Here is a 62,207-nt window from a genome sequence, read left to right as displayed (position 1 = left end):
TAAATCAATTTAAAATTAAGAAAAATCAGCCTCGAGATCATTTTAATTGCTACAAAAATCGCTTTGTTCACAACAACTTGAGGAGGTAAATGCTAGTTTATTCCATATGGCCAATGAAGAATCTGAGGCAGACAGAGGTTAAGTAACTTGCCCAGGGTCATTTGTCTAAGAATGGGCTTGAACTCAGATCTTCCTGATTTCAGGTCCAGTATTTTATCCCCTGTGCCTCCTAATGGCAAACAATTATTTATAAGCAAGATTTATGCAAATCAAAGTCGAGATCATTAACAGAAGATCATTAACTAGAAGTAAGAGGGATGGAGAAAGTCTTCTTATAGAAGGTAAGATTTGAAGGAAGCTAGAGAAGCCAGGGAGACAGAGATGAGGAGGGAGGAAATTGCAGGAATGTGGGGACAGACCCTGCAACTAGAGAGAGTGTCTTGTGTGAGGAATGACAAAGAAGCCAGTGTTAATGGATCACAGGGGCTTGTTGGGCTTAAATAAGGTAAGAAGCCTAGAAGGTAAGAGAGAGGAGCTAGGTTATGAAGAACTTTGAAAGCCCAGCAGGATTTTGTGTTTGATCTCAGAGGTGATAAGGAACCACTGAAGTTTATTAAGGAGGGGGGTGAAATGGTAGGACCTACACTTTAGGAAAATCACTTTTTGCAGCTGAATGGAAGGCAAACTGCAGAGGAAAGAGACTTAAGGCAGACAGACGCTTTCCAGGCTATTGTGTAATAGTCCAGCTGTGAGATAAGAAGATCCTATGTGGTGGTGGTATCTGAGGAGAGAAAAAGGCAGCCAGAGAAAGCAGGTCCCATGGAACAGTACAATCTCCCTCTCAGATGAAATGGCTTTCTACTGTGGTTGGCAGGATTTAGGTCAGATTTGCTCAGCTTGGTTCCAGAGGAATGAACTAGGGGCAGAGAGGGAAAGAGGGAAGTCTCAGAGAAGTTAGAGCTAGAGCATTTGTCTACTCTTTCATAGTCAAGGGTTGAATGGGAAGACTCCAAGACAGACCAAGACTATATCCAGGGTCTGAGCTCAGCAAAGGATGTGCTAGAATTGCTGCACTTCCTTTTCTTCAGGTCCACCATCTGGTGTCTCCTACATTAATTGCAGTTGGCCTGTTTCCTTTGCCAGTGACAATGTGACTACTCCCTGATGGATGATGTATCTAAGCAGTAGATAGATTTCAGACACTGAGACCCATTCTTGCTTTCAGCTTCCTGTCATCTGGTCTCTTCTAAAGTGATGAAGAAACCAAGGCCCAGGAAATTAAATGAATGGTCACACAGTAAGTTGGTCAAAGAGCTAAGAGCCCAAGTCTTCTGATTCCTGATCTGTTGCCCTGATCAATACACCATGCTGGAGGGAGGGTGCATATTATGGATGATCTCATAGGTTCTCCCTGAAAGGTAGCCAATCTTTGGGCATGCTAATTAATTCTTCTTTACTCTTTGTTTATGATGAGCTCTAGCCAGAAGAAGAAGTAGTCCAGAGCATGAGTCAAGGTAGGTCCTTCAAGGCCATCTCTGGACTTGTCTGATTTTCCCATTTCAAGGTCCATTTCTCCTCCACTCTGCTCCCTGCTCAAGAGCACATCCATAATCTTGTGATGACATATTTGCCAATGCTTAGATTTCCTGAGTGGGTCCTTTGGCAGGGTGTAGCTATTTGTGTCCTAACTTAATGTCCCAGTCTAGGTTAATATGGCCACATCTTCCTTCTCCATCTACTCTCAGTCCCTTCTATAACATGAGAAGGGTAAGGCTAACAGAGTATACTAATCAGAAATGTTCTTGGGTTCTCTTTGCTCTTAAAACCACAGCATTGTTTCTTCTAACAAAAACACAAGGGGAAAGTCCTTGGAAGAAAATTAGGATGAGGGGAGAGAGGAAGGATGGATGACAACCAGCCTAGCAAGACTTTAGCTTTTCTGCTACTTCACTTTCTTCTGGGTCTCTTCCTCCTTTGCTAACCTTAGCAGATGCATCTTGGTTTGTTTGTAAATCTGGGGTGTCTTCAAATCACCTGCTGGCACTGCTCTGCCAGGACCTTGTCTTCTAGTCCTCAGCTGTCCCATTTTAATAGATTCAATAAGGACCAAGTACAGCCTAGGACCAACCTCAGGCTAGTTGGTCTCTCCTATCCCTGGTCTAAAAAGTTCAGAAAGGAATGGTGAAGTGAACTTTCAGAGCTATATGTATCAGGCATGAACATGAGAGTTCTTTTAGGCAGCACAGGCTTCTGCTGCCCTAGCAAGATAGTGGGACTCTTTCCCCCTTCAAAATCAAAGAAGGGAGACACTGAAGAGAAAAATATCATGAGAGTTAGAGTTGGCTCTTTAGAAAAAGAGGCACAAAATCTTACTGAGGAAAAGAACTGTTTACAAACTAGAACTGACCAAATGGAAAAGGAAGTACAAAAACTCACCCCAAAAATTAATATATTAAAAATTAGAATTGAGCAAGTGAACTTCATGAGACATTAAGAAACAATCAGCTCTTTTACCCTACTATCCGCTAGTACTGCCCAGACATTGTGCTGGTCTCTGGCATCATGAAAATTGGGATGTCAGAGCACTCTTTTGACCACCTTTGGGAAACAGTTACAACAGCTGCTATGCAGAAATATCCAAATCCTATGAATCCGAGTGTAGTTGGAGTTGATGTATTAGTCAGACATCCAGATCCCACCGGAAAATTGCATAGCCGTAGACTTCTTAGCACAGAGTGGGGAATGCCTTCTATTGTAAAATCGCTTATCAGCGTAGCAAGAATTAAACCGTATGTACAGGAACATTCTGTAGTTGATCCTGTAGAGAAAACAATGGACTTTAAATCCACTAATATTTCATTTACAAATTTGGTTTCAGTAGATGAGAGACATATATATAAACCACATCCTCAAGGACCAGGAAAGACCATTTTGACTCAAGAAGCCATTATCACTGTGAAAGGAGTAAGCCTTAGTAGTTATCCAGAAGGACTGATGGAAGGTACAATATTATCTAATGCTAATAAAGGCTGTGAAGCAATGGAGTGGGTAATTAACAAATGAAATGCTGAGACTGAAGCATGGACAGCTTCAGCAAGAGGGAGCATGAGGACACCAATGGCAGTGGCAGCATTTGTAGAGGAATGATAATGGCTATTCATATGAAACATTAATAGGTTCACCAGGGTCTCTCCAAGCTGGTAACATATTTATTTGTATTAGTTATTTAAGAAGCATATCTGTATTTTACATAGGTATTCAATTAGCTTGGAGAAAGGCCCTAACTTTTGAAGGAAGAGGGAAAAATGCACGGCTTCCAAACACATGGGATCAACTGGAATTAACATAACCCCAAAATATCATGCAATATCAAGTTTCCAGTTTTCTTGAAAATTTAAGGATATTTCAAATGGATACTTTGACCAGAAACTAGCATGTTGAATATCTCCATAAGATTGAATTTTACAGCATTTAATTCATGAGACTATGTGGTTTTGGAACAAGTCCAGAAAGAAGCAGACCTACCTTTTAAAGCATGATTGCCCAAGCAATTTTTGTGTTCTAATAATTTCCTTTGGAAAGAAGGAGAGTATATTACTTGAAATCCAAATGCAGGCCTTTTATACAAAAAGTAACCAGCTTTAAAATCTATGACATTCTGAACTGGTACTTAAGTGATATTTTTGTAGTGAACACTATAATTAAAGTGCTATGACTCCCAATATAAAATTGATTGCATTATTTTACAAAGTATTGATTTGCCAAAGTTTTTTTATTTAATACAGTCATGATCTAGCTTGATTTTGCACTTGAGGAAATGTATGTGATTTAGAATACTGAATTCTGGATATGTGTGAACCTTAAAAATTCTCAGATCCTACTTCATAAGATTTGGTTAAGACCATTCCCCATTTGGGCAGTGAAGGTACTTGATCAGGAATGTGAAAATTCTACTTCACCATACTTAAGCATGCCTTTGGGGAAGATAAAGTTGCAAACTCTTTGCTGAACAATGAAAAGTACTTAAACCCATACTTATAGTAAGACAAAAAAGTTCTTGAACTATGCCTATTTTTAGATATAATACAAAAGGTTGCTAAGTACCTATAAAGGTCAGGCAACTTGTGAATTTACAAGGAGCAAAGAGGTGAGAAACTTACTTAGAGGTTTTCTGGTGTGACTTTACTCAAAAGTTTAAGTCTTCTTAGGTGTGAACTAAGAATGGTCTGTCCTTTAAAAAATGTCTACTGTGATTGGTAGATGTAAGAATTTAGGGGAGGTGACATAGGAGAAAATTCCCTTTAAAAGGAGCTCAGAAAGGGAACTGAGGAGATTCTGATTCAGATGCAGATTCAGGATTGAGCTGGTGGAGTCATCTGAGATGAAGCTGGCCTGGTGTCACTAGAATCTTTGCTTGGACAGATCTTGTGGTGAGTGATTAAGGACTGACTAATCTTCCTCTTAGGGCTTAGGCCTGGGTTGGCCAGGGCTACCCTGGGCTGTCCTATCCTTTTCTCATTATTTCCTTTTTCTCTCTTTCTCTCTTTCTTTAATTCCTCATTGTATGAATTAAAATCTCTATAAAACCCAGTTGACTTGGGTATATTTTAATAATTGGGAATATTTCGCTGGCGACCACCTTACATTTGATTTAAAACAAGATACTGTCTTTAAAACATATTTTCTGTGATCACAATTTACTCATCCACTCTTTATCTGCAAAAACTTCCACCATTTTAATTATTATAATTTATGACAACCAACTATTTTAACTCTTACATATTGTGATATTCACTTTGATGTTTGAAAAGGAACCAAAATTAAAAATAAAAGTTATTACCTGAATTTAGGAGCATCATAAAACTTAAGCTACAATAGCTATTTGCATTTTTAAGCATTTCATATAATGCTTAATTAACTTGTGCAAAAATGACTGAATCATACATCAGTAATTGGTACAGCAAGATATATCAAATTATTTAACTACAAAATAGCTAATGGCATCTTTTTATTGTAGTAATTGACCATAAGCAAGTCTTTTTTACATGCAGATCCATGGATCATTTGATTTAATTTCTAGTCTGATTTGAATCCTAGGTCCTTTAGCTCTCTTTATAATCCTATGGTGCCACTGCCAAAAGAAGGAACTTAGACACAGCTAAACCACTAAGGGCAGACTGAACTGAAGTTTTTATTTGTGTGAAGTTCTTTCTTTTGGCACAAGATGGCCAACTGGAATACAGAAAAACTATTCCAGAAAATGATATATTTTGTTTAATATTTCAAAGCAGATAATTATTAACTGCTAAACAGTATTTTCTGATTTTTGTAATTATTTCTGTAATACTAGCTGCCTATGGAGTATTCTAAAAGACAGTTAAATCTTGCTTTTAACTGTGCTCAACCTAAATTGGAAACTCTGTAAAGATTTTCTACATTCTAAAGGTTTCTAATAGAAAAATTAGTGTGTATATACATAAGCCACAGAAACATGTTTACCAAACTATTTAAAATGAATATTTTTTCTATTTATAATATTGTTTAGCTTGAGACTTTCTTAGTACATTTGTAAAAGCAACTCAGATCCATTAAGGTTTGTGATTATTTTTTGTAACAGGGGATTGTTTTTATAACTGAAATGGCACTTCCACTAAACAAAATGTAGTAAATGTTAATACTTGAAAAAAGTTGGCTGTGTATAGTTTCTGTACATTGGACTTGTTTAGAAAAAAGTGTAATGAATACTCTAATGATAAAACATTTCTAAAAAACATACAAAAAAGAAATAACCAAACAAAGTCAAAAGAATGATAAAAATAGAAGAGAGTGAAAGATATCTCCTGGGAAAAACAACTGACCTGGAAAATAAATACCAGAGAGACAATTTAAGAATTTTTGGAATACCTGAAAGCTGTAATGGATGGGGGGAAATGGAGCCACCCACTACATTTACCTTGAGGCCAGAGTGTGAAAGAGATGGAATACAGCCAAAAGATGGAGAAGGAGAATATATTGTTTCTCCCCTCTCTTTCTTTAGTAAAACCTACACTAGGTTTCTTCATAGTTACCGACTTTATTCCTTTAGTGACCAGGTTGAATGTAAGATCCAAGACTGAACTTATTCTCTCTCCTTGAGGAGAAAGTGTAGCTCTTATCCCCAAGCTTCAGGTCTATCTCCCTAGATATTATGAGGCAGGCACTTGATCTACAGAAACAGCTATTTATTCTGAAGGAACACATATAAAATAGTATGAATAGTATTGTTGGGTAAGGCAATGGGAAAGTGGGATGTAGGAGGTCCCTAAGAGACTAACAAATGACCCCCTCCCCAAATTCTGAAGACTCAGGCTGACTGCCTGACCCCCCTGGGTCAGTTGTGAGAGTTGTCCTGACTTATATCTGTTTTATTTATAATATGAAGTTCACAAGGACCACTTTAGAGGGATAGAGAGGAACTCTTCCTTAAATGGATGACTTTATTATGATAAAGCCCTATCCACTCATTATCTTCCACTGGATTCAGGGGGTCTGGATTCACAGAACGATGATCAAGCTGAGGTTATCTCAGACCAAGCTCTCTGAAGGAGTTCCTAAAGAGAAGTGAGTAACTGCTTGGATCTTCTCAGGTCTTTTTTGTTCTTTCTCTGGAATTCTTTGTCATTCTTGCCCTTTCCTCACTTGAGTTGCTCTTCCAGCATGTTGAATCTGCTTTTCCTTTATTACAAAACCATAATAAAAAAAGAGCTTAGAATCATCCTTCAAGAACCATATTTCCTATAATTATTCAGATTTTCAAGCTCAATTCCTTCAGCTGTGTGGGCATTGTCAAAAAAGCAAAATCAGGTAAGTTCTGCCAAGATCACTTGCAAGTTGAGAAGTCTAGCTTGTTGTCAAAATGCAATTGAGTCTCAAAACTTCTCTCTGCTTTCTCGCCAAATTTGCCCAAGCCATCAGGCTGACTATAGAAACCCCCTAGATTTCAACTTAAATCTCCAAAAATCTCAGCATAAAACTGTAAGGCTCAGCTCCAGGGTCGGCCAGCCCTGTGTGACCTTACTTGGGGTAATGAAATGAAGAGTAACGAATGGAAGCTATATGAAAATGAATAGCGACAAAGCTTTATTGGTTTCACACAAAGCATATATAGGTTAAGACACACAGGAAGATATGATGGTTCCAGCAACAGCAGGAACCAATAATTGGGCAGATTCATAGGAATTCATGACGTTACCTGCCAGGCACCAGGAAGAACTGAGAGGATTCCAAACAAAGACAGAGAAGCAAGTTTCCCAGAGTCTCTCACAATTTCTCACAAACCTTATCAATCCTCCCTCTGCTGACTATTCCAACCTTGAGCATGCATCTGGGCAGGTCGTACATAGTTCAACCCATGACCTTGACTATGCAGCCCAAGCAGGGAGAAGAGGAGGCTTTAACCCTTACGGCTCTGCCTTAATGGCCCTGCCTTTACAGCAGTGCCTTGACTACATAAAACTGAGATCTGGGACTGCAAGACCTCCTTCCTTCACATTTTTTTTTCATGATTTCCCTGGATATCCTTGATCTTTTGTTCTTCCAAATGAACTTTGTTATGCTTTTTTCTAATTCAGTAAAAAAAAGTTTTTTGGTTGTTCAATGGGTATGGCACTAAATAAATAGATAATTTTGGGTAGGATTTTCATTTTTATTATGTTAGCTCATCCTACCCATGAGCAATCAATGTTTTTCCAATTGTTTAGATCTAGTTTTAATGGTGTGGAGAGTGTTTTGTAGTTGTGTTCATAAAATTCCTGTGTTTGTCTCAGCAGATAGGTTCCTAAGTATTTTATATTTTCTAGGGTGATTTTAAATGGAATTTCTCTTTCTAATTCTTTCTGCTGAGATGTATTGGAGATATATAGAAATGCTGATGACTTTTGTGGGTTTATTTTGTATCCTACAACTTTGCTAAAGTTGATTATTTCCACTAGCTTTTTGGTTGATTCTCTAGGACTCTTTAAGTAGACCATCATATCATTTGTAAAGAGTGATAGCTTGGTCTCCACATTGCCAATTTTAATACCTTCATTTTCTTTTTCTTCTCTAATTGCTACTGCTAGTGATTCTAGTACAATGTTAAATAATAGAGGTGATAATGGGCATCCTTGTTTCACTCCTGATCTTACTGAGAAAGCTTCTAGATTATCCCCTTTGCAGATGATGTTTGCTGATGGTTTTAGGTATATACTGTTCATTATTTTTAGGAAAGGCCCTTCTACTCCTATACTTTCTAGTGTTTTCAATAGGAATGGGTGTTTTATTTTGTCAAAGTTTTTTTTCTGCATGTATTGAGTTAACCATGTGATTTTTGTCAATTTGCTTGTTAATATGGTCAATTATGTGCATGGTTTTCCTAATATTGAATCATCCTTGCGCTTCTGGTATGGCTCCTACCTGCTCATAGTGAATAACCCTTGTGATGACTTGCTGGAGTCTTTTTGCTAGTATCCTATTTAAGATTTTTGCTTCTATATTCATTAAGGAGATTGGTGTGTAGTTTTCTTTCTCTGTTTTTGACCTGCCTGACTTTGAGATTAGTATCATATTTGTTTCATAAAATGAATTTGGTAGAACTCCTTCTTTGCTTATTCTGTCATATAATTTGTATAATATTGGGATTAGTTGTTCTTTGAATGGTTGGTAGAATTCATTTGTGAATCCATCTAGACCTGGGGATTTTTTAATAGGGAGTTCTTTGATGGCTTCTTCAATTTCTTTTTCTGATATGGGGTTGTTTAGGTAATCTATTTCGTCCTCTGTTGGTCTAGGCAATTTATATTTTTGTAGATATTCATCCATATCACCTAGATTGCCATATTTGTTGCCATATAATTGGGCATCATAGTTTTTAATGATAGCCTTAAATTTCTCTTCATTAGAGGTGAGGTCTCCCTTTTCATCTTCCATACTGTTTATTTGATTTTCTTCTTTCCTTTTTTTAATTAGACTGACCAGTACTTTGTCTATTTTATTAGTTTTTTCAAAGTACCAGCTTCTAGTCTTATTTATTAAATCAATAGTTCTTTGACTTTCAACTTTATTAATTTCTGCTTTGATTTTTAGGATCTCTAATTTAGTCTTCATCTGAGGATTTTTAATTTGTTCCCTTTCTAGTTTTTTAATTTGCATGCCCAATTCATTGATCTCTGCCCTCCCTAATTTGTTAATATATGAACTCAAGGATATAAATTTTTCCCTGAGTACTGCTTTGGCTGCGTCCCATAGGTTTTTAAAAGGATGTCTCATCATTGTCATTTTCTTCAATGAAATTATTGTTTCTATCATTTTTTCTTTAACCAGTTTTGGAGAATCCTATTCTTTACTTTCCAATTAATTTTTTACTTACCTCCCCACATACCCTTACTAATTATTATTTTCATTGCATTGTGATCTGAGAAGGTTGCATTTATTATTTCTGCTCTTTTGCACTTGTTTGCAATGTTTTTATGCCCTAATACATGGTCAATTTTTGTGAATATACCATGTGCTGCTGGAAAGAAGGTGTATTCCTTTTTGTCCATATTTATTTTTCTCCACATATCTACTAACTCTAATTTGTATAAGATTTCATTTACTTCTCTTACCACTTTCTAATTTATTTTTTGGTTTGATTTATCTAGTTCAGATAGAGGAAGGTTCAGGTCTCCCACTAGTATAGTTGTTCTATCTATTTCATCCTTGAGCTCCACTAGTTTCTCCTCTAGAAATTTGGATGCTATACCATTTGGTTGTAATGATAATTTTAGGGTTGTGAACTAATCTTAATTAATTTTTGTTCACCAGGGGATATCCCAATAAAATACCCAATTCAGCTTGGAAATGTATGGTGGTTTAATTAATATAGATGAAAGGAATTAAGATGAAGAGAGAGAGGATGTTATAGGATTCCTCCTGCCTGGCCTGTGTCAGGGGGAGTTCAAAGTCCTGCATCAATGAAGTCTCTGGGGAAGATTAGAGGCTTTCTAGAGGGTAGTGTTTGGAAAGTATCAAGGAAAACTCACCACTAAACTTGGATAAATAGCAGCCACCATGCCAAGATGCCATCATTCAGCACGCTGCCACCAGCCACCTCTCCTCTGCAAAAGAGGCTGGAGATAGGAAGTGATATGAAATATATAGATGGTTTTACATTACTTTCCTGCATATCACATGTTCCAATGGTAGCTTAATCTTGACTTAGGACAGCCCAGGGGTCTGTCAGTTGTTTCTGATTTGTTGTGTGCTAGCACATGTCTGTCATAAGCCATCCTCCTGAATACTTAATCCTTAAGTATGGGTGTAGATATTCCTGATCTAGTTAGACTAAATAGGGTGGAGTAGTTTAAATTCACAATTTCCTGATTTTTGCTAGACTAAGTAGGGTGGAGTAATTTAAGGTTCACATGGTGCATACATGTTGAGTACTGATATTTCCTCATTGTCTATACTGACTTTTATCAGGATGTAATTACCTTCCCTATCTCTTTTAACTAGATTTATTTTTACTTTGGCTTTGTCAGATATCATGATTGTGATTCCTGCCTTCTTTTTATCAGTTGATGCCCAATAGATTTGGCTCCATCCTCTTACTTTCACCCTATGCTTAACTACCTTCCTCATGTGTGTTTCTTGTAGAGATGTGAACCTTAAAAATTCCCAGACCCTACTTCATAAGATTGGATTAAGACCATTCCCCATTTGGGCAGTGAACTCTACTTAGATCAGGAATGTGAGACCTCTACTCCACCCCTACTTAAGTGTGCCCTAGAGGAAGATAAAGTTGTAAACTCTTTTCTGAACAATGAAAAGTACTTAAACCCATACTTATAATAAGGCAAAAAGTTCTTAAGCTAAGTACCTATACTTATACCTATAAAGGTCAGGCAACTTGTGAATTTACAAGGAACAAAGAGCTGAGAAACTTACTCAGAGCTTTCCTGGTGTGAATTACTTAAAAATCCACACCTTCTTAGGTGTGGACTAAGAATGGTCTGTCCTTTGAAAAACATCTACTGTGATTGGTAGATATAAGGACCTAGGGGAGGTGACATAGGAGAAAATTCCCTTTAAATAGGAGCTCAGATTCATTCAGAGACATTCAGATTGATGATTGAGCTGGTGAAGGCAGCTGAGATGATGCTGGCCTGGTGTCACTAGAATCCTTGCTTGGACAGATTTTCTGGTGAGTGATTAAGGACTGACTGATTTCTCTCTCTTAAAACTCAGGTCTAGGCCATGTTGGCTTAAGGCCCTTCATACTTATTCCTTTCTTACTCTTTCTCTCTTTCTTTAAATTCCTCATTGTATTATTAATTAAATTCTCTATAAAACCCAGTTGACTTGGGTATATTCATAATTTGGAATATTTCCCTGGCGACCACCTTATATATTGATTTAGAAACAAGATACTGTAGTGAAAACATATTTTCTGCGGTCACAACTTACTCATCCACTCTTTTAGCTGCCACAAATCAAGTCTTCCACTATTTTAACTCTTACAGTTTAAGGCCACAACTATTTTAATCACTACAGACAGCATATGGTAGGGTTTTGGATTCTAATCCACTCTGCTATTTAGTTGCATTTTATGGGTAGTTCATTCCATTCACCTTCAGAGCTATGATTACTAGCTATGTATTTCCCAGCATTTTGATTTCTACTCCTAGTCCTGCCTTTTCTTCTTTCACTATTTCCTTCTACACCAATGTTTGTTTTTAATCAGTCTCCCTATTTCACACCCTTATTTTACTTCCCTTTCTACCCCTCTCCCTTCTTACTCCTACCCTTATATTTCTTTTAAAACTACCCTCCCTACCCTCTCCCTCCCTTTTACTGCTTATCTCCCCACCAGTCCATTTGTTACCCTTCTATTCCCCTATAGGGCGCAAATCTATTCTCTGTCCCAGTGCATTGGATTGTTCTTCCCTTTTTGGGTCAATTTTAATGCACATAAGAATTGAGTATTTCCTATCTCCAACCTCTTTACCCTTCCAGTGTATTGATGTTCTCCCCTGTAAACCTTAAAATTTCTTAGACTTATAAATGTTGGAAATTTCACCATTGGGAAATTTCATACTTGAAAAATTTCCTATTGATAGTGGGTCTTGGCTATTGGAATGTGAACCCCATTGGCATGGGAGGTTCCTCCTCCTCCCTTGTTAAGAGTACTTTAGGACAGAAACCTTTTGCTGAACAATGGAAAGGACTTTGACCTATGCTTAAGCATAGAACAGGAATTTCTTTGAGTCATGATTGATTTTAGAATTGATACAATGGAGATACTTGGAATGACAGAACCAAGTCTTGGAAATTGCAATCTCCACCCTACTCAGTCCTAACAGGATTTAGGAAGGGCTGCAACATAGATCAAAATTTAATTATTCCAATCTCTACCCTACTCAGGGTAACAGGATTTAGGAAGGGCTGTAGCAAAAGATCAAGATTTAATTATTTGAGAATATGACCTCCAACAGATATGTGCAAAGCCACAGACCTCTGGGCGGTCCTGGGTTAAACTAGAGCCACCATTGGCACAGGGAAAATGATGGACAGTGATTGGTAGATGTGAGAACTGAGGGGAGGGAACTTGGATGGTTTCCTTAAAGATAGAGGGGTCTGAGGACTGGGGGGGGGGGTTGGAGAGTTTTGGCTCTGAGTGGTTGGAGAGGTGCTCTGAGAAGCTTGCTCTGAAGGAAGCTGGAGGTGGAGGCCCCGGAGACTGTTTCTCCATTTTGGTCACGTGAGTAATAGGGACTGATCTCCTTTCTTTGCCCCAGCTATCTAAGGGCTTGGGCCTTTTGGCCCAGCCGAAACAGAGGGGGTATTTAAGCCCTATTCCCTTCTCTCCCCTTTCTCTCTCTCTCTCTCTCTCTCTCTCTCTCTCTCTCTCTCTCTCTCTCTCTAATTCCTTTCTTCCTCCTGTTTGTAATTAAACTCTATAAAAGGCTGATGGCTGACTTGAGTTTTCATTTAGGAATTACATAGCTGAATACTTTGGCGACCTTAAATTAATATATATCAGTCTTTTAAAGTGATTTCCTTGTCACACCCCCTCCCACCATGAGCTTCTTTGTAACATATAAATTTACCCCCTTTTGTTTCTTTTCCCATTTCTTTTAGTATTAACCTCTTTTTTAGCTCTAATTGTATATATATATATATATATACATATACACACATGTATTTATGCATATATATATATATATACATATTTATGTCTTGTCATTTCATCCTATACAGTTTGTCACTGTTCCCTCTAAGTATAATTCTTCTAGCTGCCCAGGTGATAATAACAATTTTTAAGAGTTACCAATGACCTCTTTTCTTATAGGGATACATATCATTTTAACTTATTGGGTCTCTTAAAAAAGTTTTTTTTTGTTTGGTTTTCTCTTTTCCCTCTTTTAAATTACCTTTTGATGATTCTCTTGAGTTCTGTGTTTGGGCATCAAATTTTCTGTTCAGGTCTGGTCTTTTCTTTACAAATGGTTGGAATTCTTCTATTTAGTTGAATATCAATTCTTTTCCCTTTAAGAATATAGTCAGTTTTGCTGGGTAGTTGATTCTTGGTTGTAGACCTAGCTCCCTTGCTTTCCAGAATATAATATTCCATGCCTTTCTGTCCTTCAGGGTAGATGCAGCCAGATCCTGTGTTATCCTGATGTGGTTCCATGGTATCTGAATGACTTCTTCTTGGCAGCTTGTAATATTTTTTCTTTGGACTGATAGTTCTTGAATTTGGCTATAACATTCCTGGGTGTTGTCAGTTGGGGATGAAGTCCAGGAGGTGATCTGTGGATTCCTTCAATCCACTTTTCCCTCTTGTTCTAGAATACAGGGCAGTTTTCTTGGATAATTTCCTGTATTATGACATCCAGCCTTTTTCTTTTGTCATGGTCTTCTGGTAGACCAATGATTCTTAAGTTGTCTCTCCTGGAATGATTTTCTAAATCTTTTGTTTTGTGGATGAGATGCTTCATATTTTTCTCAAATTTTTCATTCTTTTGGTTTTGTTTTATAGTGTCCTGCTGCCTTGTGAGGTCACTTAATTCTAGTTGTATTCTGGTTCTTAGAGATTGAATTTCACCCCTGACTTTTTGGTCATCCTTCTCCTTCTGGTCTGATTTTCTTTGGAGGTCATCTTTCATTCTCTTTATCTCATCTCTCATCTCGTTTGTCTCATCTTTTGTCTTCTTTGCCTCATCTTTCATCTCCTTTGCCTCATTTTCAAGCTGGTTGATTTTGGCTTTCAAGACACTATTTTTTGTTTCCAGATGATTTATCTTAGTTTTAAAGTTCTTTTCTCAAGTATCTTCAGCCTCTCTTAATTGTGTTTTGAATTGCATTTTGAGTTCTTCTAAAGCCTGTATCCAATTTGCTGGGATTTCTGTTTTATTGCTTGATGATCCCTCCTCCTCTGTTCTTTTGCTCTTTGTTCATTGCCTGTATAGAAGCCGTCAATTGTAATTTCTTTTTTCTTTTACTGTTGTTTGCTTATATTTATCCATTTTTTTACTCCCTGCAGTTGTCTGTGCTCTTGCTCCACTCATTTTTTTTGGTTTTAGGGTTTTCTGTCAGTTTTCCCTCTTGGAGCTTTGTCAGGAGATCTCTCGGTGCAGTCTGTGGGGGAGGGATGTTGGAGCTTGAGCTTCCCTGTCCTCTGGAGGCTTTTGATTGGATTAGAGTTCAGAAGTCTGTGGGGGAGGGGTGTTGGAACTTGAGCTTCCCTGACCCCTGAAGACTATTGATGGAATTAAATTTAGCTGGATTGGGCTGGATGTGCTCTGAGGCCAAAACCTCCTGGAAGGCTGGAGCAATATGGAGGGTCTACGCTGCTGTGACCAGGCTGCCTGCTCTGCGCTCCCTCTACAGCTCCTTCCCCACCCCCTGTGTTCCACTTTCTGAGGTTGGCACTGCCCTGCCCGCAAAGTACACCCTCTAGATAACCGCCTTTGCCTGCCCAGAGGTTCTGGCAGCCACTGGAGGCTTAGCACTCTAGGTGTGTGTGTGGGAGGGGTCCTGGGACCTTCCTTCTTCCTTACCCTTAAAGCCAAGTGTTCTCGAATTCTGGCTTTTGGGGGGGTGTACCTTTTGAATTGAGTCCAGCAAGATGGTTCCCTGGCTCTGTCTTGTTGTTAGGTTTGGTTTTCAGTCCCCTAGGAGCATTTAGTTTGTAATTGGTAAGGAAGAGTATTCAGAGGTCTGAACTTTTGCTGCCTCCTCCCCTCCCTCTACCCCAAATTTAAAAAAAGGGGGAAAGCACAATTTTAACATATAAGCATAGTCAAGAAAAACAAATCCACACATTTTCAATGTCTAAAAATATTCAGCATAGGTCTATCAATCACCATTCTCTTCCCACTCCCCGGTCAGGGAGCATATAGCATAACCTTTCATTTTTATCCTTTAGAGTTTTGGTTGGTCACTACACTGATCAAATATTTTAAATATTATTGTTCAGTCATATCTGACTTTTTGAGATCCTTTCTGGATTTTCTTGGCAAAGATACTGGAATGGTTTGCTCATTTCCTTCTCCAGATCATTGTTGTAGATGAGGAATAGAGGCAAACAGGAATAAGTGACTTGCCTATGGTAACACTAGTAAATGTTTGAGGCCAGATTGAATTTAGGAAGGTGAGTCCTCCTGATTCCAGCTCAGTACTTTCTCTAGGCACTGCCTAGCTGCCCAAATTTATTCAGCCATTCCCTAGTGGAGGAGCATCTATTTGACTTTCTGTTTTTTTTATGCCAACTGCTATGTATATTTTGGTGTATATGGGACTGTTTTTTCTAACTTTGATATCCTTGGTCATTTAAGCCTAAACAGTGGGATCATTAGATCAAAGTTTATGAACCTTTTAAGTTATTTCTTTAGAATAATTACAAATTATTTTCCAGAATGGTTGGTCAATGCATAGTTCTACCAATAGTAGATTAGTGCAGCTGTCTTTTTTTTTAAACCCTTACCTTCTAACCCTTAGAATCAATACTTAGAATCAACACTCTCTTCTCTTTTGTCTCTCTTACTAATCTTGTTAACTCCCATTGGTTTAGTAATGTCCTAGATCTATTTAACTAAACTTAGTCTCTTTCCTAAGAACCAGCTATGCATCACTAACTACTTATTTGGCATTTGAACCATATATCCTAGAAACATCTTAAGTCTAAAATATAATATATTCTTTCTTCAAACCCACCCAACTTCTAAACATTTCTATTTGCATTAAGTATTCTTGCTCAGTTCCTTCATGATGTCTGACTCTTTGTGATCCCATTTGGGACTTTCTTGGCAACGATACTTGAGTAGTTGGCCATTTCCTTCTTCAGTTCATTTTACAGATGAGAAAACTGATGTAAACAAGATTGATTTGTCCAGAGTCACAGCTGGTAAGTGTTTGAGACAAGATTTGAACTCATGAAGATAAGTCTTCTGGATTCCAGGTCTGGCATTCTATCCACTGTGCCACCTATCTGCTTTCTACTAAAAGTATCACCATCCTTCTAGTCACCCTGGTTTGAAACCTTGGAGAGATCCTCAACTTCTTTCTCTCCCTTGTCCAACAAATCCAATCACTTGCCAACTCTTGATTTCATCTCCATAGCATCTCCCTCTATAGCATCTATATTTTCCCCTGAAATCCTGTGTTCTAGTGAGGGAGGCCAGAGCAGGAAATGCCCAGCCTTGGAAGATCAGGAAGGCCTGAACAGGGAGCTGCCTAACCTTGGGAGTGTCAGAACCATAAATATGCCAAAGACCACAGCTGCAGTGAGTACCAGATAAAGGCCAAGAAGACCCCAATAACATAAAATTGTCAAGGTCCCAAGAATAGTAGGTAGCAGATAAGGGCTGAGGGAGCCATACATGCCAGCAACATTCCAAGAATTGTATATAGCAGATAAGGGGCTGGAAGCGGGGCCATACATGCTGGAGAGTACTTAAGGCGCAGCCTCTCAGAAGCAACTTGGAACTCTTTTACCTGAGTTCCCACTAGTGTGTACTAGTTCAATAAATGGCCCTTTGCCTGATTGCATTGTCTATGGGTTTTCCTTGGTGGCGGGTGAAATCCTGGACCTTAACACTAGCCCGGACTATTGGAATAACCTCTGAAATGGTCATGCTGACTCAGATCTCTTCCCTCTCCAGTCCATCCTCCCTCCCTCTTTTTTTTTTGTCTATTATGTCTAATATTTTTGTCTATTATTTTCTTTTTTGTCTATTATGTGCCAGAGACATTGGCCATGGCAAGACAACACATAAAGCAGCCTGCCCTCAAGGAGGTTATATTCCATTCAGGGAGATAAGATATGTATAAATATGAAAAGTATAGTAAAATATAAAGTGATGAGGGTCTTCAATCCATATAAAGAGTTTAGATTTTACATAGCCATGTCAATAAAAGTGTTTAAGCAGGGGAGGGAGACATCAGGTTTTATATCTGGATGAGAATTTAAAGAAAAACTTGCTGTTTTTACAAGAAAACTTGGGCCTTAGAAAATGAAGGCCCTGAAAGGTTCATTTTCTTGTCTAATGTTACACAGGGACAAAGCTGGCATTAGAAATCAGATCTTTTGTTTTCAAGTCTGTTCCTTTTTCTTCTGTGGTACATGCTGGACCTGGAGTCAAGAAGACATGAGTTTAAATCCAGCCTCAGTCACTTAACTAGTTGTGTAATCGTAAGCAAGTTAACCTCTGTTTGCCTCGGTTTCCTCCACTGTAAAATGAGGATAATAACAGCACCTACCTCCCAGGGCTATTGTGATGATCAAAATATTTATGAAGTGTTTAACACAGTGCTTGGCACATAGTAGATGCTAAAAAAATTATTTTTTCTTCCCTTTCTTTCTTCCTTCCTATATCACTTTAGGAAAATTGATTTGTCTGTGTGGTTAGGAGAGATTGAACTCAAGAGAGACAGGAAGACCAGGTAAAAGGCTAGTAGAATGCTTATTGGTATCAAAGAGCTTTTATTCAGTTGCTATCTGCTTGGAGTACTACAATAAAATTCTAAAAGTCCCTGCCCTTTGATGGTTCACAATCCAGTCTCTTCTTTTGATTTTTGAGCTTCTTTTACTGCATTTGGTTCCTATTAATATATATATATATATATTGGTTGGCCTGTCGTACTGGATCTGTGGGTTCAAATCTTGGAACTCATTGAAGAAGCAAGTTTAGTGGGCCTAAGCTAGATATGGCATTCTGGGCATGAGACAGGAATCTAAATGGGGAGCTTAGCCAAAGATGGGCCTAGGCAAAGAGCCAAGAAATCAGGCCTAGGTTAGGATCTAGGGAAATTGGGGCCAGGCTGGGGTCAGGGGAAGTCAGAATCAGTCTCGGGTTCAGGGACATTGGGGCCAGGAGAAGGGTTAGGTGAATTGGGGCCAGGCGGTGGGCTGGTCGAATTGGGGCGAGGCGGGGGGCTAGGTGAATTGGGGCCAAGCCAAGGACCAGACAGAAGGTCGGGTAAATTGAGGTCAGACAAAACATCAGACAGAAGTTTGGAGAAATTGGGGTCACGCCGACGGCCAGGGGGAGGGGGAGGGACTTTGGGGATAGATGGAAGGCTAGGCAAATTGAGGCCAGTCCAACTGCCAGGGGGAAGGGGAAGGGCTTTGCGGATAGATGGAAAGCCAGGTAAATTGAGGCTAGTCTGAGGGCCAGGGGGAAGGGGAGGGGCTTTGGGGATAGATGAAAGGCCAGGCAAATTGAGGCTAATCCGAGGGCCATGGGGAGGGGATGGGGGAGGGGGAGCGACATTGAAGACAGGCTGAAAGACAGGTGGACGGACAGGTGGAGGGCCAGGCAAATTGGGGCCAGGTCTGGGCCTAAATATAGGCCTAGGTCTAGGGAAGAACCTAGGAAATATAGAACGAGGAAACCTCCTTTGAGTGTCTGGAAAGGCATCTAATGACACATCTCCTTCTGTAGAACTTCTTCTCTTTCGTTTTCCATGACTGTTAAGATTTGCCACTTGCAGTACATCCTGGTTTTGAGTGACCTGGGGAAGAATGAAGCATACAAATAGTAGCTCTGTCGTCATGAAGGCAGAAAACCTCGGTATGCAGGTATGCAGGAATATTAGGATGTCTTGGAGATCTTGCTCAAATTGCTGAGGACTATCAGCGTGTGGCTGAGGCTAGGCCTAGTGTCCTGAATGTCCAGGTCTCCTTACTCACAGGCAGAACAGATTAGAGGCCTAGATTTAGTAAAATTTCCTCTAAAAATATTCTACTTAAAAAAATTCCTTCTGCCCATGTGAACTGGAACGACCTCCAGGAAGTGATGCAGAGTGAAAGGAGCAGAACCAGGAGAACATCATACACAGAGACTGATACCCTGTGGTACAATCAAATGTAATGGACTTCTCTACTAGCAGCAATGCAAAGATCCAGGACAATTTGGAGGGATTTATCAGAAAGAATGCTATCCACATTCAGAGAAAGAACTGTGGGAGCAGAAAAACAGAAGAAAAACAACTGCTTGATTACATGGGTTGATGGGGATATGACTGGGGATGTAGACTAATCAATCACCCTAGTGCAGATATCAATAATATGGAAATAGATCTTGATCACTGACATATATAAAACCCAGTGGAATTGGTTGTTGGTTACATTAGAGGGGGTGGGAAGAGGAGAGGGAAAGAACATGAATCATGTAACCATGGAAAAAATTTCTTAATTAAGCAATAAAATTTAAATTTAAAAAATTCCTTCTGATTTTAGAGGGCATAGGCTCCTTTCTTCATTCTCCAGCATGAACTCAGGTCACTAAATCCAAAGACAGAGATAAGAAACCAACAGCCACAATGAGCAGATCCAAGACTGATCTCAGACCCTTTTCTGAGAGCAGAGTTTTAACATGCTTTGAAAAAATTGCTGAATGAATGATAGGAGTAAGAGGGAAGGAGTGAGATCTTGGGGCTTGGTGTCAAGGGAGAAGTCCTAGAAAGTGGGAAAAATGGTCCAGAAAGAGTAGATTAGGTATATAATCCAAGTCCTTCAAGTGAAACCTTAGCATGGTAGCCCATTGCCAGGAGGGACCTTAGGAGACTTCCTGGGGCAAAACAATCAATCCTAGGACAGTCAAGAAGAAGAAGGAGATTGTAATGGAATACTTTGGGCCATAAGAAATGACAAACAAAACAATTTCAGAAAAGTTTGAACTGATTCAGAGTGAAGTGAGAAGAACCACAAGAACATTGTACACAGTAACATCAATAATATATGATGATCCTGTGGAAGTAAAAACACTGAAGAAAAACGACTGCTTGAATACATGGGTCAAAGGGATATGGTTGGGGAGGTAGACTCTAAATGAACATCCTAGTCCAAACAATGTCATTGAAATAGGTTCTGATCAAGGACACAAATAATACCCAATGAAATTTCATATTTGCTGTGTGAAGGGTGGGTGGAGGGGAGGGAGGGAAATAAAGTGAGTATTGTAACCAAAAAAAATAAAATAAAATTTAAAATTTAAAAATAAAAAAAAATAATGTATGATGATGAACTGTGAATGATTAACTACTGATAACAAAGCAAGAATCCAAGACAACTCCAAGGGTCCCATGATGAAAAATGTTATCCATTGCCATAAAAGGTACTGATGGAGTCTGAATGCAGAATGGAGCAAACCATTTTTCACTTTATTTCCTTCAAGAGTGTTTTCTTGGACGTGTGATATTTGCCTTCTTTTATAATATGATTTTGATGGAAATCTGTATTACATGACAGCACATGTATAACCTGTATTATATTGCTTGCTGCTTCAGGGTAGGGAGAAGGGAGAATAGGAAGGAAAGGATTTGGGTTGCAAAATGTCAGAAAATGAATGTTAAAAATTTGTTTCTGCAGGCAATTGGAATATGTATATGTATATATATATATATATATATGTACATATATTATATAATGTCTTTGGGTGGGAGGGGAGAAGAGGAAAGAGACTTATAATTGTTAGGAAGAAGCCCTTGTCACCCAAGGACAAGCAGAAACTTTCAATTTTCTTTAACTGAAAAATGAATTTTAGTATCTATTATGTGCTAGGAAAGCCCTAGTGATTGAGATGTCTTTCTTTCCTCCCCAGAAAGGGACTGGATCACATGATAATGGATGGAAATGCCCAGAAAACAGGAGGATGAATTAGAGGGTGAGTCTTTTTATTGACTTATTGGTCTTTTTTGGTCCTAACTAGACCTTAAGTGTGAAAGCTTACCTTAAGCACAGATAGAACAGGCAAACCCTAAGGAAATGGGATTTCAGAAGGTCCCACCACCTAATAGAACATCCTCCTTCCTGCAGGCTCCCTCTCCCTCAGTCTCTCTCCCACTTTTTTTTGCTGTGGTGAAAATTCCTTACACAGAATCTCAGTACTGGAAGGGACAAGAGGAGTCACCTAGAACTTAGGTAATGGGGAATTCAATGCTTGCTGAAGCAGCCCCTTCTACTTTTTGATAGTTCCATTTGTTGGGCTACTTTTCCTGATTTTTTTTGTCCTCACTTTTCCTGGTGCCTAAATCTGATTCTTGACATGTTCAACCCATTGATCCTCTTTGTGATCCCTGGGGTCAAGTAAAAGAAGCTTGATCCCTTTTCTACAAGGTAGGTCTTCAGGGAGTAATGGGAAAATATCCCAGGAAGTTAGAGTTGCACACTCTTTCCCAAGGCTGCTTCTTGACTTCAGAGAAAGGAAACTCTTTGGGAAAAGGGGAGGTAGACAGGCCAGTTTCAAGGCCATACTCTTCCTTTATGTCTTAAGGCACCTGGTTAGAAAGAACTCACCTGTGAGGGCACGGAGTCACAAACGATGACAACCAACAGGGGATGTCGATCAGGAGACATCTTTCCTGAGCAGTCTCTCACCAGCTACAAGGACAAAAAACCAAAACCAAAAACAAGGACCTGAAGTGTTAGTGGCTCTGCTCCTCTAATGAATCAGATGCTCCTGACTTTTCCCATCTTGCCTGCTGGGGCACTTCCTTAGGTCAAATAGCTGCTTGGGTTATAGAGTTTTATGATTTGAAACTTAGATGAATTCATCCAGAGGAAAGTAAGCAGAAAAATGGAAATGACATGCACAATGGCCACAACCATGAAAATGGAAAGGGAATGCTGAGTAATTATAATGACCAAACTTGGCCAGACGCTATGGACCTACTTCCCTTCTTTGAGGGAGGGGAGGACTAAAGACGAACAATGAGGCATAGGCTGACATGCTCAGTTGAGTTGATTAGTTTTGCTGAATTCCATTTTAATCTCTCTTATAAAGTGTTATTCCTTAGGTGGAGGACTGGGAAAGGATATGTTGGGAAATGAGGAGGATGTAAAAACAAAAGAGATCAAGAAACGTTTTCAAGAAAAAAAAACCAACAAAATTCCTTCTGATTGATCAAGACTTTCATGAGGCCATCTTGAAAGATTCTTGACACCCAGGCATAGGTTATTTTTTTCCCAGGGCATGCTAGGGAGATGATGGCAGGGGACAGGATGCTAAATATGACTTTCTGCTTACCAGTGTTGGGGCATGGACAGCTTTCCATTCATCACCCTGCTCTTCTCTAGTGTTTGTACATATAAATGTATAATAATAATAATAAATATAATAAATTATCAACCAAGAATGATCATAATTATCAAAACCTTCCCTGATATTTTACAGGGTATCCCAAAGGTCTTAGTGTAGCTGTAAACTGTAGTCCCTTAAATTCCTTAATCTCTAATAGCTTGAGACTGAATTGAAGCTTTTTGTATGCCTTCTATAGTACTTCATACCCAAGAAGCAACTAACTAGTCATAGTTGGAAGTTAGATGGAGTGTTAGATCTAGGTAGAGAAGATCTGGATTCAAATCTAGTCTTAGCCACTAAACATTCCAAACCCTAATTAGAAAATTATACAGAGCCTTATTTAGAAATAAAATTTATATGGCATTTGGAATAAATCTTCTCATTTGACTAAGTCATTTTACCATTGTTGACTTCTTCTTGCTAGTCATCTATAATTCTCCTCTCTCCTCATTTTATAGAAAAGAAAAACAAAAGAGAGCAACAATGGTTAAGTGACTTATCCACAGTCATACAAGTTGTAAGTGAAAAAGCCAAAATTTAAATCTAAGACTGTAAATGGTTTCTGAGTTAACTAGAATACTGAGTAGGTTCTGAGAACCTGGTAGGAAATAGGAAGGAATTTCAGGGAAATCCCCAGGAAATAATATTGGTAGTCTCAGTAGTCCTAGGCTCTTTGTTCCTTAGTCTTCCTAATTTAATAGCTCCCCTTACTTAATCCCTTTCATTCCCCATCCTCTCCATGTTTTATGTCTGGTGGATGCTTCCTTTTACCTCCTGTGGTATCTTTTCCCTAAAGGCTGAGACTGGTTGAGGATAACTTGGAATGAACACTGGTAAAGAAATTGAGGTCCTGATACTCTCTGCCTCTAATCTGATTTGTGACTTTGGGCAAGTCATTTATTTTTTCTAGGCCTCAATTACTCCCTCTAAAAAATGGGAATCATTATACCTACTCAGACTTCTTCCCACTTAGGGTATTTGTGAGAATTGAATTTGATAATGTCTATAAAATACTTTGAAAATCATGAAAGCCCTGTAGAAAGGCAAACTGGTATTTCTTGTTAGTATGTGTATAATCCTGGGGAAATATTATTTCTCTCCTCTCTCTGTCTCTGTCTCTGCCTCTGTCTCTGTCTCTGTCTCTGTCTGTCTCTGTCTGTCTCTCTCTCTCTTTAAGCTCTCATGGATCTAGATGATCTGGAGGGAAACAAAATTGTGGGGCCACTCCACCATAAAAGGTACTTTCTCAAGTGGGGAGAGTAATAGATTCTTCTTTTGATAGAGGGTTTTATAAAGGGACAGCTATAATTTATGATTCATTTTTAACCTTTTAGGAGTGTTTAGGTAACACCAGTGCAAACAGGAAGAGTCATCAATGGTACTATTTGTCCTTAAGAGATGAAAATATTGCAAATTGATCTTTGTCTAAAGTTCACTTCATATTACAATTAACATGAATCCTGCCTAGAAATCAGAGTGTTTAGAATTTTTGGTTCTCTGACTCCCTCTGTCCCTAAGGAACCTTGATGGAATCCTTTCTCCGATTCTTTCCTTTATGTAACAAAAGAAGACATTAAAAAAAATTTAAAGAGCATGGAGGAAATGGAAAGAATGAAAAAGGTAGGAATGCTTATTTCAAAGGAAAGTAGCAGAGGATTTGTTTATTTTCATTTTGAACTTCACACATATTCAAACTTAAGTGGTACAGACATTGCCTATATGGATTCACTGGGTATAGAAGATAGAGAAACTAAAGAGAATAAATTAATCCAAAGGATGGGGGCAGAGGCAAGATAATTATAGTAAATATTATATTTTAATATATTTTAATAATCCTTAGATATGAACTAAAAAAAATGGCATCATGTGCTCTGGGAAGAGCTGCCTTCTAGCAGAAAATGAAAAGTGAATAGTAATTCCTTAATAGAACTCTCAAGCTTTGATTGTTCTCCAATGACTGGTAGGGATATAGTCGTCTAATGAAAGGTTAAGAGTCCAGAATAGTTCAGACAAGGAGGGAGTCAACTTCCATTAAGTTCCAACTAAAATCTCACCTTCTACAAGAAGTCTTCCTTAACTCTTCTTAAATCCAGTGTCTTCCCGCTTTGTATATATTTGTTTGAATGTTGTCTCACCCTTTAGAGTGTAAACTCCTTGAGGGCAGGGACTATTTTTTTGCCTCTTTGTGTATCTCTGGCCTTTAGCAGAGAACCTGGTATTATAGGCAGTGCTTAATAAATGTTGATTAATAAAGAAGAGTACCTCCTAGTGATTGATTTACCTATTCTGAGTTATTCTCATTCTCTTAAATATATTTTTTAACTCATGAGGAACAGCTAGGTTGTTCAGTGGATAGAGCACTGGCTTTGAAATCAAGAAGACCTGAGTTCAAATGTGACCCTGGATAATTCACTGAACCTCTGTTTGCTTTAATCTACTGAAGAAAGAAATGGCAAACCACTCCGATATCTTTGCCAAGAAAACTCCATGGACATTATGTTCCACAGGATCAAAAAGAATCAGACACCACTAAACAACAATGACTGCCCTCTCCCTATATATTGAACTGAGCCAAACAAGCAAATGTCATACTAGCACTATTGTAGGGTACAGAGGGACAATGAAGGGAGCGTTAGACTTGAGTCAGAAGACCTGGGATCAAATCCAAACCATGGTATTTATCCACTATATGACTTTGATTAAGTTAATTCCCCTTGCTGACCCTTAGTTTCCTCATCTAGGAAATGAAGAGAATGTTTTTAAATTAGGAGAATCATTTTTGTACCACCTTTCTCAGAGGCTTGTTAGGAAGAAATTAATAAATGATTGTGAATTATTGGTACTATTGTCATCGCATCTGGGTTTCTTACCCTATAATGTCTTCCATCCAGGATCTTGATACTAAATTAATTTCTGACCCTGTCTGGGCATTCTCATTGTTCAAATTACATTTAGTGGGTGAGTTTTAGGCAATGGGAGCTAGAATCTTGAGATGGAAGGCAAAGGAGACCTTTCCTTTGTTGAGTTCCCTTCAAAATCAACTCCTTTTAGAACAAAGACTAAATTAAGCTAGATTGTGACTGGCAGTGCCTATCAGATCCCCAGCTCAGTCAGCACAGTTGTTACCAGCCCAACTGCTTGAAACCATTCTCTTTCCTCCCCAAAGTAGATGAAATAACAAACTAGCTGCTGAGATTAGCTGCCCATTTTTAAGGTTAAGCTAAAATGTCCTCCTGGATGCAGGAGTGCTGGCCTTATTTCTATTTGGGGGTTATGGACAATATGGTAGGATATCCCAGGCTCAGTAAAGACGACTTACCCCACGTTCGTTGAATTCACACTGGTCAGGATTCCGATTCTCTGACTTCAGACAATTTGTTTCCTGGATGGTGGCATTCAAGGTCAATGTCCTACCCTGGGAGGAAGAGAGTTGAAGGAAAGCACCAAGGATAGAGTGAGAGGAGTGAGGATGGTCCTGGGCAATGTGATACAGACAAAGTCTATCTTTGAAGACTCCCCTAGGGTTCACATACTTCCCCAATTTCTTTGCCCTCTCCCAATATTCTCCTTTTGGGTGGTGCTGTGGGACAGTAGGAAAAGCATTGGTTTTAGAGTAAGAAGACATGGGTTTGAAGCCCAGGTCTTCCATTTAATTCTTGGGTGACCTTAGACAAGACAAAAATATCTCTTTGGGCCTCAGTTTCCTCATCTGTAAAATGAATTGGACTAGATGCATTCTAAAATCCCTTCGAGCTTTAAATCTAAGTTCTATAATACCTCAAAATGATTCCTGCTTCTGCTCCCCATGGCACACCAGCACTCTCTAACTGTACCCACTGTTCAAGCTTCTCCCCATCTCCATCAAAGTTATTCATCCTCTAACAGTACCCTCCTAAAAAACATGAAAAGCCCTCAATTCCTCTTCTCCAAATAGGGTAGCAGGTACAATTGAGCCAGTGCTTTAGTAGAGACCTTACCTCCCCAGAGAACAGGGATTCAAAGGGGAATGACAGAAATCACAGGAAGTCACAGGGGATATTTTTTGGGTGGGGAGCTTTTGTTCCATACTGGCTGACATTTCCTCTGCCCATGGGTAGAACCTATCCCTGAGGGTGGTGATAGTTCAGGAACACTCCCTCTTCCCCCAGCATTTATTAGACTGTATTGTTTTCCCAGGCTAGAATGAGCTCTCTGGGCCTCTGGGGACTCTCTGCTACCTGGCACAATAATCTCTGTTATCTCTTTTGGACACCCTCTGCACCTTGGCACCCACCATTCCCTTTGAAAAATCATCCCCCACCCCATGCCCAAGTCCCTATGAAACCATGTTTCTCCTCTCCTTCAAAATGCCACTCAAAGAAATTCAGGAAACAGAAGGATATTTGTTTGATGAATAAAATAAGCAGAATCAGGTAAACAATGTACATAATTACAATAATCAAAAATGAAACTTAATGTTACGTAATAGTAATGACCAATTGTGGCCTTGGAGGAGGGATGAGGAAATGCATATCTCTACTTTCTCTGGAGAAGGAGGGGCACAGACTTTTACATACACCAGCAGACAGGACTGACAGCAATTGGTTGTGCTTATCTGTTTGTGTTAGTTACCAGGCAAGAACTCACTGGGCAGAGAGGGATGAGGGGAGAATTTTTGAAGGTAACCTAATATCAAAAGTAAGATATCAATATGCCAAAAAAGAAAAAAAAAGGAGACAATCACAACTTAAAACTTGCTTCTCCTAAGAGGCTTTTCTAGGGGAGCCCAGAGCCACCTAACTATGTCCAAGGTTCTGAGGCCTGGGGGAGACCTGAAGCTGCTCTAACCACTAACCCTCCAGAACTGTTTTCAATTGAAATCCCCTCCAAGATACCCAGAGTGTCCTCCATCATGATCTTAAACCTTCCCTTGGGTCTGCAGAGAAGTCTGCATCTTTAACTTGGGGTCCATCTCCCCCCCCCCCCAATTCTGTGGTTAGGGAGATGGGGACAGGTGGGATGGGGACTCACCTCTCTGAGGACAGGTTGGGACTCCCGCAGCCTGAAAATGGCATTATCACTGGAGTCTCTGTTGTAGATTTTCAGGAACAGGGATAAAGCTTCTTGGTCACTCAATCCCCTCCTTTGCTGAGCAGAGAGTGTTGCAATGGTCAGGGCTACACAGAGCACCAGAAGGCTCCTTCCTGGGCTCCCCATCTTTTCTTGTCAGGCGTGGGGGCCTGGGTCTGACTCGCCCTCCAAGATATGTTTTTTAAGGGCCCTGGAGGGCGGAAGTGGGAGAGGGGAGGAGGATCAGATGTATCATCTGTGGCTTTCTTTCTCCATAACATAAAGGCAACTGTTGCCTAATTTCTTGGAAAAAGGGTGGAGGTTCCTTTTGCAAAAACTTCAGGGGTTCTAGCCCTCTCCTCTTCATAGAATCCCCAGGGGCTGCTGAGAACTTGAGAAAGGGGCAGAAAAGTTCCTCTATCCTTTCTGGCTGGGAGCTGAGCAAGTCTGAGGAAATAATTCTGTGCTTTAGAGTCCCCAAACAAATGACTGTTGCCATAGTTTTAGGAGTGCAGATGCATAGAACCCTCTAGAAGAAGTAGCAGCTATTTTGGGGGGGGATCCAACTTGCAGATGTGAATGCAAGTTGGTAGAATATCATTTCAGAGGGGCTGATACACCTCGAAGGTCATCTTAAAGATCTTTGCTTCTCTGGTTCTTACTGAGATGTTTAACACAGACTTTCTTTCTCCTCATAATAAATGGGGGCAGGGGTAGCACCATGGGGTAAAAAAGAGCAGCCCTCAAAATCAGGACACCTGTGTGTATTCTTATCCTACTTTTCTTCTTGACTATCTTTGTGAACTTGGACATTCACTCCCTTTCTCTGGGTCTAATAGTCTATAGTGTGGTGCCCAATATTTTTTGTTCTTTTTTCTTTATTAAATTTTTTATTTTATTAACAGATTTCCACTTAAGATTTCCAAAGTCATATGATCCATATAATCTCCCTCCCCTCTCCTGGAGCTGATAAGGAATTCAATATGGGTTAGACATGTATTATCCTGCAAAACATTTCTACATTATTCCTTTTTGTAAGTGCAGTGAAGGAAACATCAAAGGCAGTCCTAGGCCCCAAACAACGCAACCACCAGGACTGGTTCCACGAGAACAACACTGCTATTGAAGACCTATTGAGCAAAAAGAACAAAGCCTTTATGGAGTGGCAAAATAACCCAAACTCTGCTCCTAAAAAGGACAGATTCAAGTCTCTCCAAGCCACAGTGCAGTGTGAGATCAGGAAGATGCAAGACCGATGGTGGGAAAAAAAGGCAGAAGAAATCCAGTGCTTGGCTAATATGAAAAACTACAAACAATTTTTCAGTGCCCTCAAGACTGTCTATGGGCCATTAAAACCTACCACCACTCCCACGCTTTCCTCTGACGGTGACACTCTCATAAAAGATAAAAAAGGCATCAGTAACAGGTGGAAAGAACACTTCAGTCAGCTTCTCAATCGACCTTCTATAGTCGAGCAAAGCGCCCTTGTCCAGATCCCCCAAAACCGCACCATTGAACAACTTGACGTCCCTCCTTCAATAGAGGATGTCCAAAAAGCCATTAAACAAATGAGTACTGGCAAGGCACCCGGTAAAGATGGGATCCCAATTGAGGTGTACAAGGCCTTAAAGGGAAAGGTGCTTCAGGCATTCCACATAGTGCTGACCAGCATATGGGAAGAGGAAGACATGCCCCCAGAACTCAGAGATGCCTCCATTGTAGTTCTATATAAGAACAAAGGCGCACGAGCAGCCTGTGACAACTACAGAGGCATCTCACTACTCTCCACTGCTGGAAAGATCCTCGCCCGTGTTATACTCAACAGACTCCTGTCATCTGTTTCAGAGCAGAACCTGCCTGAATCACAATGTGGCTTCTGACCAGATCGCAGCACCATCGACATGGTCTTCACGGTGAGGCAAATGCAGGAAAAATGCCTTGAGCAGAACCTGAGTCTCTACATTGTCTTCATAGACCTGATGAAGGAGTTCGACACAGTGAACAGGGAAGCATTGTGGGTGATCCTCAGCAAGCTCGGCTGCCCAGCAAAATTCGTCAAACTGATCCAGCTCTTTCTTGTTGACATGACAGGGGAAGTCCTATCTGATGGAGAGACTTCCGATCACTTCAACATCTCCAATGACGTGAAACAAGGCTGTGTCCTCGCTCCGGTACTATTCAACCTATACTTCACCCAGGTATTACGACATGCTGTGATGAATCTAAATCTGGGCATCTACATCAAATACCGACTCGATGGCTCACTATTTGACCTTCACCACCTGACTGCAAAAACAAAGACAACAGAGAGACTCATCCTGGAAGCTCTCTTTGCAGATGACTGTGCTCTCATAGCCCACCAAGAAAATCATCTTCAAACCATTATGGACAGGTTCTCTACCACCACAAAACTGTTTGTCCTGACTATCAGCCTCAGCAAGACAGAGGTGCTGTTCCAACCCACACCAGGGAGGCCAACTAACCAGCCGTGCATTACAATCGACGGCATGCAGCTTTCTAACGTCAACACTTTCAAGTACCTGGGCAGCACCATCACCAACGACGGGTCCCTAGACCATAAGATCAATGCCAGGATCCAAAAGGCCAGCCAGGTACTCAGGCAGCTGCGCTCCAAAGTCCTCCAACACAGCGGTGTAAGCACTGCGACGAAGCTCAAAGTGTATAACGCAGTGGTCCTCAGCTCGCTCCTGTACGGTTGCGAGACATGGACACTGTACCGGAAGCACATGAAACAACTGGAGCAATTCCACCAATGCTCTCTCTGGTCAATCATGAGGATCTGATGGCAGGACCGAATCACCAACCAGGAAGTCCTCGACAGAGTCAACTCCAGCAGCATCGAAGTCATGGTCCTCACGACCCAGCTACAATGGTCTGGACACGTCATCCGCATGGACCCACAGCGAATACCAAGACAGGTATTCTATGGTTAACTGTCAGCTAGACTCAGGAAACAAGGCCGACCAAAGAAAAGATTCAAGGATCAGCTAAAGTAAAACTTGAAGTGGGCTGGCATTACACCAAAGTAACTAGAACTTGCTGCCTCTGTCAGAAGCAGCTGGCGATCCCACATTAACCATGCCGCCACCACCTTTGAAGATGAGTGACGTCAACATCTTGCCGCTGCGTGTGAACGCCGACACCAGGCCACAACCACACCTCCTGTAACAACTGGTGTCCCAGGCCCCATGTGCCACAAACTTTGCGCTTCAGTCTTTGGACTTCAAAGCCATATGAGGGTACACCATAGATGAAAACGCACAAAAGCAATTGTCATTCTCTGACACCGAGACTACTACTAATTTTATAGAACCCAAACCCCAAAACATATACCCAAAAAGTGATGTCATATGCTTTCATCTGCATTTCTACTCCAACAGTTTTTTCTCTGGAGATGGATAGCATTCTTTTTCATAAGTCCTCAGAATTTCCTGGATCATTGCATTGCTGTTAGTAGCAAAGTCTATCACATTTGATCATTCCACAATATTGTAGTTACTGTGTATAATGTTCTGGTTCTGCTTGTTTCACTGCATCGGTTCATGTAAATCTTTCCAGCTATTTCTGAAATCATACTGTTAATCATTCCTTACAGCAAAATAGTATTCCATCACCATCATAGAGCACAATTTGTTCAGCCATTCCCCAACTGAAGGACATCCCCTCAATTTCCAATTCTTTGCCACCAAAAAAAAAAAGCAGCTATAAATATTTTTGTACTAACAAGTCCTTTCCCATTTTTTTATCTCTTTGGGTCACAGACCCAGTAGTGGTACTGCTGGAACTGCCTGCAGTTCCTATTTAATTTCCTTGTGGGTGGTCACCTGAGAAGGGGAATGAAGACTGAGGGAAAATGGATGAAGAGGTAATAGAGATAGAGAGAGAGACAAAGGAATAAAGACTCAGAGACAAAAAGTTAAAACACAAGGGATGTATCAAGCTCCGTGATGCTTCTCAAAAGAAAGAAAGCGGCTTGCACATGTCCCCGAACTTTTATTGGAGAGTTTAGGAATGTGGAGTGGGAAGTAACTAATGAACATATGACATGGCATAGGTTTTAACATTGATTGAATTGACAATCATGTAATCAAAGAAGAGCCTAATCAAACATGGAAAGGAATGTGGTCTAATTAGGTGTGAGCTAGAACCCTGTGGCAAACAATGTCCTGCTCAGGAATTCTTTTGTCCTTTGGACTGAAGATTTGGAAATGCAATAATCAATAAGTAACATGACCATGAGTGTGGTATATGAACACATAAGATACAATATCAATACACCAATAATACTTTCAAGATGCTAATATGCCTGGTATGCTACATATCTGCCTTTTTGTTTAAAAATAAAAACAAGATTGTATAATGGTAAAAAGAAATTATAAACCAAACAAAAACAACAATAAACATAAGGATTATAGCCAAAATGGGAAGAAAAGAATTTAAAAAATGAAAAATGAATTCTAAATCAACTAGCAAAATTAGATTTAAAAAGTTTATGAAAGATCAATAATAAAAAAATATGATCTTAACTCTCTAGTGATCCTGAATTAATGTGATATTAGTCCTATAGTCTATAGGAGAGGTGCAATAATATATCATTTTACCCATGTACAGCCAGGACTATAAGAAGTTGCCAGACCTCTAAATCTAGAGAAAGGGACTATATTTTGAGATGAGAGGGAATTCTTTCTTTTCCCTTGTCCTGACCATGCATAGTCTTTGGGATATAGAAGCCAAGATGCCGGCCATATAGATATTTGGTTGGAACTTTGGTACCAGGTCGACCTGTGTTTGAGGATGTCACAACACTGCGACCTTTTACCTACAACCTTAGCCCCCAACATTCATCCATCTTCTATGGATTACAGATCACTCTATGGCTTAGGCTTTCTGGCAAAGTGTAATGTATCCATCATAATCCCTTCTTATGCAATTAGACACAATAAGTCATAATAGTCCCACAAAGTTTAACAAATGCTGGCACATTTCTACAGTCTCAAGCTTTTGGGTATGTATAAATATAAAGGTTTAAATTTATTGTTAATTCATAGTTCAGGATCAGAGTGTTAATATTGTTTTGAATATACTTCAAATATCCAGAAAAGAATATATAGCAAAATGAATAATAAAAAGTATTCAGGAAAAAGAAAATAAAAGGAAAATATAACAATAACATTTCTAATTGAAAATAAGAATAGAATAATAATATTGATGAGCAAAATTTTTTTATTCTATGCCTTATCTTTATTTATATTTACCCAAAAAAAAATCACATAAAAAACCATAAAGTTAGAACAATTGCAGATTCAAAGATTACATGTCTTTGTGATAGCATGAGTATGACATTTGTAGTGTTGGTTTGACATTGCAATGACTAATTTCTGAGGGAAGGCTAAACAATTTAAAATATATAATTTTATTCATTTCACATCAATGGAGAATATTTTTAAAGCACAATACAAATATACACAGAACCAAATGTATAACTGGATTGGAATGATACATGCAATAATGAGTTAAGAATTAGCTCTCTCATTTACGAACCTTGGTACAGAAATATAAATAGGTGAATATTTGAGCAATTTTAAAGCACCAAAATACTTGTCAAAGTATGGCAAATTAAAGGATGTCGAGAAGTGTGTGATAGCCATAACTAAATAATCCAAGGTTCACTTCCTGAATCTGAAAGTAGCATTTTGAGATGTTACTAAGCTCCTCAAAGCACAAATAACTTCAATAAAAATGCCCTTTGGACAAAATAAACCCACATAAGTCATGAGCATTTCTATATATCTTCAACACAGCGCAGCAGGAGGAATTAGAAAGAGAAATCCCATTCAAAATTCAGGAATTAGAAAGAGAAATCACATTCAAAATCACTTTAGACAATATAAAGTACTTAGGAACCTATCTCCTGAGACAAACACAGGAACTATATGAACACAACTACAAAACACTTTTCACACACCTAAAACTAGATCTGAGGAATTGGAAAAACATTAATTGCTTATGGGTAGGATGAGCTAACATAATAAAAATGACCATCCTACCCAAACTTATCTATTTATTTTGTGCCATACCCATCATACTTCCAAAAAAATTTCTTTACGGAATTAGAAAAAACCATAACAAAGTTCAGTTGGAAGAACAAAAGATCAAGGATATCCAGTGAAATAATGAAAAAAAAATGCAAAGGAAGGCGACCTTGCAGTCCCAGATCTCAAACTATACTTATATTATAAAGCAGTGGTCATCAAAACAATTTGGTACTGGCTAAGAGACAGAAAGGAGGATCAGTGGAATAGACTTGGGTAAGGGACCTCAGCAAGACAGTCTATGACAAATCTAAAGACCCCAGCTTTTGGGACAAAAATCCATTATTTGATAAAAATTGCTGGGAAAATTGGAAGATAGTGTGGGAGAGATTAGGCTTGGACCAACACCTCACACCTTACACCACGATAAACTCAGAATGGGTAAATGACCTGAACATAAAGAAGGAAACTATAAGTAAGTGTTAGGTGAACACAGAATAGTATACATGTCAGATCTTTGGGAAGGGAAAGATTTCAAAACCAAGCAAGACTTAGAAAGAGGAACAAAATGCAAAATAAATAATTTTGCCTACATCAAATTAAAAAGTATCTGTACAAGCAAAATCAATGTAACCAAAATCAGAAGGGAAATAACAAACTGGGAAACAATCTTCATAACAAAAAACTCCGACAAAGGTCTAATTACTCAAATTTATTAAGAGCTCAACCAGTTGTACAAAAAATCAAGCCATTCCCCAATTGAAAAATGAGCAAGAGACATGAATAGGCAATTTTCAGTTAAAGAAATCAAACCCACTAATAAACACATGAAAAAATGCTCTAAATCTCTTATAATCAGAGAAATACAAATCAAAACAACTGAGGTATCACCTCATGCCTAGCAGATTGGCTAAACATGACAGCTATGGTAAGTAATGAATGCTGGAGGGGATGTGGCAAAGTTGGGACATTAATTCATTGCTGGTAGAGTTGTGAATTGATTCAACCATTCTGGAGGGCAATTTGGAACTATGCCCAAAGGGCGCTAAAAGACTGCCTGCCCTTTGATCCAGCCGTAGCATTGCTGGGTTTGTACTCCAAAGAGATTATAAGGAAAAAAGACTTGTACAAGAATATTCATAGCTGCACTCTTTGTGGTGGCCAAAAATTGGAAAACGAGGGGATGCCCTTCAATTGGGGAATGGCTGAACAAATTGTGGTATCTGTTGGTGATGGAATACTATTGTTCTCAAAGGAATAATAAAGTGGAGGAATTCCATGGGGACTGGAACAACCTCCAGGAAGTCATGCAGAGGAAAAGGAGCAGATCCAGGAAAACATTGTACACAGAGATTGAAACACTGTGGTACAATTGAAGGTAATGGACTCCTCCATTGGTGGCAATGCATCGATCCTGAACAACCCAGAGGGTTACAGGAGAAAAAACACTATCCACATCCAGAGGAAAAACTGTGGGAGTAAAAACACTAAAGAAAAACTACTGCTTAGTGACATGGGTTAAAGGGGATATGAATGGGGAAGTAGACTAAATAAACATCCTATTGCAAATACCAACAACATGGAAAGAGGTTCTGATCAAGAACACATGCGATATCAAGTCAAACTATGGGAAGGGTGGGGGAAGGGGAGGGAGGAAAAGAAATGATTTTTGTAACCAAGGAACAATGTTTGAAATTAAAAATAAAAATTCAACAAATAAATAAATAAACTAACTAACAAACAAACAAATGAATAAATAAATAATTAAATAAGCAAGTAAATAAGTAAATAATGCCCTTTGGGATTGGTCTAGATGTGGGACTTTTTTCGTGGTATTTGGGCAGCTCTCCAGCTGCCATTTCAGGACAAGAAAAGCAAAAACTCCTTGTCTTCTGCTGAACTTTAAAATCGAATTGGTCCTTCCAGTTCATGGTATTGATTTCTCAATAGCATTCCCAGTAATGTAAAAAAGTATACTTAATGTGACATAGCAATTGTCTAATGTAAAGTGCTCTGCAAATGTTACAGAAATACTGGGTCAGCTCTATTTTAAGTCCATTTTTAGGACTTTTTATAGGATTATCCGGTGATCTAAGTGATAATTTAGCTGCATAAAATTAAGTCTGGAATGCACAATGAAGTTTTGCAGAAGTGTTCTATGCATATAAGGAAAAGATGATTGAACTAGAAAACTGCCATTTCTTACACAATTTTATCGTTCAAGTTATTTGAAAATCAACACTGAAAATAGAGCCTTGATTCATTTGTCTCAAATGCAGTCACTGAAATGATTCTACCCTGAATTTTCTCTTGTATGTTTAAAGTCCAAATGGAGTTGTGTGGACTCAATTTCCAATTTGAAGTATGTTGACCTGAAATGGTTCAAGCCTAAGCTCCATGATCGTAGTTTTGCTTCATACTCGATGATTACAATCTTGGCCCTGAAGTTAAAATCCCTAAAGTGTATTTTGTGTAATGCTGCTGATACATTTTTAGCATTCATCTCCTAATCTCCTGGACACCCAACAGGGGAGAGGAGAAACGGCACTCGGGAGAACCCTAGAGTTTTGATTCTGCGCCAATCTGGGCAATCTGTCAGTCATCCAGGGCAAATTTTCTTTGCATATAAATGACTCTTTATACTCTCCCCTATAACAAGAGGGGCTAGGGCAGGGATAGGCCCCCCTTGCCCTCATGCAGGGAGCAGGAGATGGATGTACACTAGTCTTATTGCCAGATACCCTGTGGCCATAGAGTGGGAGGGGTGGGTGAGTTTGTAGCCCCTTCCTCGGGGCACTGACCACACTTCACCAAATCATCCCTGTGGAGTTGGGGGGCCAAAGGCTGTGTGAACTGAGGTAAAGATGATTCTCTCCATTCTCTCCAGATGAATAGATGTTCTTCCCACTTCCCAAGAGGATAAACAGCCATTGATGAGGATGGAATTTTCATCCAGGTAGAATCTTTGCCCCAGGGAGAGATGAGTGATCAGTGGGGGCCAGATATTATTTCCAGCATCACAGATCCCTTGATGTGTGGGGGCTGTCAGATGTGGGAGCAACACCTTGTCTATGGACTCTCCATTGGTGCAGGGAAGATGTTCAGCAGGGAGGGGCTGGACCCCATTTCCAGCCAGTGCACTGACTTTAGGGTCCTCCTTTCCTGAGAGTTTAGCTCAGACAGTGGTGACCCTCATGACAACCTCTTGGCTAGATCGGGAGCTGGAACAGGCATCTGGGGGTCAAAGCTGTCCAAGGAGGTTCAGAATAGTGTAGCCACAGTGCTGGGGCAAGAGCATCTGGATGCGCTGGGCAGCTGGAGGGTGACCAGTGGCCCCAGGTGGGGAACTTGTCAGTGAGGTCCTGCAGCCTGGCTTCCCTGCCATCCCCCCTCTTGCATCCCCTCCAAGGTCCTTGGTTTTATCATAGTTCAGGACCTTCCACTGTTGGTTCACTGCCTGCCAGCACTTGAAGATTCTGTAGACAGAAGAGTCCTCGTGGACAATGAGACCAATGCAGACAACATCCATAGAGCCATACATGCCATAGCAGATCTGGAAGAGATTTTTTTTTAAAGAGCCTAAAATTTATTCTTTTTCCAAACATTACAGTTAAAACCCAGATGGGAAGTTGGTTTTAGCAGTTAGAAAAAGTCACAAGTTTAGTTTGGCCATTAAAAATTATTTATAAATGAAGAAAAATGAGAAAAAAAATACACTGCTTCACATTATATAGATCCCCCTCCCTCCAGAACCCTTCAGCTCCCCTACAAAGTCAAAAGGAACACACAGGAGGCACACAAAGCTGGAGTTTGAAACTGAACAAGACATTTATAGAAACCCAACCAAGTTAGCTTCCCTTCCAAGCCAGGGGAGCTGGCAGGGACCAGCACAAAATCCTTCCAATGAGCCTAGCCCTGAAGGACTGAGGGAAGATGGCCAAACACCCCACTTCAGTCTCAGGGACTGAGAAGAGTGACAACCAACCTATTGGGGAAGAAAGAGAAGGGCTCACCAGAGAAAGGGGTAGGAGCTGGGCCTGGTCTGAGCATCTCACTCCACTAAATTAATAAGGGTCTGCGGAGGAGCGAGTGGGAGGGACTGGATGTTGAAGAGGGAGTGCTGGAGGGGACGAGAGACAGTCCAGGGGTGTGGGGGGGGCAGCCCTGCCTGGAGGTCTGAGCTGGGCACGGGAGGCAGGGTGGGCACCAGATCAAGTGGCTGACCCAGTGATGGGGGCACACAGTCTTTGAATTGCCATTCATATGAAACATTATCCAAGGTGTAATACAATATCCTGTTTGATTGAAATGACATGGATAAGTAATTCTAGTGTGCAAAGCTTCTACCTCTTTTCCTAGCCAAAATACATCTTTCCAAGTTTCTAATTCATCCTTAAAAGCCAGGTCAAGACTTTGCTGTGTGTGCCACAATTCAGATGAATTAGATACAACCTCTTATATAAAACCTTGGTTCTGAATGGAATTAGTCAATGCAATTGTTGCTGTAGTTAATGCCCTAATCATAGCAATGATGGACACTACTGTTCCTATAATGTCAATATAAAACGTTTGGAGTGATGCATAATGATGTAAATGCTTTGTGAATGAAATGGACAGTTGGAGTAGATGCCCATGTCTATAATATTTACAGGTAACCACACCAATGGTGGTTGGTACATAATAGCTATAGAGGTATTGTCATGCATAGAATTTATACATTGATGTAGATGACAGTTTAGGCATTGACTCTCATACAGTCCCTTATTGTTTACCGAGATGTTAAGAGTGCTACCTACTAACATTACATAAAGAGCAAATACACACGCTGTGATGCTGATGTGAGTGGCATTTTCAAAATCAATCCCAAAATTCATTATATCTACTTCAAATTTATGAGTTGACTGGGTGGCAGCCATTATCTTCCACTGAGTATTTTGAATGGGATCTGCCTCAATAGCAAGTCTGAGACTTGCTATATCAGCCTGGGTAAATTCTTCAATCCTATGCTGTGTTGTGCATGGAATGTGCCATCTCTCATATCCTCTAGTTCCATTTGAATGTATCAATAGATCATAAAAGCCACAATGTAATTTAGGTCCCCAATTAAAAACCTGAAAGCCTAATTTACTTGACATCTCAACCTTTCTAGGAGTTTGGTCAGAACAATCTATCCGTGATAAATCCCTGTGCATTGTCTTTACCTGATTTAAGCATAACTTCTTGTTCTCGGGATGGTTAGGGTTATGTGGTGGATGAGATGTTCCATTTCCTTTTCCTATGACACCCATACCCATGCCTATGTATTTGTTATCAGTAGCATTTTTTTACAATCCAAGCTTGAACTCTATGAGGTATACAGAATGAATTCTTTTTGTCAGTACGTGATGTAGACATACAAAATGGAGGGTATACAGTAGAGCCTGAATAATTTTAGCTCGCCCCTTCAGATTCCATGGGAATGTCTTCGCTAAAATTGGGTATGGTAGCCATTTGGTATCATTAACATACACAAGTGGGGGCTTGTTCATCCAAGTTAACATTCTTAATATTGGAGGTTTAAGGTATAATAGACCAATAGACTTCAGCATGACAAGTGTCCATCAGGGCAATAATAGTAAATATAATTAAGAGAAGTGTAATGTCAGTTTTTGGTATGTGTGTAGTCACCAGTGATTGTTTCATCAGGCGTGTCTTGATTGTGACTGGTTTGCAGTTAACTGATGTCATCTGTGGTATTTGTCTGTTTCTCTTCCTGGTCTCGAGCTGCAAGGTGTGTTGTGCTCTGCCCTGGTTGCCTGTCTCCTCCCTCTGCATCTGGATCTGGTCCTCTCCATGTTTTGATGTGCTTGGTGGGTGTCCAGATGTTTCCATTATCTGTAGAAAAACAAGTAAACCCAAAAAACTCAGAGCTGCTGTACTGTGAAAACTTTATCATAACACTCAAAATGCATTTGCATAGGAGTAGCAGTTAGCCCTTCTGGGATGGAGAAGTGATTGATGGTTAGGAATACCATTTTTAATAATTTGTTAGGATTAATAGGCTTAGGTTTCATAATATTGCCTTCATAAATTGTTTGGTACTCTCCCTTTTGTTTTTGTATTTGGGTCTTAAGAGTTCTGTTAGCCCTTTCCACAATAGCTTGTCCTGTGGAGTTGCCTGGAATAGCTATTTTATGTGATATATTACATAATTTGCAAAATTCTGCAAATCTTTTGGTGGTATATGCAGTTCCATTATCAGTTTTTATTTGTTTAGGAATGTCCAAATGTGGAAATTATTCTAAAAGATGTGCAATAACATGACATACTTTCTCTCCATTTTGAACTGTAGCCCATATAACATGAGAGTAAGTATCAACAATCACATGTATATATTTTAGTCTTCCAAAAGGAGCATGTTGAGTTATATCCTTTGCCATTGCTTATTGGCTTTCAAACCTCGTGGATTTACTCCTGCTGGAAGGGGATTAGAAGAGAAAGGTGCACAAGAACTGCATTGCTGAATTATTTCTTTTGCCTGTCTTTTGGTTATATCAAATTGAGGTTTAAGAGATTTGGCATTTTGATGTAATAGAGAGTGTGAATTAACTGCTTTCTGAAATGCAGAGGCAACTAATGCATCCACCTTTGAATTTCACTCAGACAGAGGTCTGGGGAGGTTAGTATGTGAATGAATGTGCATTATAAAAATTTTATTTTGTCTTTTCAGTATTACAGTTTGTGTGGTACAAAATAAAAGGAACAATTCTTCATCATGGACAGTTTTAATTTTAGCCATTTCTAAGGAGTTAACTAAATTCATGACATACAATGAATCACATATGATGTTGCAAGGTTCTGTACTTCTTAAGTACATTCCTGACTGCTGCCAATTCAGCCTTTTGTGGGGAACTATATTGTGTGTGCATTATCATCGCACGATTGTTTACAACTGCTCCTGCTTTTGTGGAAGAGGCATGAAGGAAGAGAGAATTTCAAGCATGCAGGAAACAAATCTGGGAACCTGATCTGCCAATCAAGGTGAAGATTCCAAAATAGAATGTCCCCAGGAAAGGCAGTTGGAGCCTGGCCAGAGGAGATTATCTGGGAGACTTCTCTGGGGGTTTTCTGACCAGGGGAGAGACTTCCTTGGCTTCTGGCTGAAGGGGGAAGAAGCTGAGAACTGATCCCTGTTAGCCTCTGTCCCAGGCTGAAGGATCATTGGGGGGGGGGGGGGGCTTCTGGAGTTGGCTGAGAAGAAATTAACTTTTATTGGTGGTTTTGTGTAATTGGAAGAAGAAAGGAGATTTAACAGTTGCCCTCCATCTCTCTGACTGTCTCTGAATAACAGTTGTGACAGGACTGACATTTCCACAAACCTTCCTAATTCTCCTTATATATTAGGGACACCCCTATCCCTTTCACCTCAATCCTCATCCTGCTGTTCCCAATAAACCCCCTTACATGAGGAAGGAAGAGAAAAGTTTTTCTTTATAAATCTTATAGTCCACTTGGGGGGGGGGCAAATCCAAAGGCTTCAAGAAGAGGGAAGTGAAGGGAGGGGTTGAAGGGAGGAGGAGGGTAGGAAAGATATTGATCTATTAGCCATCAATAATGATCAATAGGCAACCCCAGAGCACTCCCTCTAGCAGCATCTCTCTATCTCTCAGAAGTACTTCTATTTCCATAACAACTAAGCATCCTGAGGTTCCCCTAGTATCTCTCTCTAGTCAAGCCAGAGTATACCCATTTACCACAACCAGACATATTCTCCTCAGTATCTATTTCTAATACCATTGGCACCTCGAAGTCTGACTGAACCCCATAATCCTTTGAAAGGCAGAGTAGTACAGAAAGAAAGAAAGAATGTTTGGACAGTTATTTGTGGAACTCTGATTGTGGATATCAATGCTTGCTTTTGGGTCTACCACATACTGTACAGCAGAATGATCCACATGGTTGTGGAAACTATTGATTATATTGACAATATTACAATGTCTGTTTTGCAGTTGCCATTCCAAACAGACCCAATACTCTGGAAAGTCCTGGCTCAAGTGTATGTGATCTTTATGGCTGTCCTCCAAACTCTAACCCAAGTGAAGAAGATATTTAGATTTGTGGTTCCCCTAAGGCAGAAAAAATATTGGCCATTGATAACCTGGAAAGCATGATTAAGGCTGTGTTTGAGCAATTGATTAAGGAAAAAGGGTAGAACGGGTTATGGGCAAGGACAATGGACAAACAGAGAATGTACCTAAGGAAGATGAAGGTGACAATGAGAACAAGCTTGACTGTGAACCTGAAAAAATCTGTCCACTAAAAGAGGTCACTAAAATATCCAGTAATGCTGGTGTATTACATTCCAAAGCCTATAGATAATTCACTCCACCGGAACTCTCTCAAAAGGAGTTGAAACATGCTTTCAGGATCTTTGACCCTGATTTTGAAGATTTTGAGTTCCCCTATCAGAACTGTTCAGCCCCAATTAACAGAGACAATTCTTGGAGAAGAAAAGATCTGATAGCAATTTAACTAGCTGGCTAACTGTGAAACAAAGGGTAGATATGGACTTTGCTAACCCTACTTGCGTGTCCTACCTAAGAAAATGAAGGGAGGATTTGCTTCAGGCCATAAAGCAAAGCTGTTCAAAACCTAATGCATGGGCTAGGTTTGACAAGATCTTGCAGAATAAAGGGGAACATCCTGCCACATACATAGACCGTCAGTCAGAGATGCCAGATTCAATCTTAGGTCTAGAAGCTTATAATGAGGAGGCTGTTAGCCATGTCTGTAGACAATTTCTACGGGGTTGCATACCTAATTTGAAATTTTTTTTCAAACACTATTTCCCCAATTATGATTCAGTTACTTTGATTGAATTTTGTGAGGCAGCAACTTACTTGCATGAGAATGAGTCAGAACAAAGTAAGCAAATTCAGGACCTAAAAGAAAAATTAGAACTGACTGAGAAAAATTTAAAACAAAAGGAAATTGATGAAATCAAAAGACTGAACAGGGTAAGACTTATACAACATCTAGTTACAAGAAACCTAGTTACAAGGAAAAATCAGTGCAGAGAGAAACTAGGGAATGTTTCTTTTGTCACAGGAATGGTCACTTGATTAGAAATTGTTTTTTAAAGAAGAAACATGAGATTAATAATAAGAACACACATAATTCACAAACGAGGTATAAGAAGTCCACTTGTTGTTCACATTGCACATTAAAGTTCTCACAGCAAGCTCCAGACTTGCATGAAATGCAACAGGCAATTAACTCTGGAGCAAAACCTAAGTACTCTGATATGGTTAGGAAAGAGTTATGAAGCCAGGCCCATAAGATATATAGTGTGACACTTGGAGATAGAAGTAATGGTGACAATGAGGCTGCAGTTAAAAACAATAGGTAAATATTGGGAAATGGTGAAAATGTTGTGCAAAAGAGTGAATCTGTGAATGATAGTACATGCAGTAAAGTATGAAAGAGGTAGAGAGAGATTAAAGAGACAGAAATAGAAATAAAAAGAATTATCTCAAAAATTGCAACTGAGATAAGAGACTTTGGGAAAAGCTGCATAGTAACCACACAGGAAAAGAATGTGGAAGATATAAAATTATTTTTAGAGAACTTTTTCCAGTGTAGAGTGGATAATGGCATTGAATTATGCAAAAGAAAAAGAAAGAACAAGTCACAAGAACTCTAGCAAAAGTTTGTGACAGATACAGAGACACATAATTTCAGTTCCCCAAAGGTTACTGTTAATAAAGATGACAATGCTCTAAAATCATTCACAGATGACTTCTCACCAAACTTAGTTAATTCTGTAAATAGCTTTATGGCACAGTTATCCATAGAAAATACAACTAGTTTGAATCCAGAAGCTAATACCTTCCATCTGGCAATGAGAGTTATAGCTAAGGAAAAATTAACTGATAATGAAGCTGAAATTACTTTTGAACACAATAATCCTATTCAAAGTATTGGAGGTGACATTACAATTAAATTTAAATATGAGGGTGGAAAGGCAGTCTTAGTAACAATCGAGGATTCAGTTGGTGCCAATGTTCTAAATGGCAAACGGGGATTCTGTCCAAAGCAATTGCTGTGATTTAGGTTCAAGTTCTGATGTAGTAGACAATTCAACCTCAAATAAAGACTTCATTGGGAATAAATCAAATCAAAAAGAATTAACTGAGTTACATAAGCATCTGGCAGAGAGTAGCAAAGATATGGACACTGAGTCAGTGGTTATGAACACCTTAGCTACAAATCCAGAAACATTTGTATGTAGTGTGGGACAGACTGCAGGCACACATCCTATTGAAGATTCAGGGGGTCATGCCAACTTATTCCCAGAAAATAATAAAATAGAGGGAAAGATTCCTATCTTTACACAATCAAATGAGAATGTAGATAAACATAAACCTTAAACTAGTGGTAGACTAAGATTTATGACTATTAACAGTATGGAAGATCTGCAAGAAGAAGCTAACCCATACCATCTAGTTTACCAATTCAAAATGAAATTCTAAAGTGTAGTAATGACAAACTAGCTGAAACTGATTTGAGAAACACAAAAGCTGGAGACATAGGCTTAGATCAAAATGCAAAGCCGGAGTTACCAACATCTGACAAAATTTTACATGGCATTGAGCAAAATCACAAGAATATAGTGATTGGATTCAGTGATTCAGATTCAGACACTGAATCAGAAGGTATACCAGAAGGTGTGATAATAATGGATGAAGATGATTTAGAACAAATGCCTTACCAATTTTATGGGACACTAGTGAGAAGATAGAATTCTTGGAACCAGTGCAAACAAAATCTTACCAAGACTATGATTAGGAGTTATTCTTTGGATACAGAACGAGTTGCATATCATTAGAAGAAATGTATACAAGCTTAGGGGTTGATAATGAAGATAATTTTGTAGAGAAGTTGAATTACATGGCTCCTACAGATACAAATTTTGAATGGGAAGGAGAATATCAAGAAACATATTGAGAACCGGAGGAGGAGATATAGATACAAAATTTCACTTTTATTCTCTAACTTCAAAAACATATTACAAGTACCATTCAATCTGTAACAGTGAAACCAAGATTTGTTAGAGTTCCATAGGGTAACATACTACACAAAACCTTATGTGAATGAAGACTAGTCTTAGGGTAGCATAGAAAATAAGTTATTCTAGCAAAAGAAGAACAAGTAATTCAATAAGAACACTCCTAAAATTGTAGCATAAAACTCTAACTTCATAACTAGGACAGACACAAACATCTAGAATGCTATGGAAGCATGGATTCACATTGGTTGAATTTGTTATCACAGATTTTGACATCAAGTTATAGATGAGAACTGAAAAAAGGTTGTCCATATCTCTCAACCTTCATCCTAAAGCATTCTCTACTGGGTGAAGGTAGAGAGAGAGGGTATACCATGAAGATATTACTTCATATTTTCAGATACCTCACTGGACACAACAATGTGATCATGTCATCAGTGAAGATACCAGATGACATATAAAAAAAAGTCCTAGTCATGAAAAGCAACATGAATAGCCCAAGACAGATGCAATAACAGTCCCTACTGAAAACAAAGGAAAGCACATTAGATTACTTGCCACCAGAATACAGACAAGAGAACACTACAGGTAGCTGAATAAAATATGAACTGAAGTGAGGAGAGACTTGAATCAGAAAGAGCAACCAGTGGACTACTGTAGTAATCTAATCATGAAGACTTCCGGGTAAACGTTGAGGCAAACTAGACGTGAATCGCTTCCTTTCCCCAGCACCCAATGAAATAGACTACCTCAAAAGAACAGAAAAATCATCTTTGGAAGAATGGAGGGACTCTACAGTAGGGTGTAGCACTGAAGGTACATGGGGTTTGAGCATTTCCACACTATAAGAAGGAGAAAAAGCTCGCACCCAAATGTGATCTGAACCACCCTCCCCCACTTCACCTACAGAACCAGAGTCGGGACCAGCGTGCCCATCAGAGACAGGGAGTGAGCGAGGGAAGTCTCTGTAGTGAGTGGGGGGCACACCAGGGTCCTTGGGATCTAACTAGGACTTCCAGGGATCTACACCTAAGAGCGGTTACAGAGGAGATCCCTGCGCACTGGAGAGCACAGACCGTGTGTGCTCTTGCAAACTACAGATGCTGCAGAGACTCCAGAGCCTGCCTGAGGCAAAAGCCCCGCTCCTCTCTGTAGTGAGTGGGGGGAACACCAGGGTCCTTGGGAAATGACAGGGACTGCCAGGGATCTACCACTGAGAGCGGCTACAGAGGAGACCCCTGCGCAATGGAGAGCACAGATCGCAGGTGCTCTAGCAAACTGTGGACGCTGCAGAGATGCCAGAACCTGCCTGAGGCAAAAGACCCGCCATGTAACTCCACAGAAAACCTGCCCATCTCACTCAGATTTCTGACTAAAAAGGAAAGGGGGAACCACCAAAGGGATGGCTCATTGTGCCCAAGACCAACCCTCCAAGAAAAACAGGGGAAAATGACTCTTGAAAACTTTTATGGAGGGAAAACTCAGGTTACAGAGGAAATAGAGGAGGAAATTCAAACAAAATCAAAACATTCTCCCCAAAAATGGAAATTGTCCACAAGCTCTAGAAGAATTCAAATTGGAGCTTATCCAAAAGATGGAAGCCTTCTGGCAAGAAAAATGGAAAAAAATTCAAAGAGAGAACAACAGTCTGGAGAAACAGCTGGAAGCCACAAAAAGCAGGGTAGACCAAAGTGAAAAGCAAATCCAGTCTTTAAAGACAAGAATTAAGCAACTGGAAGACAATGATCTTGCAAAACAGTAAGAATTAATAAAGCAAAGTCAAAAAATTAACGAATTAGAAGAAAACATAAAATATTTCACTGACAAGGTGACAGACCAGGAAAACAGGAAGGAGAGACAATTTGAGAATGAATGGTCTACCTGAAAAAACAGAGAAAAACAAAAGTATTGATCACATACTACAAGAAATAATCAAAGAAAACTGTCCTGAAGCCCTTGAACAAGGGGGAAAAATAGAAATGGAAAGGGTTCATAGAACACCCTCTATACTAAATCCCCAAACAACAACTCCCAAGAATATAATAGCCAAATTCAAGAGCTTCCAAGCTAAGGAAAATGTCTTACAAGAAGCCAAAAAGAGACAATTTAGATACAAAGGAGCACCAATCAGGATCACACAAGACCTGGCAGCTTCCATGCTAAAAGACCACAAAGCCTGGAACACAATATTCAGAAAGGCAAGAGAACTGGGTCTTCAACCAAGAATCAGCTATCCATCAAAACTGACTATATACTTCCAGGGGAAAGTATGGGCATTCAACAAAATAGAAGATTTCCAAGTATTTGTAAAAAAAAAAGACCAGAACTCAGTGGAAAGTTTGACGTCCAAACACAAAGAGCAAGAGAAACATGAAAAGGCAAATATGAAAGAAAGGGAAAAAGAGAAAAATGTTTTTTTCTTTTATTCAAACTCTCTTCTACAAGGGCTACAATTAGATCAAAGTATATATATATATGCATATATATGTATATATATGCATATATATATTAATATACTGGGAAAATGTTATGTGTAACTCTCAAAAATTGTATACATTAATAGAGTAATCAGAAGAACCACTCATAGGGAAAGATTGGGGCATTAAGATGATTTGGAGGGAAAAAAGAAAGAAAAAGGGAGGGGGGAATCGATGATGGTACCAAGATATACTTGAAGAAATAGAAATAAATTAAATAGAATAATCTTTGTCACACAGATACACATGGGAAGGGGAGGGGAAGAATTCTCTTATAATTAGGAGAGGAAGAGAGTGGTAATTGGTACTACTTAAACCTTACTCTCAGTGAAATCAACTCTGAGAGGGAAGAGCATTTAGATCCATTGGGATCTTGAATTCTATCTCATCCAACAGGGTAAGGGAGAAGGGAAAACTAAGGGGGGGGTTTAGGGGGCGGGAGTACAAAAAGGGAGGGAAGGAGAGGGGGGAGGGAAATCAACAGCCTTCCCCCCCCAAAAAAAAAACAAGAAGAAGGGAACAAAAAGGAAGGGGCCAGAAAGGAAAGCATCTCAAGGGAGTGGACTAAAGGAACTGATTTAAAGTTAACCACTGGTTTAAAAGGTTATAGCAAAAGAAGAAAGGTCAGAATTAGGGGAGGATATCAAAATTCTGGGGAATTCACAAGTGACAATCATAACTTTGAACATGAATGGGATGAACTCACCTATAAAATGTAGACGAATAGCAGAATGGATTAGAACCCAAAATTCTACCATATGTTGTCTTCAAGAAACACACATGAGGCGGGTTGATACTCACAAGGCCAGAATTAAAGGTTGGAGTAAGACCTATTGGGCCTCAACTGACAGAAAGAAGGCAGGAGTTGCAATCATGATATCTGACAAAGCCAAAGCAAAAATAGACCTGATTAAAAGGGATAAGGAAGGTAAATACGTCCTGATAAAAAGGAGTATAGACAATGAGGAAACATCACTAATCAACATGTATGCACCAAATGTTATAGCATCCAAATTTCTAATGGAGAAACTAGGAGAATTGAAGGAGGTAATAGATAGTAAAACCATACTAGTGGGAGATATGAACCAACCACTATCAAATTTAGATAAATCAAATCAAAAAATAAATAAGAAAGAGGTAAAAGATGTGAAAGAAATCTTAGAAAAATTAGAGTTGATAGATATATGGAGAAAAATAAATAGGGACAAAAAGGAATACAGCTTTTTTTCAACAGCTCATGGCACATTCACAAAGATTGACCATACACTAGGTCACAGAAGCATGGCATACAAATGCAGAAATAATAAATGCAGCCTTTTCAGATCATAAGGCAATAAAAATAATGATCAGTAAGGGTACATGGAAAGCCAAATCAAAAATTAATTGGAAATTAAATAATATGATACTCCAAAATCAGTTAGTTAGAGAACAAATCATAGAAACAATCAATAATTTCATTGAAGGAAATGACAATGGTGAGACATCCTTTCAAACCTTATGGGATGTAGCCAAAGCAGTACTCAGAGGAAAATTCATATCCCTAAGTCGATATATTAACAAATTAAAGAGGGCAGAGATCAATGAATTGGACATGCAAATCAAAAAACTTGAAATCGAACAAATTAGCCCCCCCCCAGAAGAAAACCAAATTAGAGATACTAAAAATTAAGGGGGAAATTAATAAAATCTAAAGTGATAGAACTATCGAACTAATAAATAAGACTAGAAGGTGGTACTTTGGAAAAACAAACAAAATAGACAAAGTACTGGTCAATCTAATTTAAAAAAGGAAAGAAGGAAAGCAAATTAACACTATCATAGATGAAAAGGGGAATCTTACCTCCAATGAAGAGTAAATTAAAGCAATCACTAAAAACTTCTTTTCCCAATTATATGGCAATAAATATGCCAATCTAGGCAATATGGATGAATATTTACAAAAATATAAATTGCCTAGACTAACAGAAGAAGAAATAGAATTCTTAAATAATCCCATATCAGAAAAAGAAATCCAATAGGCCATCAAAGTACTCCCTAAGAAAAAATCCCCAGGCCCTGCTGGATTCACAAGTGAATTCTATCAAACATTCAAAGAACAGCTAATCCCAATACTATACAAACTATTTGACATAATAAGCAAAGAGGGAGTTCAACCAAATTCCTTTTATGACACAAATATGGTACTGATGCCAAAGCCAGGCAGGTCAAAAATGGAGAAAGAAAACTACAGACCAATCTCCCTAATGAACATAGACACAAAAATCTTAAACAAGATACTAGCAAAAAGACTCCAGCAAGTGATCAGGAGCTTTGTGCTTCTTTGGTCCTGTGCAATGGCTCTTTTGTATATCTTGTCCTGGAAACAGAGAGAATCATTAAACAAAGTCCCATAATTTTTTAAAACAATTAGTGGCATCATTTTTACAGTCTCAAGCTTTTGGGGCATGCATTGACATTATAGCAAATGTATTTTAAACATATTACTGCTAAATCAAAAAAGTTAAAATCTTAATACTGGCGACATGTGCTTCAAATATACAAAGGAGAAAAAAAAATAAAAGACTGAAATACTATGTTGCCCATGCAAGAAAAATATAATAAAAGAGTTTTAAAAATAAAAATATAGCATATAATCATTGTCACACTGTGTCAGCTAAGAAAATATAGAAGACAAGGCTTTCTCACCAAAAATGAGATCCATTTTCTCTTCATATCTGGCCATGATCCACTGTGAGTACAAGCAAATGAATTTCAGAAGGTAACAGTTTTTTGTTTTATAAAGGAGAGTAGTACAAATATGTAGCTATCAATATCCCCAAAATTCTCAATAGCCCGATTAATTACAATACCAAACAAAATCACTATCATTTTTTACATAAGTTGCTGTATGGTATTTTTAAAAGCCTATGAACTGATGGATATTTGCCACAACTTTTACAAACATAGCAAATCTTTCAACCTTGGCAAATATATTTTTAAACAAAGTAAAACTTATTTTGAGTCTAGAACATCATCAAGAAATCTAGATATCTTTCAGGTGAAAGTAAAGTTAGCTGAAGAGTTATAAATGAGAGATGCTCCTCTTTGGGGAGTCATTCAGAGGGGTACCATGCCCTGGGATTACCTTCTCAGCTCCTTTGGTATGAGACTGTGATGTCCCATCTGTTCACATTTTTATAAATGTGGTAGGTGTGGGTTATAATTGTATTTCACTTCAGCTACTAAAATGGACCTTATCTCATGTTAGAAACAGGCAAAATGACCAGAGTTGTTGGAAAAAATATATAAATCATGTCTAAAAGACCCCTTAAAATCAATTTGAGATATTTAGCTAAAACTTATTAAATTTTCCAAAGATTTTTATACAATTGTAACCAGTTCTGATGAAATCCATCTATCTTCTTTGTGAAAATTTACAAAGTCAAAAATAGAAAAGGCTGTTTTTATATATGCTTATTCAATAATATTTGTTCAGTATAGTTATAGGGGAAAAACAACAGAATATAACAGTAGTTAAAACCCAGGACATTAAAATGATTCAGTGTAACAGAATAGTATTGAATGCATTAATATATGAACTTAAAACCAACAAAATTAAATCTAAACAAAACAATCAGCAAAATGCAATAAAATACAGAGATTTTTTTATAAAACATTGGAGTCTGAAAAAATCTTAAAAATGTAACTTCCAGTCTCTTTAAAGTTCCTTGGTTTTTATCCATTTAGATGCCTATTGTCAGAAGGCAGAAGATTGGTAAGGGGTAGGCAATGAGGTTCAAGTTACTTGTCCAGGGTCACACAGCTAGGAAGTGTCTGAGACCAGATTTTAACACAAGACCTCCCATCTCTAGGCCTGGCTCTCAATCCACTGAGTCACTGAGCTGCTTCCCCATAGTGAGGGTGGGTTTTTGGAATCTCAAATTGGGCCAAAGAGTTGCAGGGAGCTGAATTTTTCCCCTGAAGCTCAGGTGAGATAAATAAAAGGACCAGTACACTCAAAAGATACCCTTTTAAATAAGCCATGCTTGTAACTTCCTGTTTGGAGAAGTCTCTTCCTTCTCCTCTTTCTACCCCCCTGTGGTCCCCTGCCACCATGTGGAGGCTAATTGTAGTCTAAGGAAAGATCACCCCCGTTTTTACCACCTGGTGTTTGATTCTGAAGACACAGCATCTACCAGCAGCCTGGGTCCTGGGGCTGGGCCTGGGGAGATGAGTGTGATCTGGGTCAGAGGCCAGAGTTGCTGGGGCTGGGCCTGGGGCCGGGAGAGCAATCTGGGTCAAGCAGGTCAGGAGGAGCTCAAAAATCAGCTTTGCTGAAAAGCCTTGGCAGGAGGAACGTGGCTTAAAAGAAAAATTATCTAGGCTATCTTTTAAAAAAAGATTTGAGAAGTTCTCATCCAATCTAGTGGTTGACATTAACTGTAAAAGTTAAATTAGTTTCTGGTAAGAAAAGTATTATGTTTTACGAGGTTTATTAAGGATTATTGGAAATCAAGGATACAAAATAATAAACCATGTGTCTAGGGCTGATTAGCCCATTCACATTTTACTCACTACATCTTGCAATCACCGAGTAGAGGAAGAGAGAGGCCAAAGTAGGTGTTACAGCCAGTTTAAATACAAATTGTCATCTCACCCAAGTGGGGACTCAGGTGAGATAATAGGGAATTCTGGGAAGTACCAAGGATTTCTGGGGATTGAAGTCTGGGGTTCAAATCTCCATTTTACATTTCATGAGGAATCTGGCATTTAATGGCATTGGACAATCTGTCTACAAAATCTGCAAAACTTTCTGTGCATTTTTATATAATGTCTGTATATAAATTTGCCACCTTTTCTTTTGTTGGCAAAGATTGCCATGCTCTTTTTGCCGCTAGGGCAATTTGACCATAGATCTGTTCTGTATATAAAATTTTCCTATAAAGGTCTGCAAATTCTCCTTGTCCTACCAATTGACCATAAGAAATATTTAATCTAGCTCTTCTGTTTGCTCTAGCCTGTTCTTGACACAAATCTTGAAATTTCAATTTCCAATTTAAATAATCTTCAACATTAAGTGTAGATTCTGCTAAGACATGTCAATCATTGGGTATAAGAAACTGCTGACTAATATTCCCAATTAGCACTATAGTGAATGGAACTGTGTTTCCATTTTGTACTACACTATCTCTGAGAGCCTTAAGGGTTTTGAAATAAAAAATCCTGTGTTCCGCTAATTGCTCATTTGAATTATTTGGGTTGTCTCTCAGAACTACAGGGAATGCTAGGAATTCTGCTCTTTCCTCTGAGAGGGCTCTTTCTATTGCCTTCCTGACAGAGAGGATTCTGGTAGCCTCTGGGGAGAGAGGTACAGGAGAGGAATAGGGTGAATTTGAAAAGAAGGATCAAATTGTAGTGGTGGTGGGGGAGGAATAAATGCCGACTCCGATGGGACAGTATCTGAATGATTTCTTAAGACAGGATTGGCCAGCAGAAAGAAGTTAGAGTAAAGTGCTGGCCCTGGTGAATCTTTGGTTTTTGTAGGCATTATTGGGGGAGGGGGAAGATATGTCAAGGAAGGAGAAGTTGTAGGACTAAAGAGTAGGGGTGGGGGGGTGTGCATTTGTAGAGTTTGATTTGGAGAGAAATTTAGGGTCTGGGGAAATGAGTATGGAGGAATGAGGTTCAGGTTCTGGAAATTCTAAAGATTTTTCATATGTATCAGTGGAATGTTGCAATGGCTCCACTACTAATGGCATCCGTATAATATTCCATGTGTTCCAATAAACTTGGGATAGTTTTTGTCTCTCTTTATGATTTTGTTTCATTATTTGACCTATTTGATCCCATTCTTGTACAGTAACTACCCCTTTTGATGGAAAATCAGGATAAAATTTTAAGATACTCTTAATCAATGCTGGGAGCTTAGTCTCTGAAATCTCATTTCCTTGCTTCTGTATTAAAGACTTCAATAATCTAATATAACAGGTATGAGAAGATAGTTTTTGACCCATATTCCAGAATGGAACAACAACTTACCCCACTGGCCAAGTGCAGGTCTCCTGATCCACCTCCAATCTTGAACCCAATTCATCTCCTCAGGTGGTTTACAATTTGTTGGGTGCCAAGTGTAGGAAATTCCTGCCGTTCCTATTTAATTTCCTCATGGGTGGTCACCTGAGAAGGAGAATGAAGACTGAGGGAAAATGGATGAAGAGGTAATAGAGATAGAGAGAGAGACAAAGGAATAAAGACTCAGAGACAAAAAGTTAAAACATGAGGGATGTAGCAAGCTCCGGTGATGCTTCTCAAAAGAAAGAGAGCGGCTTGCACGTGTCCCCAAACTTTTATTGGAGAATTTAGGAATGTGGTTTGGGAGGTAACTAATGAACATGTGACATGACATAGGTTTTAACATTGGTTGAACTGACAATCACGGAATCAAAGAGGAGGAGGCTAATCAAACATGTGACTTGGAACGGAATGTGGTCTAACAAGGTGTAAGCTAGGACCCTGTGGCAAATAATGTCCTGCTCAGGAATTCTTTTGTCCTTTGGACTGAAGAGTTGGAAATGCAATAATCAATAAGTAACATGATCATGAGTGTGGTATATGAACACATAAGATACAATATCAATAATACTTCCAAGATGCTAATATACCTGGTATGCTACAAAAACAAGAACAAAATGAAAATGTTTTCTCATACAAATATGTATTTAAAAAGTAGGAATTTTTAAAAAATTTAAATTAATTTATTTAGTCAATTTAGAACCTTGTTCCTTGGTTACAAGAATCATATTCTTTCCCACCCTCCCCTCCACCCACCCTTCCCATAGCTGACATGTAATTTCACTGGGTATTACATGTGTCCTTGATGAAAACCTATTTCCATGTTGCTGGTGTTTGCATTAGGATGATCATTTAGAGTCTAAATTCCCAATCATATCCCCTCATCTCATGTATTCAAGCAGTTGTTTTTTCTTCTGTGTTTCTACTCCCACAGTTTTTCCTCTGAATGTGGATAGTGTTTTTTTTTCTCATAGATCCCTCCAAGTTGTTCAGGATCACTGCATTGCCACTAATGGAGAAGTCCATTACATTTGCTTGTACCACAGTGTATCAGTTTTTGTGTACAACGTTCTCCTAATTCTGCTCCTTTTGCTCTGCATCACTTCCTCGAGGTTGTTCCAGTTCCCATGAAATTCCTCCACTTTATTATTCCTTTGAGCTCAATAGTATTCCATCAACAACATATACCACAATTTGTTCAGCCATTCCCCAATTGAAGGGCATCCCCTCATTTTCCAATTTTTTGCCACCACAAAGAGCATAGCTATGAATATTCTTGTATAAGTCTTTTTCCTTATTATCTCTTTGGGGTACAAACCCAGCAGTGCTATGGCTGGATTAAAGAGCAGGCAGTCTTTTAGCGCCCTTTGGGCATAGTTCTAAATTGCCCTCCAGAATGGTTGGATTAATTCCACCAGCAATGTATTACTGTCTGGACTTTGCCACATCCCCTCCAGCATTCAATACTTTCCTTTGTTGTCATATTAGCCAACCTGCTAGGTGTGAGGTGATACCTCAGAGTTATTTTGATTTGCATCTCTCTGATTATAAGAGATTTAGAACACTTTTTCATGTGCTTATTAATAGTTTTGATTTCTTTAACTGAATATTGCCTATTCATGTCCCTTGCCCATTTATCAATTAGAGAATGGCTTGATTTTTTGTAGAAATGGTTTAGCTCTTTATAAATTTGAGTAATTAGACCTTTGTCAGAGGTTTTTGTTATGAAGATTCCCCCCCCCCCATTTGTTGCTTCCCTTCTAATTTTGGTTATATTGGTTTTGTTTGTACAAAAATTTTAATTTGATGTAATCAAAATTATTGATTTTACATTTTGTGACTTTTTTCTAGCTCTTGCTTGATTTTAAAGTCTTTCCTTTCCCAGAGATCTGACATATATACTGTTCTGTGTTCACCTAATTTGCTTATAGTTTCCTTCTTTATATTCAAGTCATTCACCCATTCTGAGTTTATCTTGGTGTAGTGTGTGAGATGTTGATCCAAACCTAATCTCTCCCATACTGTCTTCCAATTTTCCCAGCATTTTTTATCAAATAGTGGCTTTTTGTCTCAAAAGCTGGGATCTTTGGGCTTATCATAGACTGTCTTGCTGAGGTCACTATAGTGGAGGAGGCATGCATGCAAGGGACAAAAATCTGAGGATGGATCATGTGTCAGTCAAATGAAAATTCCATTTGGAATGTTACTGGGAAAAGCAGTTGGAGCCAAGCCAACGGCTGGACTGGGCTGAGAGACTTTTGGCTTCTGGCTGATGTGGAGGAAGAAGCTAATTGTATCTCTGGGACTTGAGTAAATCAAGTTGGAGGTGACCTGGCTGATTTGAAGGAAGAAGAAGAAGAAAGACAATTGTCCCTATGATTCTCTCTGACTGTTTCATGACTATTTCATACTTGTGACAGAATTGCCATTTCCCTCAATATCCTCCAATCTAACTCTATTGAGAATAGGGAAATCCCATCCCTCTTACCTTATACTCCATCCTTGTGCCATCTCCCCCAAATAAACCCCTGGTCTGACAAAGAAGATTAAGAACTATTTCATTGAATTCTCATAGCTCACACTGAGTGATTTGAGGAAGACACAAGAAAGGGGGGAGGGGAAGCTTAAAGGCTTCTGAAGAGGGAGGAAAATGGGAGGAGGGTAGACAAAACTTGATCCATTGGTCATCTAGTATCAATCAAATATACACCCTCAATTATCAGCAATTACAGATTGGCACCCCTAAAAAGACTGACCTCACAATCCTTAGAAACAGCAGAAAAGAAAAGATGTTTAAGCAAATACTCTGTGGAGCTGTTGTACTGGCTGCCATTACTGGATTTTGGGTCTACAATAACCTCTATAACAAGATGACCAACATGATTTTTGATTCTCTGGATTATATTAGCAACATCACCATGTTTATACTGCATTTACCATTTCAAACTGAAACTATACTATGGCAGATTTTGACTCAAGTTTACATTAACTCTATGACAGCTCTAAAGGCTCTGACTTATTTGAAAAATATCTTTATATTTGTGATCCCCAAAGAGGCAGAACAGATACTGGTGGTAGATACCAACTTGGAAACTGTTATTAAGAACTGTTTGAGGAATTTATCAAAGAAAAAGGGCTAGATCAGACTAAGGACAAGAACAATGGCCAGGCAGATAGTGCACCCAAAGAAAAAGAAAGGCAATAAAATCAAAGGTCGATGCACAGGGAATGGAAAGTGACATTAAGTCTGATAGTGAACCAGAAAAAAATTGTCCACTAAAAGATGTCACTAAACTATCAAGTACAGCTGGTTTATTATAATCTAAAGTGCACAGACAGTTTACATCATAAGAACTTGAATCCCTAAAGAAATGCTTTCTGAATTTTGCTGACCAACCTTTTAAGATGCAGAAAGAACTGAAATGTGCTTTCAGGATCTTTGACCCAGACTTTGAAGATGTAGAATTTCTCTTGTCTGAACTGTTCAGTCCCCATGAGCATAGGCAATTCCTTTGGAAGACCAGAGCAGATAACAACTTAACTAGTTGGCCCACAGAGGAGCAAAGGGAAGACCTAGATTTTGCAAATCCAACAAGCACAACCTACTTGAGGAAATGTAGGGAAGATTTACTCCAAGCCATTAAGCTCTGTCCCAGGAAGCCTAATGCATGGGCAAGATTTGATAAACTCATGCAAAACAAAGGGGAACATCCAGCCACATTCATTGATCATCTCTCTGAAATGGCAGAATCAATTATGGGTCTCTTAGAGGTCTAGTGATGAGTCTTCTAGTCACGTGTTAAGACAGTTTTTGAGGGGATGCACATCTCACTTAAAGAACTTTTTTTAAACATTACTTCCCTAAATATGATACTGTAAGTCTGATAGAACTACATGAAAAAAGAAAAAAAAAGGGAAAAAAGAACTACATGAAGCCGCTAGTTACCTCCATGATAATCATTCAGAACAGCATAAACAAATGCAAGATTTAAAAGATAAATTAGAAGTAACAGAGAAAAAATATAAGAGAAAATGAGATAGAGGAAATCAAGAAACTCAACACTGTTAGGACTTACACAAAACCTAGTTATAAATCAAAACCAGTGCAGAGAGAAACTAGAGAGTGCTTTTTTCTGCCACAAGAGGGGACACTTGATAAAATACTGTTTTTTGAAGAAGAAACATGAAGTAAATTACAACAAAACCACACAAACTAGATATAGAAAGCAAAATTCCACTTGCTGTTCTCATTGTAAGCTAAAATCCACAAAACAAGCAACTGATTTACAAGAGATGCAATAGGCCATTAAATCAGGAGTGAAACCTAAGTATTCAGACATGATTAGGAAGAATTATGAAGCCAGGCCTATAATGTACGTAGTTTGGTACATGGAGATAGAAGTGAGAGTGAAAAAGAGACTGCTGTTAAAATTAGGAGAAAAAAAGATGAGAAACAATGAAAAATTGGTGCAAGAAAATGAATCTGTGAGTGATAGATATTTCAATAAATCAAGGTAAAGGCAGAGACAAGTAATACAGATAGATGAAGAAATTAAGGAAATCATGTCTCAAATAGCAACAGAGATAAGAGACTTAGAGAAAGGCTGTATAGTAACCACACAGGAAAAAAAGTTCAAATCAAATCAAAACATTATTAGAGAATTTTTTTCAATGCAGAGTGGGCAATGGGATTGGATTGTGTAAAAGGGAAAGAGGCAAAGTCACAAGAACTCAAGCAAGAGTTGGTGAAAGATCCAGAGAAACAAACTTGTAATTCCCTACAGATTACTGTTAATAAAGATGTAAATGCTTTGAAATAATTTACAGAATTACATGACATCCCACCAAACTCAGTTAATTCTTCTAATAGATTTATGACACAGATACCCTTAGAAACAACATCTAATTTGATTCCAGAAGCAGAAACTTTCCATCCAGCAAGGACTGATTTAGATAATGCAAGATTCACTGAAAATGAAGCTGACATTACATTTGAAAATAATAATCCTATTCAAAGTAATGGAGGTGACATGACAGTTGAATTTGAAAAGAGGAATGGAATGGAAGTCTTAGTAACTGAAAGAACAACCAAGGATTCAAATGGAAAACTTGAAGCCAACATTCTAAGAGGCAGAGGGGAATCTGGCCAAATAAACTTATGTGAGATAAGTAACAGCTATGATTTAAATTCATATTCCAATGTAGTAGAGGATAGTGTACATTCAACCTCATATGAAGACTTCATAGGAAAAGAATGAACTGATCCTAACATACAGCTGGCAGAAGGTTGCAAAGGAATGAACAGTGACTCAGTGGCAATAAACACCTTAGCTACACAGCCAGAAACATATGTATATACTACTGTAGGAAAGAATGAAGGCACACATCCTACTGATGCAGGGGAATATGCAGATGTACTACACTTATTCCCAGAACAACACAGTATAGAGGGACAGATTTCTATCTCTACACGGTCAAAAGAGAGTAATGATGAATATAAACTTCAGACTGATGATAGAGTAGAATTTATAAATAGTAGTAACAGCATTGAATATCTGCAAGAAGAAAGTCATCCCATACCATTAAGTTTACCAATTCAAAATGAAAATCTAAAGCTTATTAATGAGAAACAACCAGAAACTGATTTGGGAAATTTAGAAGCTGGTGACTTAGGCTTAGATCAACATACAAAGCCAGAGTTATCTGACACAAGTTTATATGACACTGAACAAAATCCAAATAAATAACATAATGATTGGATTCAGTGAGTCAGATTCAGATACAGAATCAGAAGGAATACCAGAGGGTGTAATAATAATGAATGAAGATGATTTAGAACAAATGCCTTATCAATTTTGTAAGCCTTATGAAGAGGCAGACGAAGAAGGGGATGTGTTGGACACAAGTGAGAAACTTGAATACCTGAAACCAGTACAATCAAAGTCTTACCAAGATTGTGATGATGAGATATTCTTTGGGCACAGAACAAGTTGCATACCATTAGAAGAACATTATGCAAGATTAGGGGTCAATAATGAAGATGACTTTATAGAGAAGTTGAATTACATGGCTTGTACAGATACAGATTTTGAATGGGAAGGAGGATATTAAGGAACATGTTAAAGAACTGGAGGAGGAGAGATAGATAGACATCTTCACATCTATTCTCTAACTTCAAAAACATGACAAATACCATTCATGCAGTAAGAGTGAAACCAATATTAGTTAGAATTCCATAGGGTAACATACAACACAAGACCTTATAGAATGAAGACTATTCTTAGGTAGAAAAGAAGATATTCCAGCAAAAGAACAACTAAGTAATTCAACAACAACAAGAACACTCCTAAGCTTATAGCAGAAAACTCCAATTTCATAACTATGACAGGCATAAACACCTAGAATGCTATATATACCCCAAGTCTATTCCACTGGTCCTCCTTTCTGTCTCTTAGCCAGTACCAAATTGTTTTGATGACCTCTGCTTTATAGTATAGTTTGAGATCTGGGACTGCAAGTCCTTCTTCCTTTGCGTTTTTTCCCCATGATTTCCCTGTGTAGCAGTCCACCCCTAGCTATGGGCAAGGGGAACAGTTGGTATGTACAGATTGCCTTAGAAGAGAGCATGCTCAGTCTTGAGCATGCTCAGTATTGCACGTGGCTGGGGAAGCCTCTGACCCTTGACCCCAGCTTCTCCCAGGTTAGGCAGGAACACAGGTTTCTTTGTGCTCACCTGGTTAAGAGAAACCACACCTATACCTTGTCATTAACCAATGAGAATCATCCCTATGTAATGTGTATATTTGCATATCAAAGATTATATATAGCCCAGCAAGCTCCGCCTCTAGCTCTCTTTCTCTTTCAGGCTAGCTGATGGCTGTCCTTGCTGGAGCCTGGCCTTGGGCTAGGCTCCATTTCTAATCTTTCTCTTTCATCTCTCTGACCTGTGTGGTATTAAATGTGGATCTCTGGACTGGTAAAAGCCTTCAGAAGGGTCCTTTGATCAGAGCTTAGCTGTTGCTCATGGAAAATTAATAAAGACTCATTCCTGCCACCTCATATCTCTAATTTGACTCCGTCATCCCCCTCGTGGTATCTAAAACTTCTATCCTGTCTCTATCTTTCTACCTTAAAGCTTCTCTCCCCTCTGAGGAAGCTTTACCCTGGATATCGTTGATCTTTTGTTTTTCCAAATGAACTTTGTTATGTTTTTTTCTAATTCAGTAAAAATGTTTTTTTGGTAGTTAAATGGGTATGGCACTAAATAAGAAAATTAATTTGGGTAGTATTGTAATTTTTATTATGTTAGCTCATCCTACACATGAGCAATCAATGTTTTTCCAATTGTTTAGATCTAGTTTTAATTGTGTGGAGAGTGTTTCATAGTTGTGTTCATGTAGTTCCTGTGTTTGTCTTAGCAGATATATTCCAAGTATTTTATATTGTCTAGGGTGATTTTAAAGGGAATTTCTCTTTCTAATTCTTGCTGCTGAGATGTGTTGGAGATATAAAGAAATGCTGATGACTTATGTGGGTTTATTTTATATACTGCTACTTTGCTAAAGTTGTTGATTATTTCTACTAGCTTTTTTGTTGATTCTGCAAAGAGTGATACCTTGGTCTCCTCACTGCCTATTTTAGTATATTCAATTTCTTTTTCTTCTCTAATTGCTACTGCTAGTGTTTCTAGTACAATGTTAATAATAGAGGTGATAATGGGCATTCTTGTTTCACACAAACTCTCTTGATGGACATTCATTTTTTCCAAAATCCAATGATACATCAGTTTTCTTTTTCATCTGTTGTCAATTCATCAGCCAGAGATACAAAAGACATAGCAAATAGTTTATTAATCCAATTTATTAGAAATTGCAAGAAAATACCCATTGAAAGTTAATTGTAAAATTTTCAGATAATCACTTATGTCTTTCTTGATAGCCTGATCCAAAGATAGTTCATTTTCTGAGTAGAAATTATGTAATGTTACAAAGAATTTATGTCTTATCACTGAATTGTTTTCAATTGTATAATTCCAAATGTTCATTTCTTAAGCATACTTTATACTTTGCCTTGAACAGTCAATATGTTTTTATTTGTACCTGGTACTGATGCATTGAGCATGCTAATTTTTGAAATGACATTTGCTAAACATATTAGCCTTAGTAGTCACATCATATCATTTGTACCCTCACTCAGATGAAAAGATCAATGAAGAAGACAATGAACTCTCAATTCAAATGGACAAGTAAAAACTGCCATAGCAAAGCCACTAAACATGTGGGTATTAGGAATACAACATGCTTGTTGCCCATCTTTCTGCATAAAAAATATCAATCAAAAGTTACTTGGCTTTGATTATGTTAAAAAGAATATAGCCAAACTATTTTAGCAGTATCATATAATGTACCTTAAAGTTGTTGATGCAAAAATTTGTTTATGTATGTTTCAGTGTCCATACTGTATTCACTTTCCTTTTTTTAATAGGTAAAACAGAGCCCCCCCAAAATTTCCTAGTTTTCTGTTTTGCTCCATCTGTGCAAATTCCACAATAAGAGGATCAACTGATCTGCTTTCCTGCAAAGTAGGATTTAATTAGGTTAAAATGTCTTCCCCAGTGGTATTACCTGAAGCAAAAAACAGCATATTCTCTTCTACCTCACCACTATTTTATTATAACACTAGATTTACTACAAATACCGTTACAATGACTAGATTAAAATTATCCCTTGTTTCATCTAAATGCAAAGCAGAAATGTCACTTAAAAAAATTTTTTTTACAATCACTGATTTAGCAACAGCATATATATCTGAAAAGGCTGGATACTGTTAGATTTGATAGTGTTAAACAGATATTTTCTCTAACTTCTTAAAGGAATCATCTCCAAATATACATTTGGTAATTGCTTTGGAACATGGCAAAATTTAATTTTCTGCAATATTTTTCTGC

At 38.7% G+C, this 62,207-nt stretch overlaps 2 protein-coding genes across 2 annotated transcripts; one reads left to right on the top strand and one right to left on the bottom strand.

Annotated features, from left to right (window-relative positions):
• The first annotated feature begins 2,562 nt into the window (after positions 1-2,562).
• LOC100024561 (PRELI domain containing protein 3B-like) lies at positions 2,563-3,073 on the top strand. Its single transcript, XM_016424326.2, has one exon. The coding sequence runs from the start codon at positions 2,563-2,565 to the stop codon at positions 3,061-3,063; it is 501 nt and encodes a 166-aa protein (XP_016279812.2). The 3' UTR covers positions 3,064-3,073.
• A 14,894-nt stretch (positions 3,074-17,967) lies between these two features.
• LOC130455377 (uncharacterized) lies at positions 17,968-27,850 on the bottom strand. The gene is made up of 4 exons (XM_056804121.1): positions 27,594-27,850; positions 25,903-25,998; positions 21,800-21,883; positions 17,968-19,014 (listed from the first exon to the last, which is right to left on the bottom strand). Exons 1-4 carry the CDS (start codon positions 27,777-27,779, stop codon positions 18,328-18,330), a joined length of 1,053 nt encoding a protein of 350 aa, XP_056660099.1. The 5' UTR covers positions 27,780-27,850; the 3' UTR covers positions 17,968-18,327.
• Positions 27,851-62,207: the final 34,357 nt, after the last annotated feature.

The sequence above is a fragment of the Monodelphis domestica genome, chromosome 7 (genome assembly GCF_027887165.1).
Source record: "Monodelphis domestica isolate mMonDom1 chromosome 7, mMonDom1.pri, whole genome shotgun sequence".
NCBI classification, from domain to species: Eukaryota; Metazoa; Chordata; class Mammalia; order Didelphimorphia; family Didelphidae; genus Monodelphis; species Monodelphis domestica.
Note: the sequence above shows the minus strand (reverse complement) of the source record. Positions and strands in the feature narration are given on the sequence as shown.

Excerpts from the sequence above, each read along its gene's own strand:
- LOC100024561 (XM_016424326.2), top strand. The coding sequence starts at position 2,563 with ATGAAAATTGGGATGTCAGAGCACTCTTTTGACCACCTTTGGGAAACA.
- LOC130455377 (XM_056804121.1), bottom strand. The coding sequence starts at position 27,779 with ATGGGGAGCCCAGGAAGGAGCCTTCTGGTGCTCTGTGTAGCCCTGACC. Across the intron at positions 25,999-27,593 it reads CCCAACCTGTCCTCAGAGAG|GGTAGGACATTGACCTTGAA; the intron begins GTGAGTCCCCAT and ends TCTTCCTCCCAG. Across the intron at positions 21,884-25,902 it reads GTGAATTCAACGAACGTGGG|CTGGTGAGAGACTGCTCAGG; the intron begins GTAAGTCGTCTT and ends TTGTCCTTGTAG.